The 51137-nt window shown below is 43.0% G+C and overlaps 2 protein-coding genes and 1 pseudogene across 4 annotated transcripts; 2 read left to right on the plus strand and 1 right to left on the minus strand.

Annotated features, from left to right (window-relative positions):
- Positions 1-3144: 3144 nt before the first annotated feature.
- LOC139383173 (cdc42 effector protein 2-like) lies at positions 3145-13870 on the plus strand. 2 transcript variants are annotated; one of them, XM_071127560.1, is made up of 2 exons: positions 3145-3317; positions 9691-13870. In XM_071127560.1, exon 2 carries the CDS (start codon positions 10045-10047, stop codon positions 10906-10908), a length of 864 nt encoding a protein of 287 aa, XP_070983661.1. In that variant the 5' UTR covers positions 3145-3317; positions 9691-10044; the 3' UTR covers positions 10909-13870. The 2 variants fall into 2 exon arrangements, with proteins under 2 accessions (XP_070983661.1, XP_070983662.1); XM_071127561.1 differs by lacking the exon at positions 3145-3317 and adding an exon at positions 8483-8873.
- Positions 13871-15204: 1334 nt separating this feature from the next.
- LOC139383174 (general transcription and DNA repair factor IIH helicase subunit XPD-like) lies at positions 15205-24499 on the plus strand (annotated as a pseudogene).
- A 72-nt stretch (positions 24500-24571) lies between these two features.
- Positions 24572-39982, minus strand: LOC139383169 (kinesin light chain 1-like). Of its 2 annotated transcripts, XM_071127552.1 has the most exons (13): positions 39665-39982; positions 36306-36392; positions 31905-32135; positions 31468-31698; positions 31096-31171; positions 30620-30848; positions 30407-30494; positions 30028-30129; positions 29062-29235; positions 28743-28842; positions 28386-28566; positions 28229-28295; positions 27269-28033 (listed from the first exon to the last, which is right to left on the minus strand). In XM_071127552.1, exons 3-13 carry the CDS (start codon positions 32112-32114, stop codon positions 27941-27943), a joined length of 1551 nt encoding a protein of 516 aa, XP_070983653.1. In that variant the 5' UTR covers positions 32115-32135; positions 36306-36392; positions 39665-39982; the 3' UTR covers positions 27269-27940. The 2 variants fall into 2 exon arrangements, with proteins under 2 accessions (XP_070983652.1, XP_070983653.1); XM_071127551.1 differs by lacking the exon at positions 39665-39982 and having other exon boundaries at positions 24572-28033; positions 36306-36408.
- Between the last annotated feature and the right edge of the window lie 11155 nt (positions 39983-51137).

Here is a 51137-nt window from a genome sequence, read left to right on the forward strand (position 1 = left end):
TATCAGTCTATTGCCCTGGCCTGTGTCATTTCTTATCTTGTGTAAAGATTCTCTCAGCACTTCAAAGGCTGGAATTGTAGTATGGTGTGTGTGTGTGTGTGTGTGTGTGTGTGTGTGTGTGTGTGTGTGTTGGAACCTGTAAACAATTCCACTCCCAAGTTCTTGGGTTTAACTTTAATGAGCATTTAAACTACAAGACCATAAAAGTTAAATGAAGATTTATTTTGTAGAATGTTTTGTGGTTGTTCTGCCTGCAAGTAATTTTACAGTGTGAAGTCAATTCAGTGAAAAAAAATGCCTGTCTTGCAGACCCGCCCAAAGGGCAATACTGAACGTGAAACAAATATTTCTAATCTACTTTTCACGCATAATGCACGGACCGCAAATCAGTTATTGCTCTGTTGTCCGTATGACTCCTGAAGACCTAACGTTTCAGACTGGTCTCAGAGCAAAACGTATTATATTTTATTAAAATGAAAGGAGGGAAGTTGGTCGGGGTGGATGGACAAATAATGCAAATGTCTAGCATTCCACAGGTTGCGTGTTGGAATCTCCTCACTGACAACTTTAGCATTTTAGGTCATTAGCAACTTTTCAAATACTTACTACTTTTTTTAGCTTCTTTGCAACTACTTAGCATGTTAGCTAACCCTTCCCCTAAAACCTAACCTTAACCCTTTAACCTAACCTCTAATCTTAACCCTAACTTTAACCCCTGACCTAATGTAGCATATCACACTAAAGCATTCGAAGGCAGCATATCATACTAAAGCAGTAGAACTTAATACAGTGCCTTGCGAAAGTATTCGGCCCCCTTGAACTTTGCGACCTTTTGCCACATTTCAGGCTTCAAACATAAAGATATAAAACTGTATTTTTTTGTGAAGAATCAATAACAAGTGGGACACAATCATGAAGTGGAACGACATTTATTGGATATTTCAAACTTTTTTAACAAATCAAAAACTGAAAAATTGGGCGTGCAAAATTATTCAGCCCCCTTAAGTTAATACTTTGTAGCGCCACCTTTTGCTGCGATTACAGCTGTAAGTCGCTTGGGGTATGTCTCTATCAGTTTTGCACATCGAGAGACTGAAATTGTTTCCCATTCCTCCTTGCAAAACAGCTCGAGCTCAGTGAGGTTGGATGGAGAGCATTTGTGAACAGCAGTTTTCAGTTCTTTCCACAGATTCTCGATTGGATTCAGGTCTGGACTTTGACTTGGTCATTCTAACACCTGGATATGTTTAGTTTTGAACCATTCCATTGTAGATTTTTCTTTATGTTTTGGATCATTGTCTTGTTGGAAGACAAATCTCAGTCCCAGTCTCAGGTCTTTTGCAGACTCCATCAGGTTTTCTTCCAGAATGGTCCTGTATTTGGCTCCATCCATCTTCCCATCAATTTTAACCATCTTCCCTGTCCCTGCTGAAGAAAAGCAGGCCCAAACCATGATGCTGCCACCACCATGTTTGACAGTGGGGATGGTGTGTTCAGGGTGATGAGCTGTGTTGCTTTTACGCCAAACATAACGTTTTGCATTGTTGCCAAAAAGTTCAATTTTGGTTTCATCTGACCAGAGCACCTTCTTCCACATGTTTAGTGTGTCTCCCAGGTGGCTTGTGGCAAACTTTAAACAACACTTTTTATGGATATCTTTAAGAAATGGCTTTCTTCTTGCCACTCTTCCATAAAGGCCAGATTTGTGCAATATACGACTGATTGTTGTCCTATGGACAGAGTCTCCCACCTCAGCTGTAGATCTCTGCAGTTCATCCAGAGTGATCATGGGCCTCTTGGCTGCATCTCTGATCAGTCTTCTCCTTGTATGAGCTGAAAGTTTAGAGGGACGGCCAGGTCTTGGTAGATTTGCAGTGGTCTGATACTCCTTCCATTTCAATATTATCGCTTGCACAGTGCTCCTTGGGATGTTTAAAGCTTAGGAAATATTTTTGTATCCAAATCCGGCTTTAAACTTCTTCACAACAGTATCTCGGACCTGTCTGGTGTGTTCCTTGTTCTTCATGATGCTCTCTGCGCTTTTAACAGACCTCTGAGACTATCACAGTGCAGGTGCATTTATACGGAGACTTGATTACACACAGGTGGATTGTATTTATCATCATTAGTCATTTAGGTCAACATTGGATCATTCAGAGATCCTCACTGAACTTCTGGAGAGAGTTTGCTGCACTGAAAGTAAAGGGGCTGAATAATTTTGCACGCCCAATTTTTCAGTTTTTGATTTGTTAAAAAAGTTTGAAATATCCAATAAATGTCGTTCCACTTCATGATTGTGTCCCACTTGTTGTTGATTCTTCACAAAAAAATACAGTTTTATATCTTTATGTTTGAAGCCTGAAATGTGGCAAAAGGTCGCAAAGTTCAAGGGGGCCGAATACTTTCGCAAGGCACTGTATATCATACTACACTGAACAGAAATATAATTGCAGGTCTTTGGACCGTGTCCAAATTGTTGTGCATGGGGCCATCAGGTAAAGTCTGGGGAACAGTGCTGTCACATCACCTTCAGAGTTAACCATCGAGCCATTGGATGATTCATTATCTGGCGGGACAGTAGGCCTGCCTAGGTACTTCTTGGCCATCATGACAGTTCTCCAGAGATGGGAAAAGCAATGACAGATCCATTTTAAACGCTGACTTTCACAATATCACATACTCAAAACCAGGGTCGCAACATTCACTGTCCCGCCAGATTCTGAAATTGCATCCCCCCCAGTTTTATCATTGGAATGTGATACAAAACGAGGCAACGTTGTGCTTTAGGACCATGAGGACACTTCCGAACAGTTAGGTAGGCTGTTTAGAGTGTTTATCTGACTGGATAAAAAATGCCCCCCCCACTCCTAGAACCAAAGTTGCGCCCCTGCTCAAAACTATTAGGCCTATGCTTAATTGGTTGACCCATATGCAGAATGTGCACATCAACTGTGTTTGTGCTTCAATGAACTTTAAAAACGTATTTTTTATGCTTAGCCAAACATTTAATAATCTGTGTGATGAATTTACTTTCAATTTGTTTTTGAATAATCTGTTGCTGCTTGCTATTTAGCCTACAATACATTACCATGAGTTAATTGCGTCCAAGAACGCGCCTCACAGGATCCCCTTTCACTTTCTTCATTCACAACCATCACGTCCCCTCCCTTCACTTGCCAGGCTCCTCGACTCCAGAAACAGTTCGCAGTAAGAGGTTTACCTGTTCTTATACTAACGAGAGAAGCTGACGCCTTAACGGTGGACTATAGACAGCTCCGTGATTATTCCTTGTGGAAATATAGCTATTCATGTACAAGGTAGGCAATTATTATTTACTTCTGTTAGACTATTATTACGAAATTAAAACAGTTACTTTCCAAGTCTTTTTGTCACTTGTCCGTCCTGTGTCTGAATATCTCTCACCTAAATTATAATAATACATCGCTTCTATTTCACCAGCCTGCATGCCTGCAAATGAGAAAACAGTTTATACCGCTGTTTTTTTTTATTACTAATATCAAAATCAAAATGTGTTGAAATGACTTATTCACATGAGATGAGCAGCTTAAATGTGCGTAAATTGGTAACATGGATACAATTCGAAAAATTCGGAACCACGTTCTGCATCTGATTATGAGGGATCTAATATTTTAAGAAGATTAAAAGCTTATGTATAACAGGGCTTTCCACTAACAAAAGTATCCAGTGTGAGCCACGCGACCCTCACAAAATGAGTCGGTGAGAAGGCCACTTTAAAGTCAGTTGTTTGCTATAAACGTGTTCGTACTTTTGTTTGGGTATATTCCTTATAATAATTTAATAATGTAGCCTACATCATCCCATTATTATACACAGCCTTTTATAGTATCCATCTGGTATACCCTAATCAATGGCCTCTTGAATAAACTTGAACGGCTACTCCTTCAAGCGTGTGTCCTATATGCCTACGAACGTAAACCGTTTGTGGGCTTATGCATTGCTCTCTTGGAAAAGAATCGCGTTTAAAATAGCCGAGTTGTGTGTGGGGATTAGCAGGTATACAGTGGTAGCCTACCAAATAGTTAACTGGGGGATGTCCGGGAATTGGATGATCTCAGAGCCTAAATATTACATAAGGCTTGTGTCCGTACAACCCATCCACTGGACACAGACGTCAATTCAACGTCTATTCCACGTTGGTTCAACATAATTTCAATGACGTGGAAACAACGTTGATTCAACCAGTGGGCAGGAACAAATGGGTCTGAGTGAGACTCTGTTACTCAAGGTCACAAGAACCTGGGACCTTAATCACGACAATAAATCAGAGCCTGTCTCGCTTTAAGCATATTAACATATGCTAACCATGTGTACGTGAACAATACGATTTGATTTGATTTGCAATCTAATTTCAAACCCAGAAATCTGTTTTCCACAAACCAGATGACAAATTACATTGGCCATACATTTAGATGCTTAGGCATTACCTCATCAACATTGAACGGATTGAATTCACTGCTGCCATGAGTAAATTATACGGTCTAGGTAGGCTACAGAATATACACAGCAATATTCACAACATAGATGAATGATGCTAAAATTGACAGGGAATACGTTTGCGCAATGGCCTGAGTATTCCCTTTTCCCAAAACGTCTGGATAATGTCTTACGTCCATTGCAAAATACACTATTACCATTATTTAATAGATTGGGCATTGGGTTATTTTGTTAGTCTGGTTATAGTGCAAAAACACATTGGTCACCAGAAGAGAGAAAAACTAAGCAAAAGATCAACCACATTACGTATGACGCAAAACGTATTCTGTTTAGGGGAACTACGTGCCATTAGGATGGCCGAATTACGAATTTCAGGACAAGGAATGAGTCACAATTTCTCAATAGCTACTTTCCTTGTTCGACTAGAGATGTAACAAGGAGTGCGGAACTGGCGGTATAATGGTATAACCTTCTGATACACAACGCAAATTGAGACCATATGTGGCGGAAAGAAACTACAAACAGATGTTTGACTTGAATAACTATGTTACATATGTGTCCAGGGAAATAATAACAAAATATATCATAAAAAAATATATATTTTAAAGGCCCATTGCAATCAGAAACGTGATTTTCCTGTGTTTTATATATATTTCCACACTATGAGTTTGGAAATAAACTTAGAAATTGTGACAAGGATGATAATGCCATTTTAGTGTAATAGCTGTTTGAAAAGATAACGTGACATTTCAGCCTGTTTTGGCTTGCCTGGTGATATCACCAGGCAGAAATGAGTTAATTGACCAATAAGATTGTGAGTTCCAAACCTCTTTGTCAATTACAGCTAGTTTTCAGTTTCCACCTCTCCACTCAGCCCACTCCCCAAATTCTTGCTTGGGAAATTGCTCTTTGCTAAGAAGCTATTTCTGTTTATTTTTTACCATTTTAATTGAACACAATCACTGTAAGATACTTAATTTTTAACCAGAAATTATTTGATATTGCGATTTTTTTTAAATGGCTGCATTCAACCTTTAAATATCACCATTAATATTTGAATTAACAAGCAATATTTAGGAATATCTGTCACTTCACAGTTGTGATGAGTAAATCAACATTTTTGTCAGTTTTCATCCAACTGTCTTATCAGTAGTCTGTGTGTGTGTGTGTGTGTGTGTGTGTGTGTGTGTGTGTGTGTGTGTGTGTGTGTGTGTGTGTGTGTGTGACTGTATGTGTTTGTGAGTGTGTGTGTGTGTGTGTGTGTGTGTGTGTGTTTGATCAAATTTCCTCTGTGATGGAATTAGGGTAAGTCTGTCACCATAAATAGGTGAGGAACAGGGCCTGAATAAAAACCCTAGGGCTCCTGAGTGGCGCAGCGGTCTGAGGCACTGCATCTCAGTGCAAGAGGAGTCACTTCAGTCCCTGGTTCAAATTCAGGCTGAATCACATCCGGTTGTGATTGGGAGTCCCATAGGGCGGTGCACAAATTGGCCGGGGTAGGCTGGCATTGGAAATAAGCATTTGTCCTTAACTGACTTACCTAGTTAAATAAAGAGTGTAGCAGGACATCATTGTCATGCAGTGTAAGGACTGTCAGAATGCATGGGCCAGCCCAGCACTTTATCCCTATTGTGTTTGACAACCAGCATGTTTATAGATTCACTTCCCTGCATACAATCTGACAGACACATAATATAGAGATATAAGGGTGAAATATTGTTTACTTCCAACTCAAGAAGGAGAATTCAATCTCTCTGTCTCAGAGAATAGTGGGCTGTTTGTATCTTATCTGATGGTGTGTCGCAGAAATGGTATAGTACTTTCACGATCAGCCCCCATTTGATTTCTCTACACAGTGACACAATACCTTGTCACTATGTGGCCAATGACTCTGCAGTCAATTAACACTGTGAAAATCCTCACCAACAAGTCTCAACACCTCTCCTCTTACAAAGATCTCAAGCAGCTTTATATGTAAAGCTAACGTGTTAAAATTCACATGACGGTTAGAGATGCCAGGAGTCGACTGGCTGCAGTAGAAAATGTGTAACATTTCAACACATATCAAGTGAGACAATAGTACTATAACTCATACAGGATATGATTCATACACAAATCCCCTCAATTCTTATTAGACATTCACATTGTTTTAACTTTTAAACACGTGACTCCTGATGAAGAAGGTTTTCAGAAGGCGTAAAGTCCTAGGATTGGTGGGGATTCCATTAACTGAGATAATTAACGATAATGTCATCAGCTGAATGCAGTAAGCAGTATCATCAGTGAGTCAGCTTAGAGCACACCCACGAACTACACTAAATGACCAAAAGTATGTAGACACCTGCTCGTCGAACATCTCATTCCATAATCATGGGTATTAATATGGAGTTGATCCCCCCTTTGCTGCTATAACAGACCCACTCTTCTGGGAAGGATTTCCATTAGATGTAGGAACATTGCTGTGGGACTTGCTTCCATTCAGCCACAAGAGCATTAGTGAGGTTGGACACTGACATTGGGAGGTTAGGCCTTGCTCGCAGTCGGCGTACCAATTCATCCCAAAGGTATTCGATGGGGTTGAGGTCAGGGCTCTGTGCAGGCCAGTTAAGTTATTCCACACCGATCTCAACAAACCCTTTCTGTATGGACCTCGCTTTGTGCACAAGGGCATTGTCATGCGGAAACAGGAAAGGACCTTCCCCAAACTGTTGCCATAAAGTTGGAAGCACAGAATCATCTAAAATGTAATTGTATACTGTAGCATTAGGATTTCCCTTCACTGTAACTAAGGGCCCTAGTCTGAAATATGATAAACAGTCCCCGACCATTATTCGTTATCCACCAAACTTTACAGTAGTATTTCCTGGCATCGGCCAAACCCAGATTCGTCCGTCGAACTGCCAGATGGTGAAGCTTGATTCATCACTCCAGAGAACGCGTTTGCACTGCTTCAGAGTCCAATTACGGCGAGCTTTACACCAGGGCATTACACATTGTGATCTTAGGCTTGTGTGTCTGACATGGAAACCCATTTCATGAAGCTCCCGACGAACAGTTCAGCACTCGGCGGCCCGGTTCTGTGAGCTTGTGTGTTCTACCACATCACGGCTGAGCCGTTGTTGCTCATAGACGTTTCCACTTCACAATAACAGCAATTACAGTTGACATGGACAGCTCGAGCAGAGCAGAAATTTGACTGACTTGTTGGAAACGTGGCATCCTATGACGGTTCCACGTTGAAAGTCACTGAGCTCTTCAGTAACGCCATTTGACTGCAAATGTTTGTCTATGGAGATTGCATGCCTTTGTGCTCGATTTTATACACCTGTAATCAACTGGTGTGGCTATAATAGGTGCAACCATTTTTAAAGGGGTGTCCACATACTTTTGTATCTACAGTGCATTCGGAAAATATTCAGACCCCTTGACTTTTTCCACATTTTATTACAGCCTTATTCTGAAATTGATTAAATAAAACAATTTCCTCAGCAATCTATGCACAATACCCCATAATGACAATGCAAAAACAGGTTTTAGGAAATTTGAACAAATGTATTATAAACAAAAAAACAGAAATACCTTATTTATGTAAGTATTCAGACCCTTTGCTATGAGACTCGAAATTGAGCCCAGGTGCATCCTGTTAACTTGATCATCCTTGAGATGTTTCTACAACTTGATTGGAGTCCACCTGTGGTCAGTTCTATTGATTGGACATGATTTGGAAAAGCACACACCTGTCTATAAAGGTCCCACAGTTGACAGTGCATGTCAGGGCAAAAACCAAAGGCATGAGGTTTAAGGAATTGTCCATAGAGCGCTGAGACAGGATATTAAAAATGTATTTATCCTTTATTTAACTAGGCAAGTCAGTTAATAACAAATTCTTATTTACAATGCCGGCCTACCCCGGATAACACTGGGCACTGCCCTATGGGACTCCCAATCACAGCCGGATGTGATGCAGCCTGGATTCAAACCAGGTACTGCAGTGATGCCTCTTGCACTGAGATGCAGTGTCTTAGACAACTGCGCCACTCGGGAGCCCCCAACTTCCTCAATTTTGTTGAGGCACAGATTTGGAGTAGGTAGTATTGAAGGTCCCCAAGAACACAGTGACCTCCATCATTCTTAAATGGAAGAAGTTTGGAACCACCAAGACCCGTCCTAGAGCTGGCCGCACAGCAAAACTGAGCAATCGGGGGAGAAGGGCCTTGGTCAGGGAGGAAACCAAGAATCCAATGTTCACTCTGACAGGGCTTTAGGGATCCTGTGTGGAGATGGGAGAACCTTCCAGAAGAGACCTGAAAATAGCTGTGCAGCAATGCTCCCCAATCCAACCTGACAGAGCTTGAGAGGATCTGCAGAGAAGAATGGGAGAAACTCCCCAAATACAGGTGTGCCAAGCTTCATACTCAAGGCTGTAATCGCTGCCAAAGGTGCTTCAACAAAGTACAGAGTAAAGGGTTTGAATACTTTAGGTAAATGTGATATCTGTTCATTTAATTTGTATAAATTAGCAAAAATGTCTAGAATTTTTTTTCACTTTGTCATTATGGGGTATTGTGTGTAGATTGATGAGGAAAAAAACAATTTCATACATTTTAGAATATGGCTGTAACGTAACAAAATGTGGAAATAAGGATGCTATGCAAAAGCCAACAGATCATGATGATCGTGATTTTTTTATGTCTGTTATCCAAATGGACTTTGAAGAAAAAGTCTACAGTTAACGTGCATTTAAATGTGTATGTAAATGTAAAGTGTTAGTTTAGTATGTAAAGTGTTAGTATTGTATGATAATCTCTATTGCTCCCTCAGTATGTACGCAGCTGTATAATACGCAATGTTTGTCTCAGCAACGGAACCACAAAGAGGCCCTGATAACAGGTTACCACACAGGGAGACGCACATAAAATCTTTTGAACAAACAACTTCCTTGGCAAATTGTGTTTCCACAAAAGTCTAGCAAGTCTTTGGAATGTGCAATGATTTCCTGAGGGTGTATGATTTAATGTGTGATTCACTGCAAAACCCCACACAAACCTCAAATCAGCACACATCATCTGCCATGTTAAACTAAAGGCATTTTGTGTGGTTTCAGCCAGTCCCCCTCAGCAAACACAGATTCTTGAAGTGTTTCCCCTTATATTTTCTGTCCTCTGGCTCCAAGGGTGTAAATCTTTCTCTGTCTTTCTCTCTGTGTCTCCACAGACCTCCAAGCCTAGCGTTTTGATGCCACATTCCCAAAGCAACTGAGCCTCGTCAGAGAATCAGCAGACATAAAGGCAGCCAAAGGATTCTTCATCTTCAGAGAGGCCAAAAGATAAGGAAGAAGGGAGGCTTTGAAGCTGGAACACCCACCACCCTTACTGAATAATGGTGACTTTTTGAGAGTGTGTTGATCTCCGGTCAAGGCCTACATGCCACTGTGATCACCAAGAAGTGGACAAAGTAAGGACAAGGATAAACAATAAAAATCACTTTTGTCTGGCATATCATTAAAAGGAGGTGCAAATCTTATCACTGAGAGACGATCCCCTCACACACTGAATTCTGGGAAACAGAATGCCAGCCAAGACGCCCATGTACTTAAAGACTACCACACCAAAGTGGGGGAAGAAGCTCAAGCTGCGAGACGTCTTGTCCAGCGACATGATTAGCCCCCCGCTAGGGGACATGCGCCACAGTGCCCATGTCGGGCCGGAGGGGGAGGGCGACATGTTCGGAGACGTGGGCTTTTTGCAGGGCAAGATGGACATGTTGCCCTCCCTGAACGGCTTACCACGGTCCCACAGTATGGAGAGGCATCTGGAAGAGGCCTACCCCATTAACGACAAAGGATCCAACCACTCTTGTAACAACCACCGCAACCCCTACCACCACTCCACCAGCATGCTGAAGAGTACCATCTCCATGCCTGTGTTCATCGCCCACGAGCAGGCCCCGCCCAAGCCACCTCGACTTCACCTGGAGGACTCAACCCCCCAGTGCCAGCAGCAACAGTACCAACCTCAGCCAAACAACCATAACCAAAACCAGCAGAAGCATTACTCTATTTCTGTGTGTGACCAGGGTGTCGGCTGCTACATGGACCCCTGCCACAACCTTAGCTACTCTGCCTCCTTCAGGCACATGGTGCCCTCCTCCGGCTCCTTCTCAGAGGTTTCCTCAGAGGACTCCATGTCAGAGAGCTGTGGCCCCCTGGACCCTCGGAGGGGGCTGAGCCTGGATTCAGACGCTGGCCTGAGCAATGAGGACCTGGGGAGCGAGCGGAGTGAGTCGCCCACCGTGTGCCCTAGGTTCTCTCCCGGCGTCTCCCGCTCAGAGTCCCTGATCGGCTTGGATCTGGACCTTGGGCCGTCCATCCTGGAGGACGTGCTGAGGATCATGGACCGCTACAAGAGCATTGATGACCGCTGTGAGTTGTGAGCAGAGGGAGGAAAGGGGCTTAGACACCGCTGTGCAGAGAGGTGTCTGGGACACTTTTATTGCCATCCTCCATATAGCCTAATGATGATTGGGCTGGTCCAACAAACAGACAGAGACAGAGGATAGTGCCAGGACTGACGGACACAAACGCTGGGACTGTGGGACTATATAATATCCAGACTGGATACACAGCAGCTTCAGAACCAACCATTTGTCTTTTGATATTCAGATTCACAATGGTGGAAAGACAATCATTTCTCCCACCCAAATGCTGTCTACATTTTCGCAGACTATCATTTTACATGTTTTTCAGCATTTCACTATTGTTAGGGTACATAAATCATACTTCACTAACTCCCTAAGTAAGCTCTGTGGTTTTCTGATAGGATGAAACGTAGTTGCCTCAAAATACAATTCATGTGCTTTTGATTTTCTTACAGGCACACATTTTTTTAAATTCTGTGTGTACCTCTGTGAGGAATTTTTCTGTTTTATGTCAGTACAACACTGTCAAGAATGGACTATTCTATGTATTAGGTTGCCATCTAGTGGCAGATGTAATGACATCCAAAATGCAACCGTTCTAGCAGGGCAAAAAGAGAGGTCAAAATGTTTTTTGTGTGCATTAGAATCAAAGTATGAGAAATGAGCAGCTTCTTCAAAATCCTTTAAATATAGTGGGATGACCAGAGAAAGTTCATATTTTGTAACAGCGGTGCAATTTCTGGAATTGCATCAAATCCCTCAGCATTTTATTATATTGTGTTGATATATTAGTGTATTTCAAATTGTTATGTACTGTATATTACTGTAATGTATTAAATCAATATGTACATTAGATGCTGTACCATCCCTTTTTTTTAATATATAGTACCAGGCAAAATGTACTAATTCAAGTGTTTTTCTTTATTTTTACTATTTTCTACATAGTAAAATAATAATGAAGACATCAAAACTATGAAATAACACATATGGAATCATGTAGTAACCAAAAAAGTGTTAAACAAATCAAAATATATTTTATATTCTTCAAAGTAACCACCCTTGGCCTTGATGACAGCTTTGCACACTCTTGGCATTCTCTCAACCAGATTCATGAGGAATGCTTTTCCAACAGTCTTGGAGGAGTTTCCACATATGCTAAACACTTGTTGGCTGCTTTTCCTTCACTCTGTGGTCCAACTCATCCCAAACCATCTCAATTGGGTTGAGGTCAGGGGATTGTGGAGAGCAGGTCATCACTCGCCTTCTTGGTCAAATAGCCCTTACACAGCCTGGAGGTGTGTTTGGGGTCATTGTCCTGTTGAAAAATAAATTACAGTCCCACAAAGCTCAAACTAGATGGGATGGTGTATCGCTGCAGAATGCTGTGGTAGCCATGCTGGTTAAGTGTGCCTTGAATTCTAAATAAATCACAGACAGTGTCACCAGCAAAGCACCCCCACATCATCACATCTCCTCAATGCTTCACGGTGGGAACCACACATGCGGAGATCATCCGTTCATCTACTCTGTGTCCGACGGTTGGAACCAAAAATCTCACATTTGGACTCATCATATCAAAGGACAGATTTCCACCAGTCTAATGTCCATTGCTCTTCTTCTTATTGGTGTCCTTTAGTAGTGGTTTCTTTGCAGCAAATCGACCTTGAAGGCCTGATTCATGCAGTCTCCTCTGAACAGTTGATGTTGAGATGTGTCTGTTACTTGAACTCTGTGAAAAAAGTATTTAGGCTGTAATCTGAGGTGAAGTTAACTCTAATGAACGTATCCTCTGCAGCAGAGATAACTATGGGTATTCCTTTCCTGTGGCAGTCATCATGAGATCCAGTTTCATCATGTTGCTTGATGGTTTTTGCAACTGCGCTTGAAGAAACTTTCAAAGTTCTTGAAATTTTCCGGATTGACTGACCTTCATGTCTTAACGTAATGATGGACTGTCATTTCTCTTTGCTTATTTGAGCTGGACTTGGTATTTTACCAAATAGGGCCATCTTCTGTATACCACCCTACCTTGTCACAACACAACTGATTGGCTCAAACACATTAAGAAGGAAAGAAATTCCACAAATTAACTTTTAACAAAGCACACCTGTTCATTGGGGTCCAGAGTGGCGCAGCAGTCTAAGGCACTGCATCTGAGTACTAGAGGTGTCACAACAGACCCTGGTTCAATTCCAGAAGGTATCACAAGTGGCCGTGACTGGGAGTCCTTATAGGATGGCGCATAATTGGCCCAGTGTTAGCTGGAGTAGGCCATCATTGTAAATAGGAATTTGTTCTTAACTGACTTGCCAAATAAAATCATTGAAATGATTTCCAGGTGACTACCTCATGAAGCTGGTTGAGAGAATACCAAGAGTGTGCAAAGCTGTCATCAAGGCAAAGGGTGGCTGCTTTGAAGAATCTCAAATATATGTTTATTTGTGTATCACTTTTTTGGTTACTACATGATTCCATATGTATTAGTTCATAGTTTGGATGTCTTCACTATTATTCGACAATGTAGAAAATAGTAAAAATAAAGAAAAACCCTTGAATGAGTAGGTGTGTCTGAACTTTTGACTGGTACTGTATGCATATTCTTACATTCTTCAGAGGCTGTGCATCTCAACCCTGGCCCGGGGACCCAAAGGGGTACACATTCCCACCCTCATACACCCAACCCCAAATGAGAGGCTTGATGGATCCCCAGGGCCAGGACCAAGAAACACAGCTCAAAGAAATATCATTCCTTTCTTAAACTGAAAATAAAGCACCATATTATTTTGTATATGAAATTTCCATAAACACATAATGAAGGGCTGATCTGCTCCCATCATTTGCTAAGTGATAACAGAACAGGGAAGATTGTAATTATGTAATGAAAAAAAATAGATTTTGTCTTTGAAATGTGTGGGCCTTTATTGTGTTGTCGATAAATATAATTTCACTAAAAGAGTGGAATCTGTGGAAACTGCAACTTCTGGCTTATCTTTCCAATATTGAGGTCATCCCACCACACCACCTATTGGGGTAGTGTGGGGTAAATTGAACCAAATGGGCAAGTTAACCCACCCTTGTTTCTGGGAAACCATACACAAAATTCATAATTTGACCAAATATTTAGGAAAAGGTCATAATTTCATAGGCCTGGCCTATGTTAAAAGTGTAAAGAAATGAGGTGTGTTAAAATAAACTTATTATGAAAAGACAAAAAGGCAATTGTGTTGAATTGTGTTTGGGAAATAAATATCGACATGGTTTTAAAAAGGTAGTGGTATTTCATTCAGTACAGAAGATTTCTTGGCACGAGCAGCACCGAAAATATTGAGATGAGCGAGATGCAAGACTTAGCTCTCACACAGGCACACACACTATCTGCACACGTGCATGGGTTCACTTCACTAGTCAGGGCACCAAAACAGCAGAGTAGTTGATCCTGGCGCTTTAACGCTTTTAATTGTTGTGGAAATTGACTCATTTTGCATCTACGTCATATCGCTGAGTCTAACTTTAATTTACCATGTCCCGGGCTCAATTTACCCCAAGTTGTGCCAAGAGACCACTCTTTTTGGACAAGGTACAGTATGTTTTCAAACTGTAAAGTTGACGTGAATGTTGATTATCTCCAGGGATACAAAGGCCTGAAATATATGTAGATATCTTTGTTAGAAATAATACCATATTTCCCTTGATGGATTGATACTTAATGTCATTTTTTTTTTTATCCCACTCTATCTTACAACTTCTCAAATGAAAAACATAGTACAGTACCTTTACTACTATTATGACAATACCATCTGCTCATGTTGAATATAAATATAATATTCTGTTCAGGTAAGTCTTTGTACTTCAGTGTTTCAGTTTTCTTTTTGCTTGGTTTTATGAAGTTCTCTGAACCTCCCTGGCTGGCTGCATCGCATTCGTGGATACCCACACTGCTCTCAGGCAGGTCTGACGGTTTTGACAAGCAGAAGTATAGCAGGTTAGGAAAATTAAATTGACAGGTTTAGGACAATTAAAACAAAGTTAGGAAAAGGGTTAGGGTTAGCTAAAATTATCAAATTATCCCCGACGCGAGTCGAAAATATCCAGCCACAACCAGGTCTGATCTGAAAACAGTCTTTTTTTCCACAAATGCAATTCAGGTCAAAATTGAACTCGATATTTTACTAGTTAGGTCTGATTAAAGAAACTGTACGTACTTCCATTGAGGAACGCATAAACACCCAATCAGAGCAGACCAAATGACTAGCTCACAATTCTGCAACCAATCAGAGGAGCAAAAGGTGGGCCTTTGTGTTGAAGTGTAGATGAATAAATCTAACGTGTGGGACATAGCTAGCTAATTGAAGGGTTTTGTTTAGCCAGTAAGTTAGCTAGGCATCTATTTATTGTTTATCATCTATTTATTGTAAAAAGTGCCTGACCCAAAGAAGCTGCTTGCTCATCGCTGCAAGAAATCCTACCGAAATGAAGTGAGTGCTCTTGGCAGAGAGATTATCAGACAGGGCAAAGTTAGCTAGCTAGCGCACGTAACGTTATATTAGTAAACGTTACTAAGTCTGCTCTTTGCTAACATATCTAGCAGTTGGCTATCATACGCTAGCTAGCTGGTTAAACTGTAAACATTGCACCATGCAATGTCTGTTGGAACCAATTTAGCCACAGATGAATATGGGCGTTAGCTAGGTAGTTATAGGTTTATTTGATTTAACTGCTGTCACAGCTGTGTTTTGCTAGCGAACGTTACCTGGCTAAAAGGCCCTTACTATTTCACTTACATGCATGTTTTTGTAATAACAAAAAATTTAAAAAAAAATTGTAATACCTTTTATTCTAGGCTCAACATCGAAGGGTTGTTAGTCTATTTTCTTTATGACTACATTTACCCAGAGCAATATTCCAACATGTTGGAACTCAAGAGGACCCTGGATGCCAAGGTAACTAGAGAGACCCAGCAACATGCCAGTTGTTGTAACTCTATCCTAATGTTATGGCCCTATGCATGATGGTAACACATTGCTTATCCAAAGGGACATGGTGTCCTGGAGATGCCATCGGGAACTGGGAAAACCATCTCTCTTCAGTCATTGATTGTTGCATATCAGCGGGTGAGTCAAGATATGTCAGTTTCTCTGTCAGGACTCCATTGGACCATTTTGACAGTACACTTATACAGTGGTCTCTCTTTGACAGGAGTATCCCCTTGAAGTCACAAAGCTGATCTACTGTTCCTGAGATAGAGAAGGTGATCTCTCTCTTCTCCTACACCTTTGTGTGTGCTCCCCAGTCCTTGAAGAACATATGTTTCTCAGCCCCTTCTCTGATGCCATGTTGCTCCCTTCTCCATCAGGTGGTTGAGGAAGCTTACAGAGTTCTATTCTAAGGAGACGGGAGAGAAGAACAACTCCTCTCGAAAAAACCTGTGTTCACCCTGAGGTAGGAGTGCCAATAGCACATTTTATAGACCTCAATCAATGGAGGTCTATGGGCTTAACAATCCCAATCCTTGAAACATATACAGTATACTGACTGGTGTCTGCCTGTTTGGCATCGCTTTTTCCACGTTGGAGGGTATATCTGTGGATGGTTCTGTTTGGGAAGGAGTCGTTTGCATCACCGAGCGGTGCCCAGGAAATAATTCAATCCAATATTAGATGCTACTACTATCACTCCTCTAAATCAAACATGGATTCCATTAGGGGTGTGAACGGGTAAATGTTTAAACAAAGTTGGAATCCTTAACATTTAAGAAGAGCAAACCAAAAATTCCCCCCACATAATTAAAATCACAGTGCAGTTATCACAAAACATTATTTATTTTGTGGTATAGCCTAACAATATTTGTATGGCTATAAAGACCTGGGCAAGGTTGTGTAATTGAAATAAAACCAGAGAGGAAGAGACTAACTTTAGGCTACTTTGGTGAATTTGCGAGGCATGCAAGACAAGACATTGCAAGATGCAGATTACCAAGACATATGCTCACGGCCCCTCCTGTCTTTCCCTCGTGCTGGCCTGCCTGCTCTTTCTCTTTCTCTTTGCTAATGACCCGTGTGTGTGGTCGGTCTGTTGAGTGTAGAATATCGTAGTTTAGGCTATTCATGGGACCAATGTCGCTGGGATACAGGGGTATCTTGAGGCCAGCACGGGGTAGGCTACTCTTCGTTTATGAGTGGGTGGGTGTGTTTTTGTCTCATAATATGAAATGACAGTAGGCTTCCAGTATAGCCTGTATCGATGGCCCTTTTCAGATATAATGGTTAGTGGCCCATTAGAAGCACCTCTGCTACGACATGTTTGTTTGTCTGTTAGGGTAGGCTACACTACAGCTTTTTAAACGCCGACACGAAACCTTCTTTGGAGACATGAATGACATTTTATTTGTCTGTAAAGTAATTCCGCTTCTGAAGCGGGACTGACTTCCATCAGTAGGTGACCAGAACAGTCAATCCTAGCCTGCCTGCTGCCCACCCGTAGATCATTCTTTCCTAAAGAAATTGTACTTTAAAGTTCGTTAAATATTGCAACTTACCTAGACATTTAGTTGAAAGAAAGCACATCGATCCACCCTACCATAAATGGCAACGTTTATTGTTGTCAGGGAAACAATGGAACATTATATGCAGGAGCAGAATTCTACAATTTGAAAAGGTACAGACGCTTCTGAAAAGTGATCAGTTATCGACATGTTACTGTACTGCGTTCTGTGTCTGTAAAGGGTCACGGTAGACAACTTTATTGCCCGGCCCTAGCAGTCAGTACACTGCCGACATTATATCTTCACGATGACACCCACTAACCATGGTCCTGTAACACTCTTCAAACACATTTGTGTGTGGTCAAAATAGCAGATATTTTTGTTGTCCATGTCATGGTCCAAATTGCAAGATTCTTTGTTCAGGTGAGCTCGTTACGCTTTGGGAAGGAGGTGGATGGGAAATGTCACAGCCTGACCGCGTCATACATCCGCGCCCAACAGTGATCTGGAGACTTCCATGCCTCTGTCTGACTATCTGCTTTAGGAGTTTGACGCTATGGGAAAGCAGGTGCCCCTCCCAGCTGGAGTCTGAAGGACTTTGGGCGGAGGAAAGGCTGGTGCCCCTACTACCTAGCACGATATTCAGTAAGAATAGCCCTTTGTCATAGCTTCTGATGTTTTTCTTTTACAATTGTTTTTGTAGCATGTTATATTTGACAGCATTACTAAAGACGGTACAGTATGAAGATGGGCAGAAACTGATTCTCCAATAGAAATCCCCGATCACCCTTTTAGGCAATATACTTTCGATATAACGTTGTTTTTGATGAAAATGTGTCAGTTTACTTTCACAAAGTTGGAGTAATAACATTTAACTACTGAAGACATTGGCTCGGATCTAGGTTGTGCCTTTTACATTTTGAGAAAATTAACAAGTAAGGCACAACTTTTCACTTCTCTCATTGACTTCTCAAACCCTGGCCTGGTCTGCTTGGTCTGTTTCGCAACCGTTCCCGGAAGTCTTGCTATGTTGCGCCTCTGGGTTTAGAAACTCTCTGGCATTACTGTATGAAGGAGATGGACAAGTGAGGATGTTTTTCCTTTTTGCTTCTTTCCTTAACACATACAGATCCTCCATGCCAACATCATAGTTTACAGTTACCACTACCTCCTGGACCCAAAGATTGCAGACCTAGTCTCAAAGGAGCTCCAATAAATCAGTGGTTGTTTTTGACGAAGCACATAACATCGGTAAGGACATCCACCTGTTTCTTTCCCATTTCTTTAAGTAACCCACTGTTTCAAGCCTCCACAAGCTGATATTCCATCCTCTTCTTCAGACAACGCGTGCATCGACTCCATGAGTGTCAACATCACCAGGAGGACTCTGGACCGCAGTCAGGCCAACGTGGACCCTACAGAACACCATTCTCAAGTAAGGTCTTCTGCTCAGGGGTCTAGTGGAGAGCAGCACTAGATGCACTAACATTTTCTGCGTACAAAGGAGAATGTACACGGAGTCTATAATAAGACCGACTCAACCAGTTTGTTGTTCTTGCCCCAGAAGTGAAGAGTCTCTTGTGACGTCATCTCAACCGCTTGTCCTCTGCTGTAGGATAAAGGAGACAGACGCAGTCAAACTGAAAGAGGAATACAGACGATTGGTGGAGGGCCTGAAAGAGGCCAACATTGCCAGGGAGACCGACATCTACATGTCCAATCCCGTGTTGCCAGATGAGATCCTTCAAGGTTAGCCCCCTGGAGTCCAGTCGAAAACAACCCAGTTATTGAATATTTGTTCATATTTGTATCGATTTTATGCTCAAACAGGGTTTCATGTATCTATCTTTCCCTTTCTATAACCTGTCCTCCCACCCCCGCACTGTCTTTTTTTTACGTCTTCCCCCCCCCCCTCCGCCTTCAGAGGCCGTGCCTGGCAGCATCCGCACGGCAGAGCACTTTGTGGGCTTCATGAAGCGTTTCCTGGAGTACCTGAAGTCCAGGCTGAGGATTCACCATGTAATGCAGGAGAGTGCTCCCCAGTTCCTCAAAGACATCTTTGAGAAGGTCTGCATTGACCGCAAGCCCCTCACGTGACTTCTACAGTACTTTTGTGTTAGTTTTGTATAGCCTGGTGCCCTTGGTTGGTGGAGATTTCCACTTTAGGACCATGGAGATTTCTATTTTAGGACCAATGGAATGGCCAAACTCCGTCCACCAGGGAATGCAGAAGGAATGCTCCTAGACTTAAGACTTCATCGTGGATTATGTCTCTTGGGAACATCGAAATAAGTTTCTAGTAACTCCTCACTCCTTAATTCTTATATTACATATCTATTTGTTTCTCTAGATTCTGTGCCGAGAGGTTGCGTTCGTTGCTGAGGACTTTAGAGATGGCTGACATCGCAGACTTCTCAGCCATCACCCTCATCTCCAACTTTGCCACACTGGTCAGCACTTACAGCAAAGGTACTGAACCTCCCTAGGCTGACTGTGTCTATGTTACCTCTACACGGCTACAGCTCTGTGGTTATTTACTTTCTTTGTCCGTTCCTTGCCATCTTCCACCCTCAGGATTCACCATCATCATTGAACCCTTTGAAGACCGAACCCCCACCATTGCTAACCCCGTTCTGCACTTCAGGTGCGGTTCATATTTTGTTTTGCCAGCAGAACGGTGTGTCATTGATGGATGAGATGTTGTACCACTGCAAGAGCCAAGGGTGAAATAATCCATTAGGATGCAAGTGAATGACTCATGTATACACTCTGCTTAGTTACTCATTGTGTCATTGGATAGTTTAAATGCATCATAAGAATTGATTTGGCATTCATCTTATCTGGGATCTATTTGAGAGAAACAGGAACAAATTATATTATATATTGCATAAATCCATGTCCAGGCATTCATGTAGTTTCAGATATTAAACAGACTTTTATTTTATGGGCTAGTGCATTAAAAAAACACCAACGTGTGTCTGTTTACGCTTTTTATCTGGGATCTACTTCTAACCCTGGCTCTGATCTCACTTCAGCTGTATGGACCCTTCCATTGCCATCAAGCCTGTGTTTGAGCGCTTCCAGTCTGTCATCATTACGTCTTTGGTAATCTCTCTCCCCTGTTCCTAGATTACCTGTGACCTAGCCACTAATCAGTGATTATAAGCCACCTGCTGATGGTCTCATCTGTCCAAGATGTGGCCACTCACATTCCAATGCAGTCAGGCTCGGGTGCTATTTGTAAATTTAGTGCTATATCTTGTCCATGTAGATGTGTTAATGAGGGACATTTTCTTGCATTTTCTTTGTTTCTCAGTACTTTATCAACAGGGCATTCCCCCTTAAATCTGCAACTTTTTTTTTTTACCACCATTCAGATTGACAGAGTTCATGCGATGCAAACAAATGTAAAGAAGTACGATAGTTATATTATTTTGCCTGTAGGTGTCTTCAGCAGTCAGTTCAGGAGTATGATCATCACCTCACGCCATTGATCCGCACACTAGATCCCTTGGCTGTGTGTTGGCTCGGCTATCCTACCCTGTGGATGTCTACTTCTGATCATGTTTCTACCCACAGACCCTTTCACCGTTGGACATTTACCCCCGAATCCTGGACTTCCGGCCTGTTACCACGGCATCCTTCACTATGACGCTGGCACGCACCTGCCTTTGCCCTCTTGTGAGTAACCTCAGAAACAGTCTATGGGATATGACCTGAGTGGTTAATTCAAGCTATGCTGAGCTTCAGAAAGGATGCAAGGGGGTGACACTGAGCTCTTCCTCTTTCAGGTGGTGGGGAGGGGGAACGACCAGGTGGCCATGACCTCCATGTTTGAGACACATTAAGATTTTGGTTAGTGATTGTTACATTGTATTGAAATAATTGTAAGCTTAGACTCTCCTTTCCTTAGTTGTGATAAAACAAAACATTGGAATAAACCTGGTCTGGTTTCTATTTTCAGCTGTCATCCGTAACTATGGCAACCTGCTGCTGGAGATGTCTGCGATCGTGCCCGATGGCATCGTGGCCTTTACCAGCTACACCTACATGGAGAACATTGTGGCGTTGTGGTATGAGCAGGTGTGTACACACGGTCCACAAATGGAAGTGAGAATAAATGTTACAAGTGGATATTGTGTGGTTCTGTTTGTGCTGTTATGGCAATAGACATAGCTACACTGAACAAAAATACAAACAACATGTAAAGTGTTGGTCCCATGTTTCATGATCTGAAATAAAAGATCCCAGACATTTTCCATATGCACAAAAAGCTTATTTCTCTCAAATGTTGTGAACAATTTTTTTTACATCCCTGTTAGTGAGCATTTCTCCTTTTCCAAGATAATCCATCCACCTGACAAGTGTTGCATTCAAGAGGCTGATTAAACAGCATGATCTTTACACAGCTGCACCTTGTGCTGGGGACCATACAAGGCTACTCTAAAATTAGCATTTTTTTTCACACAAAACAATGCCACAGATGTCTCAAGTTGAGGGAGCGTGCAATAGGCATGCTGACTGCAGGAATATCCACCAGAGCTGTTGCCAGTGAATTGAATGTTAATTTCTCTACCAAAAGCCGCCTCTAACGTAATTTTTGAGAATTTAGCAGTAAGCTCAACCGGCCTCACCATGTGTATGGAGTCGTGTGGGCAAGCGGTTTGCTGATGACGTTGTGAACAAAGTGCCCCATGGTGGGGTTATGGTATGGGCAGGCATGAGCTACAGACAACAAAGAGAAATTGCGTTTTATCAATGGCAGTTTGACTGCACAGACACCGTGATGCGATCCTGAGGCCCATTGTCGTGAAATTCATCCCCGCCATCACCTTGTTTCCGCATGGCCCCATGTCGCAAGGATCAGAACAATTCCTGGAAGCTGAAAATGTCCCAGTTCTTCCATGGCCTGCATACTCACCAGACAGCATGTTCTAGTTTTCCTGACAATATCCAGCAACTACGCACAGCCATAGAGGAGTGGGACAACATTCCACAGGCCACAATCAACAGCCTGATGAACTCTATGCGAAGGAGATTTGCCTCATGCAGCACGACACATGGTCACACCAGATACTGACAGGTTTTCTGACCCACGCCACTACATTTTTTGGTGGGGGGGGGGGGTGTCTGTGACCAACCAATTATCTGTATTCCCAGTCATGTGAAATCCATAGATTAGGGCCTAATGAATTTATTTAATTGTTGCATGTTGCATGTTGCGTTTTATACTTTTGTTCAGTATACAGTATGTTAGCATTTTATTGGCAGCAGCTAGAATTGTGCCCAATGTTGATATTGGTGATAGATTCCGGAGTTGGAGAAATGTAATTTTTTTTGAAGGGTAGTAATCTGAAAGTTGAGTAAACGTTGTCCTGTGCCGGTGTGTCTCTGTCTGTAGGGCATCTTGGAGAACGTCCAGAGGAACAAGCTGATCTTCATCGAGACCCCAGACGCAGCAGAGACCAGCATGGCTTTGGAGAAATATCAGGAGGTCAGGAGACCCTTTCTTTGATTGTCTTAGACTCAACGACAGAAGACAACCTGTGACCTCTTATCCGTTGTGCCCCAAGCCTGTGAGAACAGCAGAGGAGCCATCCTGCTGTCTGTGGCCAGGGGGAAGGTGTCTGAGGGAATCGACTTGTGAGTGTTTTTAGTTCCTGTAGCACAGTTGTATAGCCTCCTTCAGGCTCATTTGCAAAACAAAATGCCCGCCAAAGTTACAACACAGGTCATGTGCAGTGAGTTGTTCATTGTAGTTATTTGACGAGATGAGTGATGTGAAACTGTCTCCCTCAGTCCACCGTTTTGGCCGTGCGGTGATCATGTTCGGAGTGCCGTACGTTTACACACAGAGCCGGATCCTGAAGGTCAGTCCAACTCCTCTGTTCATCATCCTTCCCTTGTTCTTCTCTTCTGCTTTATTCACTGTTTTGGTCGGTTCCTCTTATGTTCCGCGTATGTCCTCCTCATCCCTCTGTCTTGTCTTACACTTTACTTACTTTAATCCTAATGGGCTGTTCGTCCAAAATAATGATCCTTCTCCTCCCTCTGTTTATCCCTACCAGGCTCGTCTGGAGTACCTGCGGGACCAGTTCCAGATTAGAGAGAATGACTTCCTGACGTTTGACGGCACGCAGCGCAGTGTGTGTGGGCCGCGCCATCAGGGGCAAGACAGACTACGGCTTGATCTTCGCAGACAAGGTGAGGGCCTTTGGAACTTGGTGTGTCGAAGTTTGAGAGGAATTGTTGGACCATTTCTTACCACTCTGATCATTGATACAGACTCGCCCCTGATAATTTTCTTTTGTCTACTTATATAAATGTTTAATATATTTATAGTTCTGTGTTGGACCCCACGTTATGGCGTCAGCTAATGGGGATCCTAATAAAAATTATGAATTCCTTTTGTAAAAAAAAATATCCAAGTGGATTTCTGCACTCACAGCAGGTTGTTCCATAATGCTGTTAGTGATCTAGTTCCTTCACATCAGTATTGAAGAGAATTGGAACAAAGCCTAAGATCCTTTTTCTCTCGTGTTGCAGCGCTATCCCCGGGCTGACAAGCGAGAGAAGCTGCCCCGGTGGATTCAGGAGCACCTCACTGACGGCAGCCTCAACCTGACCATCGACGAGACGGTACAGCTGTCCAAACACTTCCTACGCCAGATGGCCCAGTCCTTCAGACAGGTACTGCACAGTACAGGGACATGTTTAGCAGGTTTCCGAGGTTGTGGAAACAAATGTTATGGAGATGCCCGTCTGACATGTAGAATAAGAAATCACGTCAGATCTATTCATGACATCTCTACCTGCAACGTTCTTCAATGTTTGCCAAGTGAACGTATCCCAGGTCTCCCCTTAACCCCTCCTTTCTCTGAATGCCCCCCCCCCCCCCCCCCAGTTGGGCCTGTCTCTGCTGCCACTGGAGCAGCTAGTCAGAGGACATGCTGCAAAAGATCGCCCAGATCACTCACCAAGCCTAAGAGGAAATGTCATCACCCAGTCAAACCCACAAGGTCACTGTTTCAATCCTACTGTACATAGAGCAGCTTCTGTTCTAACAAAGTCTATATTTGCATAAGCCTGGAGGCCGAAAAATAAATGTTTACAGTTTCTACCATGCAATGGACTTGTTTTTATTTTTTCTAAATATTTGCACATGTACATCATGAAACAGACAAAGCAAGCATGAACACAGTGGATTGAAGAGACTCAATATACTTTATTTGACATTTGTTTGCTATGGTTTCCAGATAATTAATACATTTGTCATTTTCAATAACATTGACAATCTGCAAAGAAAGCTCTCCGTAACAGCAAGAGTTCAACATGAGTAGGAAGTTCAGCGTTACAGCGTGATTAAAATTTAAAGGCAATGTTCCCGTGTTGGCAAAGACTGCATTCATGGTAAACGCTGCACATGTCGGCTAAATCTTAAACGCTTGATACATAATGAATAGAGCCCTTATTGTGCTTTTGTCAGTTTATCCCCGGTTCTAACATGCATTCTGTGTCCTGATCGGATTGTGCACTTTATTTTTTAGACCAGTGTAGACCTTAAAGGACATGGGAGCATGAGGGAGGGTGCCACATGTTTCCACATTTATAAAGCTGTTCAATCTATTAGTCATTTACAACGTCGAATGAGAAATGTGGTTAAGGTTGGAAAATAAGACTCATTGGGATTCGAACTGGCGACCTTGTCGCAATCTGCATTTAACGCCTTCAATCCATCTTAATGGGGATTAACAATCTAGGTTTTCTACATTAGTTACTCCTCTACAGCTCTTTCAATGATCACGTGCCAATACTGCCACAGTGAATTAACAATCACTTTTTGTCCCTCAAATGGCATATATTTACTCTTGACTTGCTAACATCTTGAATAAGATGCATAGGCTACATCAACAAAATCAATTTTTAAACATGTTCCAGAAGGAATTTAAATTAGAGCTAGCTACCCCCAAAAAATGTAAATGTATCCCAAACTGAGACAAATTTAAAAATAAGAGATTATATACAGGCACATACTGTAGTGCTTTTACTTTTGGGCCATCAAAATTGTTTTATTTAACTAGGCAAGTCAGTTAAGTTAAAACCTAACAACGCCCTATCCAGGGTCTGTAGTGACACCTCTAGCACTGAGATGCAGTGCCTTAGACTGTGCCACTTGGGAGCCTCATGCTTTTTATATCTGCTCATAATGAAATCGGCTAAACATAGTTCAAACATATTTCACAGAATGCCAAGCCTTAGACAATAATTACTTAGCATTCTACAGCTGGACTGGGAAGTAGGTAATATTGTGGACTAAGAGTCCTTTACCATAACCTAATATGGAAGCCAATACACAGAGTGTGCATCACATTCACTAGATACAGTGGGGAGAAGTATTTGATACACTGCCGATTTTGCAGGTTTTCCTACTTACAAAGCATGTAGAGGTCTAATTTTTATCATAGGTACACTTCAACTGTGAGAGATGGAATATAAAACAAAAATCCAGAAAATCACATTGTATGATTTTTAAGTAATTAGTATTTGATCACCTAGCAACCAGTAAGAATTCCGGCTCTCACAGGCCTGTTAGTTTTTCTTTAAGAAGCCCTCCTGTTCTCCACTCGTTACCTGTATAAAAGACACCTGTCCACACTCAAACAGACTCCAACCTCTCCACAATGGCCAAGACCAGAGAGCTGTGTAAGGACATCAGGGATAAAATTGTAGACCTGCACAAGGCTGGGATGGGCTACAGGACAATAGGCAAGCAGCTTGGTGAGAAGGCAACAACTGTTGGTGCAATTATTAGAAAATGGAAGAAGTTCAAGATGACGGTCAATCACCCTCGGTCTGGGGCTCCATGCAAGATCTCACCTCGTGGGGCATATGATCATGAGGAAGGTGAGGGATCAGCCCAGAACTACACGGCAGGACCTGGTCAATGACCTGGAGAGAGCTGGGACCACAATCTCAAAGAAAACCATTAGTAACACACTACGCCGTCATGGATTAAAATCCTGCAGCGCATGCAAGGTCCCCCAGCTCAAGCCAGCGCATGTCCAGGCCGGTCTGAAGTTTGCCAATGACCATCTGGATGATCCAGAGGAGGAATGGGAGAAGGTAATGTGGTCTGAGACAAAAATAGAGCTTTTTGGTCTAAACTCCACTCGCCGTGTTTGGAGGAAGAAAAGGGATGAGTACAACCCCAAGAACACCATCCCAACCGTGAAGCATGGAGGTGGAAACATCATTCTTTGGGGATGCTTTTCTGCAAAGGGGACAGGACGACTGCACCGTATTGAGGGGAGAATGGATGGGGCCATGTATCACGAGATCTTGGCCAACAACCTCCTTCCCTCAGTAAGAGCATTGAAGATGGGTCGTGGCTGGGTCTTCCAGCATGACAACGACCTGAAACACACAGCCAGGGCAACCTAAGGAGTGGCTCCGTAAGAAGCATCTCAAGGTCCTGGAGTGGCCTAGCCAGTGTACAGACCTGAACCCAATAGAACATCTTTGGAGGGAGCTGAAAGTCTGTATTGCCCAGCGACAGCCCCGAAACCTGAAGGATCTGGAGAAGGTCTGTATGGAGGAGTGGGCCAAAATCCCTGCTGCAGTGTGTGCAAACCTGGTCAAGAACTACAGGAAACGTATGATCTCTGTAATTGCAAACAAAGGTTTCTGTACCAAATATTAAGTTCTGCTTTTCTGATGTATCAAATACTTATGTCATGCAATAAAATGCAAATTAATTACTTAATCATACAATGTGATTTTCTGGATTTTTGTTTTAGATTCCGTCTCTCACAGTTGAAGTGTACCTATGATAAATTACAGCCCTCTACATGCGTTGTAAGTGGGGAAACACTGCCGATTTTGCAGGTTATCAAATACTTGTTCTCCCCACTGTAAATCTTTGTTTTAATTGTGCTTGTGCAGATCAGTGTTTTGGAATTAAAATCATCTAGTGCCAAAAACACGAGAACCGCTGGTAAACATGAACACAAGAAGATAAAATCAGAATGTAACACATTTAAAAAAAACATTGTATAAATAAGGTATTTTTTCATGCATAGCTACAGTCATTTAGATAATATCCAATAGCTTCAGACACTACCTTAATAGAATAAACATGTTCATAATTGTGAACAATCATTGAAGAATTCAACAATTTCCCTCCTTGTACAGTAAGTCACAACGGAGCATTACTAAATCATTATAAAAAAGCTAAATGTAATTTCATTTCCAGATTAAACTGGTCTGAAATGGATACCATCTGCGTCACTGAAAACCAGCCCTCATTGCTGTGTGTATCCTAATCTATACCCCAGAACTGGGGCATCAGGGGATGAAATTAGCAGACAGCAGGCAAGGAGTACCAGTGGCCTCCCCCAGCTACAACATAGTGCAGTAAATAAACCTCAACTGATAACAGATCAGTGTTCGATTTAAACAGGGAAGGGGTGGAGTGACCCATGTAGGCGCAAGAGGCCAATCCACAGAGAGAGAGTGGAGTCGGGGCCAGAGCTGTATGAGAGTACTTCCTGATTGTTGGGAGGGGAGCTAGTGTTCAGAGGTGTAGCTGAGGGACCCTCGCCGTGCTAGGCTCTGGGTGCTGGAGCTCAGGGTTCGGTTCTCTGTTAGGTCGCTGGTGCCCTGGAAGAACATACAAAACACTTGACTAGTCTGACCGTATGTGTATAACAATGACATACACAGTACATTCATTTTGATGACACAAAGCCAGAGAAATGCCTTAGGATATGAAGCATATAAAATGAAAGGTGATGAATAAACACTAACAATCATATTGTACAGAAATGTGAGAAAAAGCCAGAAACGGATGCTCACCCTTGCCGCTTCTTGCCGCTCCCTCGCACCCACGTTCAGCACATTCAGAGAATTAGCCCTTTTCATCCTGAGAGAGAACAAGAAAGAGAGAGTGAGAGTAACAAATTGGACATCATTTTGAGAGCTAACACATGCAGAAGGAGGACTTGGTCTTTACCCAGGAGTCGGAGGGGTGGTATCCTGAGTTCCGACTCCTTTTAGCTTCCTGACCAGCTTCTCGCTGCTTCTGCGTATCGACTCGCGGAGTTTGGTGAACGAGCCGCTGCGCTTCAGACTGCCCAGCCCATCCTGCATGGAGCCCTCCTCTCCCGTGTGGGTGCAGATATCCCGCACCTCACCTGAGACACCAACATCACAGAGGATACACATCAGTGGCATCATTCCGGTAAGATTAGCTATTTACAGTACATATCTGAGATACATTTTTATTCCAATACATACACCCTTTTAGGATCAAAATGCTTGTGAACCTAGAGAGCAGGTTTCAAAGAGCATATTATGAGTTTGCTCTCACCATCCACAGATCCAAACTCTTTTTCATGGGCCAGGGTCAGGATCTCTTTATACAGAGCCTCAGCTTGTCTGTACTTCCCTTGTTTCAGGTAACATGAAGCCTGTAGCCAGAAATACAGCAATACTAGAGTCACAAATAGCGCAATCACACCTCAGATAGATTGACCCAAGCTGCATGCGTGTGTCTATGTCCCCCACTTCTACCCAAGTATAGCATATTATACACACAAATAATATGGTATCATCTAGCCCAGTGACCATGCCAACCATGTCCACTCCCCCTTTTTACACCTCCCTCCATCTCCCTCTCCATCCCTCACCAGGTTATTCTTGGTCTTGGCCACGTTGGTGTCGTCGGGGCCCAGCCTGCTCTGGTAGATGTGCAGGGCACGCTCGTAGTACTGCTCCACTTCCTGGTACTTGCCCTGGTTCTGACACAGCAGCGCCAGGTTGTTCAGCTGCTTTGCCACGTCAGGGTGGTCCGTGCCTAACACCTGCCCACGACAACAAGAGAGGAGGGGGGTGAAGGGAGATCAACAGGCAGGTTTGGGTAATAAGCATTGTTCGGGGTAGCGCATTACAAAGTAATGCGTTACAGTAATTAAATTACTTTTTAAGGTAACGAGTAATATAACAGTTACTGTTCCAATTTAAATAATACAGTTACTGATACATTTTTGGGTTGTTACTTGTGTTATCATTAATTTCCTATTACAGTTACTGATCCAAATAAGTATTTGTGACAGAGCAAAATATATTTTTTAAATCCCCCCGCCCCAGATTCTAATGGTTTTCATCTGACGCCCTCTCACAAAGTTCCCGTTCACGCACACACACACTACTAACTGCTTTAGTGAGGGAGATGGAAAATAGTAGAAGCATCTTAAACATTGAGTTTCTCAGCGCGGAAGTACTCCCATTACTTTGATTTGGTAGGATACAATTACAAGAATATAACAGTAAAATGTCAACTGTGTCCAGGCGTGAAACACCTCTCCACTGCTAGAAACACACCATTGTTTACATTGAGTGAGAATGTGCAACGTTTTGGGGTGTAACGCAAAAGTAATATAACAAATTACTTTTCCCAGGGAGTAGTAAGTAATTATTTATTGTTTAAAGAAGTAATGAGTCATAGGTAATATTACTTTTTTTGAGTAACGACCCCAATGTTTTATGTAGTATGGTTGCAGTGCTATGTAGTACAGAATTCTCGCAGAGTTGCCATTGGTCCATCAGAGGGCAGGGTTTCTAGTCACGGTGCTGCTAGGTTACTGCCTCATTACCTTCTCTCTGATCTCCAGGGCTCTCTTACACAGTGGCTCAGCCTCCTTGTACTTCCCTCTCTTTCCATACAGTACAGCAAGATTGTTGAGTGTGGCTGCCACCTATAAACAAATACAGTACTGTTAGTTATATACAGTGATGTAGTGGTAAATAACTCTGATCGCCGGTCGCAGTGAAAAAAGAAACACTCCCTATATTTTCATTTCATTTTTCAACAAAAGGTGGGTTACCCTCCACTACACCACTGGTTACATATTGTAGCTGCTTATCCACTGAGCTGGGGAAAGCCATTAGCTATGCATGTTTTAGACATCTTATTTAGCTGTTTGTCCATTTTGGTGACCCTTGACCTTCACTATAGACTATAGAGGAACATACCGCAGGGTGATCTATGCCCAGGGTTTTCTCCCGGATTGCCAATGCGTCATTCAGGAGGTTCGCCGCCTCTTTGTACTTGTTCTGGTCTCTACAGAGAAGAGCGAAACAGCCTTTAGCTTTAGCACACGGCTAACTTAACTAGTCACACTACAGAAATCTCCCACAGTAAGACCTAGCATCGAGGCTATGCTAGGCTAACGTGGCGCCAATCACCTGTAGACCAGGGCCAGTATGTTGAGCATGGTGGCCACGTCAGGGTGGCTGTGGCCCGAGGACTTCTCCAGGTCCTCCAGGGCCTGTTTGCAGAGGGGCACGGCAACCTCATAGCGGCCCTGGGAGGCGTACTGGATCACCAGGTTATGAAGGGTCCTCAGGCGGGCCGGGATCTCATAGCCTCCCTGCTGGGCCGCTGCTGCCGCACTGCTACCGTGGGGCTGAGATACTGGGGGACAGGAGAGGGAGGTAGAGTCATTCATACAGACACACAAATATGCATGAACACAGACATACATGGACACATGCTCACTGGCAAATATATTGTGCATATACACATATACAAACACACAGTGAGTGACAGACTATGCAACACAGAGAGACACATCGAGACACCGGCACACATACATGCATAGCTCGTCTGCACAGCAGATTGATAGACAAGAATATCCGTCTCATTTGACGAGTGCACGTACTCTGTGACTGTTCCTCCTCGTCCGTGGGGAAAAGGTCATCTAGGGACTCCTTGGTGGAGCACGTCTCTTTGTCTTCCTGTCGACATAGTAAACATAACTAGATTTATAGTGCAGAGCTGAGGGGAGTATCTATATGAACTTTACAGAGAAACACATATCAACCTGTTCTGATAAGCCACCAACAGCTTAGCTTTAGTCATAACATAAAAGATGAGGCAAACACATGCACCATGTAGTGGGTCATATTCATTAGGACACACCGTAGCGAAACATTTCTCAGACAAGTTTTGGTAGTTCCTCACTGTATCAGTCTGTTTTTTCCCGTTTGGTGCCTAATGAATATGACCCTGATTGTGGTGGTCTGTGACATACCGGTGGGGGCTCCTCCTGGTCGTACTTGCGTATGCTGCTCATGAACTGCAGGTGTCTGTTCTGCTCCTCCAGCGTGACCACCACCTGCTCCCTGTCCTGCAGCCTCTGCTGGGCCCCGGCCAGCTCGTCCCTCAGCCACTGGTTCTCCTGGCACAGCCTCCGTACCTGTGTCCGCAGCTTCTGCTTCTCCGCCTCCAGGGAGCCCAGGTGGGCCGACAGAGCCATCATCACCTGGGGAGGAGGAGGGAGAGGGAGGAGGTACATGGAAAGAAAGATAGATAGAGTGAAAGAGAAAGAGAGTGAAGTAGGTGTGCATATATACACATGTACAGATACAACACACCCAAAATACAGCCAATAAGACAACTTCACCCATTATGCGGTCTTTATGCATTCTACTATCTCCATACATTCCCTCATCTCCAGTATGATCCCACCTGTGCCTCTCCCAGGCCCAGCTCTATCCTCTCCAGAGACTGGCGGATGATCCCACTCTTCTCCTGCTCCACACTGCCACTGTCGGCCACCGGCCGGCCCTCCAGCGCCTTCTGCAGGTCATCCAGGAGGGTGTGGTTCTCGCCACGAAGCGCCTCCAGGCCCGCGATCACTTGCCGCGTGCTGCACAGAATCTCCTCACCCGACAACATGGTGCCACTCTCAGCTCAACCCTGGATGGAGGAGGTGGAAGGGGTGGGTTCACCATTAAAAAAAATACTTGTACATGGTCATATGGACTATACAAGGTGGAGAAAGCGTTCCCCAGAGATGCAAGCCCATGTTGACTCCACAGTTATGTCAAGTTGTCCAGATGTCCTTTGGATAGTGGACCATTCTTGATACACACAGGAAACTGTTGAGTGTGAAAAACCCAGCAGCGTTCCAGTTCTGAACACAAACCATTGCGCCTGACACTTACTACTTCACCCCCTGAATGGCACACATTGAAAATCCATGTCTCAAGGCTTAAAAACCCTTCTTTAACCTGTCTCCTCCCCTTCATCTACACGGATTGAAGTGGATTTAACAAGTGACATCAACAAGGGATCATAGCTTTCACCTGAGTTCACCTGGTCAGTCTGTCATGGAAAGAGCAGGTGTTCTTAATGTTTTGTACACTCAGTGTACATGCATGGAACACACCAAGTGAATAAAGGTCTGACAGCGGTGTTCAATGGCAGCATGGAATTGTGCACTGGTGGTAATATGGCTAATGGCAACACTCCACAGTAAACAATGTTGTGTTGGACTATGACAATGTGCTGGCTAACCAACTAGCTTTACAAATGCAACTATCCTTTTACCACTGACAGTGCGCTAAAGAGACTTGTGACTAGTGATTTACAGTAAAATACAGCTGGTACTGAACTGAGATGTCTCACAAACAGCAGCCCCTAGACACACAAAGACAACCACACAGAGAAGAGGAGAAAGGAGAGGGGTTAAGTCATTTCTAACCAAACTAATAACACACAAGCCTACCATAATGACAACAATCCATTTGATCTGTCCTATAGCTGTTTTGCAAAACAAAACGTCTTATCAGAACATAAAATGATGCTCCAAGTTCCGTGCAAAGTGCAAAACTACAAGTGTAGCCTATGTTTACCACCACAGGGGGGTGTCACCAATGACAACAGCATGCTGACCTGACAGCCTGCCAGAGCCTTTGAAACTGTAAAGTGATCTGCCTGGGTATTTCTATGCAAACTTTCATAACCACAATCACTATGCATTCTGGCAGCCAAAGGAAACAGTGAATAGCCAATACAGACACCTATGGGACTGTACTGTATGTAAAACACATCCTGGGACAACGGTGTGATGTTGCTCTGTGAGCCCGAAGGCATAAAGCCTGGAGCAAACTCAAGTCATAACACATGATGTAGCCTACTTCCTGGTCAATGGGCCTTCATGCCACATTGAGGGGTTGGAGAGGGATGTGTAGTACAATGAGAACGGGCCCAGAGAGAAAAGGTCTGATCATATGGTTGGAGTGGGATGTGTAGTACAATGAGAACAGGCCCAGAGAGAAAAGGTCTGATCATATGGTTGGAGTGGGATGTGTAGTACAATGAGAACGGGCCCAGAGAGAAAAGGTCTGATCATATGGTTGGAGTGGGATGTGTAGTACAATGAGAACAGGCCCAGAGAGAAAAGGTCTGATCATATGGTTGGAGTGGGATGTGTAGTACAATGAGAACGGGCCCAGAGAGAAAAGGTCTGATCATATGGTTAGAGTGGGATGTGTAGTACAATGAGAACAGGCCCAGAGAGAAAAGGTCTGATCATATGGTTGGAGTGGGATGTGTAGTACGATGAGAACAGGCCCAGAGAGAAAAAGTCTGATCATATGGTTGGAGTGCAGTTCTGACATTAGATGAAAACCCACAACAATATCAACCCTGACCTGGTACAGATACAAATAAAACATAGTAGTGGGTGTTCTATTTCTGGTTGGGTGTTCTATTTCTGGTTGGGTGTTCTATTCCACGGTCCTTGCTCTCTGTGGTAATAACATGTTGATGCATCTTGCAGCACGGCTACAGGGGATGGCCTCAAAAAATACATTAAAAAAGGTTGGCTTAAGGGCGCTGTACTGCAGCGCCAGCTGTGCCATCAGAGTCCCTGGGTTCGCGTCCAGGCTCTGTCGTAACCGGCCGCGACCGGGAGGTCCGTGGGGCGACGCACAATTGGCCTAGCGTCGTCCGGGTTAGGGAGGGCTTGGTCGGTAGGGGTGTCCTTGTCTCATCGCGCACCAGCGACTCCTGTGGTGGGCCGGGCGCAGTGCGCGCTAGCCAAGGTTGCCAGGTGCACGGTGTAGCCTCCGACACATTGGTGCGGCTGGCTTCCGGGTTGGATGCGCTGTGTTAAGAAGCAGTACGGCTGGTTGGGTTGTGTATCGGAGGACACATGACATTCAGTCTTCGTCTCTCCCGAGCCCGTACGGGAGTTGTAGCAATGAGACAAGATAGTAGCTACTACAACAATTGGATACCACGAAATTGGGGAGAAAAAGGGATAAACATTTAAAAAATAAATAAATAAAATAAAGGTTGGCTTCTCGAAGACCAGATGGGCAGCCTGAGCATAAAAGACCTCTGATCACCCTTTCACCATACCAATATTAATGGGAGTACAGGACAGGAGGTTTGCGCTGTGAAGCCAAGCGCCTAAGAGGAAAAACAGGTGTCTTTGGGGAACAAGAGAGTGAGCTGTGCTGGGCCTGAGCACGGGGCTGCATCAGCATAACACCAAAAGGCAGGCCAGCTGCAGCAGACCATACATTAACACAAGGATATCGGTTTACTCGTGGCTCCTGGGAGGAGAGCAGCGTATGGCAGTTGTGAACAACAGTGGTCATTGGAATTGATTGGGACTCATGCTGCAGTCAGTTTATAAAGGACCAATAACGGATCTAAAGTTGAAAAGAGTGGTGAACTTAACATTTGGGTAAATCCATTTAAATTCAATCACTTTTTGACAGCATCACTTTTGATTTAAACATACAGTACATTTCCATACATGTTTGCCCATGGAAGAAGTGGCCAGAAAGTGACTTTCTGAACATGAATGCTAAAACATTCAGGAGATAAAAGTACTCAAAGTTGGCCCATTTTGCATACTCCACCATACCTTGAGACATCAATGTCTTCATCACTGGAAAATATACACTTTTGAGTTTGAGATCATTTAAAAGCTTACTAATAGTGTTGTCAAACTATACTGAACAAAAATATAAATGTAACATATAAAGTTGGACCTATGCCCTCCCAGGCTGACCCGTAGCTGCGCCCTTGCCCAGTCGTGAAATGTATAAACTAGGGCCTAATGAATTTATTTCAATTGACTGATTTCCTTATATGTAGCTCAGTAAAATCTTAGAAATTGTTGCATGTTGCGTTTTTATTTTTGTTCAATATATTTGATTATTTATTTTGACAAAAAAAAAAAATATAATAATTGTAATAATAATAAAACATTTAACGTCAATTATCTAAAAACACAAACTACATTTTTCTCTTCATTTTTGTACAGGTTGTAGCTTAGACCCTATTTAACATCATCTGAAGTTTTTGTGTTGTGCCTGAAATTCTATATCATACAAGTGGTGGTGAGATTCAGGAGGGCCTGATCAATTGAAAGCAATAAATGTGATGACTGAATAGTCAGGCCTACCCAACACCTGTCAGAGACAGATAAACAACATGTGCCCGTGTACAGGAAGACTTGTGCCATAGGCTACTACTGTGTCTGCCTTCACGGTTTTATTTGGATTACGAATTTGTATAACATTAGGCAATAACAACAGATGGTTAGGCCGGTGTATTGTTGTTGCTTTGTCAACGCGTTTAAAATGGTATAGGGGAAAGTATACTGCGTAGGCTACGACAAATACAGACAAAAATATATTCATCAAAATAAATAAATGAATTTTGTCAAATAAATGTATTGATGACATACTACAATCATGCAGAAGAAAATGAAGATCATTGCGATATAATGCAGCCATAGAAACTACAAAAGTATGATCCACATGTCAAAGAACACATTGATGTTAACACTAACAAGAGTACTATCAACAAAGTTATTTTTAACCTACTACCTACTGCTAATTCCAGGCTTTTGGCGAGTTGTCGACCTCTTTTTGTCACGTATCTCCGATTTTCATTTGGGCTCCCATTAAAGTTAATTGGACCGTTCGCGTGAAAACATCCACTATTTGTTTATTATGGGACCAAGATAACGGATAAATTTAGACGACGGCATTAACAGTAGTCCTACAGTAATTCAGTAATCATTCACCTGTTCTTGCGGCTCAGACTCTCATTTCAGCTTACCTGATCAGATCATTCCCACCATGCACCGCGGTAGATGGATGTCATCTCCGTCTGGGGACAAGGCCATCTATCTGTGGGTGCTCCGAACTGCGAGTGACGGGACAAACCAGCACAGACAGGACTGTGAGGCTGACTGTCACCGAAATTAACTGCTCTATTCACATTTAATGTTAAATAAATGCATTAAAATATATTCAAATAATATATTATGTAGTTAATATGATATAAATTATATTTATCTATGACAGGCTCTCATTTATTAGGCTGTAATGGAATTACATTTTCGTTTTCAAAGTGCTACATACCAGAACTGGTATTCTGATGATATGGACAAATTTGTGGCTATTTCTCCATGAAATGAGTTTTTGTTGTGGTATTCTTTAGGAATATGCTGCATGCGTGTGTGCACAGTGTTACTGTTATTGTAAGTAACGAATTGGTATGTGCATAATTAATTTGCTGAGTCAGTGGTTATTGTCCATAAGTCAGTTACATTGTAACCAACACAACACAACACAACACAACATGCCCAGTGGCACCACACATCACTGCATGGTGTTGTATTTATCATGCAGACTTCGAAATAGCCAGCAATAACAAAAAGGTGGGGGCCAGTGAGTGTGGGGCAGGGGTGTGTTCGGGTGGAGTAAAAGGGGTAGTGGAATCCTGAGGGGACTTAATATAACTTGGCAAGTTTTCAACAAAGCAGATTAAAAGGGTGGGATGGGATGGAGGCATGGCCCAGGGAGAATAATAAACATTAGGAGTAGCAGTATTAGTTGAGACAGTGGTGATGGCAGGGTTGTACGAGGCATCAACATTAGTTACAGTAAGAGAGCAATGACTTAATGGCTTAGATATAGGAGTGAAAAAGATAATGTAAGTAAACTAAAAGGTATTGATGTCTGTGGATATTGGACAACATATCTGATGTGCAGGCCTCACAGAATTAATGAATAACAACATTCATGTAAAAAGGTTCATTGCAAATATTAAGGATGCACGAAAACCAGAAAGAAATCGGGAGGAAAAGTCAGAGTGATGGGAAAGATGGCAAGAGCAGGAGCAATCTGAGAAACAAATTGCAAGGCTTTAGAGACCAACATGGACTATAGAACCAAGTGGCATCTTCTACAGAGATGAAGAGAGAGGGAGACAGAGAGCAGATCACACTGTGGGTTTCTGTAGACAGTTATACGATCGGGGTGATTGATGGTTCAGCTGCTGGGCTTGTGTGGCTACTGAGGCAGACCCATACCTTATAAGGGAAGCCAGGCCAGAGCGCTAGGCCTCACTACTCCCCATGTCAAATCAAATCACATTTGATTGGTCACATACACATGATTAGCAGATGTTATTGCGAGTGTAGTGAAATGCTTGTGCTTCTAGTTCTGACAGTGCAGCAATAGCTAACAAGTAATATTTAACTATTCCACAACAAATACCTAATACACAAATCTAAGTAAAGGAGGGAATATATAAATATATGGATGAGCAATGACAGAGTGCCATAGGCTAAGATGCAATAGATAGTATAGAATACAGTATATACAGTGGGGCAAAAAAGTATTTAGTCAGCCACCAATTGTGCAAGTTCTCCCACTTAAAAAGATGAGAGAGGCCTGTAATTTCCATCATAGGTACACTTCAACTATGACAGACAAAATGAAAGAAAAAAAAAAAAATCCAGAAAATCACATTGTTGGATTTTTTATGAATTTATTTGACAATTATGGTGGAAAATAAGTATTTGGTCAATAACAAAAGTTTATCTCAATACTTTGTTATATACCCTTTGTTGGCAATGACAGAGGTGAAACGTTTTCTGTAAGTCTTCACAAGGTTTTCACACACTGTTGCTGGTATTTTGGCCCATTCCTCCATGCAGATCTCCTCTAGAGCAGTGATGTTTTGGGGCTGTTGCTGGGCAACACAGACTTTCAACTCCCTCCAAAGAATTTCTATGGGGTAGAGATCTGGAGACTGGCTAGGCCACTCCAGGACCTTGAAATGCTTCTTACGAAGCCACTCCTTCGTTGCCCAGGTGGTGTGTTTGGGATCATTGTCATGCTGAAAGACCCAGCCACGTTTCATCTTCAATGCCCTTGCTGATGGAAGGAGGTTTTCAATCAAAATCTCACGATACATGGCCCCATTCATTCTTTCCTTTACACGGATCAGTCGTCCTGGTCCTTTGGCAGAAAAACAGCCCCAAAGCATGATGTTTCCACCCCCATGCTTCACAGTAGATGTGGTGTTCTTTGGATGCAACTCAGCATTCTTTGTCCTCCAAACACGACGAGTTGAGTTTTTACCAAAAAGTTCTATTTTGGTTTCATCTGACCATATGACATTCTCCCAATCTTCTTCTGGATCATCCAAATGCTCTCTAGCAAACTTCAGACGGACATGTACTGGCTTAAGCAGGGGGACACGTCTGGCACTGCAGGATTTGAGTCCCTGGCGGAGTAGTGTGTTACTGATGGTAGGCTTTGTTACTTTGGTCCCAGCTCTCTTGTGTCATTCACTAGGTCCCCCCGTGTGGTTCTGGGATTTTTGCTCACCGTTCTTATGATAATTTTGACCCCACGGGGTGAGATCTTGCCCCAGATCGAGGGAGATTATCAGTGGTCTTGTATGTCTTCCATTTCCTAATAATTGCTCCCACAGTTGATTTCTTCAAACCAAGCTGCTTACCTATTGCACATTCAGTCTTCCCAGCCTGGTGCAGGTCTACAATTTTGTTTCTGGTGTCCTTTGACAGCTCTTTGGTCTTGGCCATAGTGGAGTTTGGAGTGTGACTGTTTGAGGTTGTGGACAGGTGTCTTTTATACTGATAACAAGTTCAAACAGGTGCCATTAATACAGGTAACGAGTGGAGGACAGAGGAGCCTCTTAAAGAAGTTACAGGTCTGTGAGAGCCAGAAATCTTGCTTGTTTGTAGGTGACCAAATACTTATTTTCCACCATAATTTGCAAATAAATTCATAAAAAATCCTACAATGTGATTTTCTGGATTTTTTTTCCTCATTTTGTCTGTCATAGTTGAAGTGTACCTATGATGAAAATTACAGGCCTCTCATCCTTTTAAGTGGGAGAACTTGCACAATTGGTGGCTGACTAAATACTTTTTTTGCCCCACTGTACATATGAGATGAGTAATGCAAGATATGTAAACATTATTAAAGTAGCATTATTAAAGTGACTAGTGTTCTATGTATTAAACTGGCCAATGATTTAAAGTCTGTATGTAGGAGTAGCCTCTCAGTGCTAGTGATGGCTGTTTAACAGTTTGATGGCCTTGAGATAGAAGCTGTTTTTCAGTCTCTCGGTCCCAGCTTTGATGCACCTGTGCTGACCTCGCCTTCTGGATAGTAGCGGGGTGAACAGGCAGTGGCTCGGGTGGTTGTTATCCTTGATCTTTTTGGCCTTCCTGTGACATCGGTTGCTGTAGGTGTCCTGGAGTGCAGGTAGTTTGCCCCCGGTGATGCGTTGTGCAGATCGCACCACCCTCTGGAGAGCCCTGCGGTTGTGGGCGGTGCAGTTTCCGTACCAGGCCATGATACAGCACGACAAGATGCTCTCAATTGCGCCCCTGTAAAAGTTTGTGAGGGTTTTAGGTGAAAAGCCACATTTATTCAGCCTCCTGGGGTTGAAGAGGCACTGTTGCGCCTTCTACACCACACGGTCTGCGTGGGTGGACCATTTCAATTTGTCCGTGATGCGTACGCAGAGGAACTTAAAAATGTCCACCTTCTCCACTGCAGTCCTGTCGATGTGGATAGGGGGGTGCTCCCTCTGCTGTTTCCTGAAGTCAATGATTATCTTGTCCTAGGTGAACATTGCTCAGGGGACAGATCAGGTCACCTGCTTGGCAGCATCAGTGACCCTGCAGTGCACTCTGCACCCAATTCAAAATTCAGTGGCGTGGACCAGAATGTTTATTTGTTTTTCCATCTGTGGCAATATGTTTGCCAGTTGGCCTTATGTTTTACACTTTTGTGATTTCAATCTTATTTAAGTCTTCAAATGCCATCCTGTTCCCTTTGAGCCAGACCCAGTATGTACAAAACAAATAAGAAACAAAAAAGCGAGATGTAATTCATATAATATAAAATGTGAGGTTAATTAATAACAATAAAATATTATTCTACGTTTATATCTCTGGCAATGTAATAAAGTGCACCCTCCCTTTCTAGTGTGATGTCAATATTAAAAATAATATATAATGATGCTTCAAATGACTTCCCAAATGTCAGTGGTTTGAACTGTCCTGGTTTATGCCACGACAGCCCGTCATTCCTTTATATATTAACACGAGCCAGCGTCCATGTAGTCCTGCAGAGTGGACTGTCCATTCAATATTGAAACAGGACATTGTGTGTGTGTGTGTGTTTTCCCATAGCTCATTGTTTGCAGTGGGGCTTAAGGCTCCAGAAGATATGGGTTTGTGGAAAGCCTGTGTTAATCGCAGGGAATGTGATCAATGCGTCTGTGTCCAGGGGGTTTGGCAAATGGTACAAGCGAACGTTACACCAACTGACGCCCACTGGACAGCTGTCTCTGTGCATACTGGCCATGCCTGAGAGGGGGGAATCATAGGACAGTTGGATGACTGCCTATCAGTCAGTGTATGGAGGTTAGTGTGTGTTTGGGGGTGGGCATTATGCAATGTCTTCGTGGCAACATGTAAAGTAAGTAAGCAATTAAACAAATAATTGGTGACCCTGAGAACTGGAACATGAATGTAAACAAGTGTACATGAACAGGCTAACATAGTGGACACACTGTAACATGTACATCAGGGGTTCCCAATCATTTTTGGCCAATGACCACCCATGTGAAAAAAAGTATGTCATTAACAGCCAATGTTTACTTTTTTATTTGGGGCTATGGCAGTCAATTGAAAAACCTTCTAGCAGTATTTCTGATTGTCTTCTCAATTCACCATCACATACTTTTAATGTGGGGCAGTCAATTGCAAATTAGTCTGACATAATGTCTCTTATCTCACCACCAGAGTGAGCACATCATCTCTGCTTTCACATCTAACCTGTATTGATTATTTGTTTTTATTGCAGACGAGAGCACTGAATCCAACTTCACACATACATGAGCTGGTGAAAGGTAGCCTACCATTAGTTTTATGGTGCTTTCAAGACAACTGGGAACTCAGGAAAATACGAGGTCAAATCATGACATCAGTGATCATTAGGTCGGAAAGTCAGAGCTTCAGAAAGAGGCCAGAGTTCCCGAGTTGAAATTCCAAGTTGGATGACCGTTCAAAACTATTTTTTCCAGTCAGAGCTCATTTCTTTACGACGTCCCAGCTGTCTTGAACGCACTGAAGTCGGAATTTGAGATTTCCCAGTTCCCAGTTCCGAGTTCTCAGTTGTTTTGAACGCAGCATTTAATACTCAGAGGGAGACGGCAGGGTATTTATTTTGAGGCCCTTTGGCCTGCCCGCCGTCCCGTGATAGATGGAGCCATCTGTGCAAAAGCTCGTCAATTCTCGTCAATATAGCCACGTAGCACACTGAACACCCCATTTACCGTTTCATGCTCAGGAATCGTGAGACAGAACAATATATCCTTGTGAAAGAGCATCCCCCGACATGTATAGGGAACAAAAGTCAATGCATGGGAATCTCGGCCCTCACAGACTACGTCCATTTGGAGAGCATAAGCAGAGGAGTTTTCTCGATTGCCAGCAATAGCATACATTCTTCGTTTAACAGTTTGAGTTTAAGTTTGAGTTTATTTAATTTTTACAGAGACAGTGCACATTAATCAACGTTTCAGTAAAAGTAGTGGTTTTAGCCAGCCGGCTAATTTAAAACTGCAGTCCCTGGGCAGTGTTATCTGACAAAGGTATTGATGTGAGTTTCAGTGTATATATAGTACCAGTCAAAAGTTTGGACACTCATTCCAGGGTTTTTCTTAATTTTGTACTATTTTCTAATACTTTAAGACAAGAACTTTGAACGTTTCTTTAAGTGCAGTCGCAAAAAAACATCAATCGCTATGATGAAACTGGCTCTCATGAAGACCGCCACAGGAATGGATGACCCAGAGTTACCTCTGCTGCAGAGGATAAGTTCATTAGAGTTACCAGCCTCAGAAATTACAGCCCAAATAAATGCTTCACAGAGTTGGGGGCAGATCGTCAGGAAGTCCAGGATTCAGTTGCAGAGGGCGGTGGTTAGTCCCAGGATCCTTAGATTATTGATGAGCTTTGAGGGCACTATGGTGTTGAACCCTGAGCCAATGAATAGCATTCTCACGTAGGTGTTCCTTTTGTCCAGGTGGGAAAGGGCAGTGTGGAGTGCAATAGAGATTGCATCATCTGTGGATCTGTTTGGGCGGTATGCAAATTCAGTGGGACACCAATAAAGAAGAAAATACTTGCAATGGACATTATATCAGTGGAAATTGAGAGAGTCCAAATTGGAGATTTTTGGATCCAACCGCCGTGTCTTTGTGAGACGCGGTGTGGGTGAACGGACGATCTCAGCATGTATTTTCCACCGTAAAACATGGAGAGGGAGGTGTTATGGTGTGAGGGTGCTTTGCTGGTGACACTGTCTGTGATTTATTTAGAATTCAAGGCACACTTAACCAGCATGGCTACGACAGCATTCTGCAGCGATACACCATCCCATCTGGTTTGGGCAAAGTGGGACTATCATTTGTTTTCCAACAGGACAATGACCCAAAATACCTCCAGGCTGTGTAAGGGCTAATTAACCAAAAAGCAGAGTGATGGAGTGCTGTATCAGATGACCTGGTCTCCACAATCACCTGACCTCAACCCAATTGAGAATGTTTGGGATGAGTTGGACCGCAGAGTGAAGAAATAGCAGCCAACAAGTGCTCAGCATGTGGGAACTCCTTCAAGACTGTTGGAAAAGCATTCCAGGGGAAGCTGGTTGAGAGAATGCCAAGAGTGTGCAAAGCTGCCATCAAGGCAAAGGGTGACTATTTGAAGAATCTCAAATATAAAATATATTTAGATTTGTTTATCACTTTATTTTGGTTACTACATGATTCCGGGGCGGCAGCGTAGCTTAGTGGTTAGAGCATTGGACTAGTAACCGAAAGGTTGCAAGATCAAATCCCTGAGCTGACAAGGTACAAAGTCTGGCGTTCTGCCCCTGAATAAGGCAGTTAACCCACTGTTCCTAGGCCATCATTTTTAAAATAAGAATTTCTTCTTAACTGACTTGCTTAGTTGAATAAAGGCAAAAATATATATATATATATATATATGTTATTTCATCGTTTTGATGTCTTCACTACTATTCTACAATGTAGAAAATAGTAAAAAAGAAAGAAAAACCCTTGAATGAGTAGGTGTTCTAAAACTTTTGACCGGTAGTGTATAAACAGTAAACAAAATACATCTTTGGAAACGGGTCCATTAAAATAATGACTTGGGTGTGTTGTGTGTCTTGTGATGAAATTGCATCCATTGAAACCAGAGCCAGTTCAGTCACTTGTGCTGGAGGGGCTAAGTTTAGTGCCACAGTGTAATGTTCTCCATCCACCAGTGCCAGATTGGCTGATTAAATTGCATCGACTCAGCTGTCAGTCTGTCTGTCTTTCTGTCTATGGTCTCTTTACCCATACCTCCACTCCTCCCCGTGACATGTGACTTTAGAACAGTGGATTTTTACTGACCAGAATTTTTCCACTCAGATTATGGATGTGTCACTGCTACCTTACAAGTCCTAAATGATGTTACAATTGCCCTTGATTCTAAGCAATGTTGTGCTGCTATTTTTATTGACTTGGCCAAAACTTTTGACACAGTGGACCATTCCATTCTTGTGGGCCGGCTAAGGAGTATTGGTGTCTCTGAGGGGTCTTTGGCCTGGTTTGCTAACTACCTCTCTCAAAGAGTGCAGTGTATCAAGTCAGAACATCTGCTGTCTCAGCCACTGCCTGTAACCAAGGGAGTAACCCAAGGCTTTGTCCTAGGCCCAACACACTTCTCAAATTACATCAACAACAGCTCCCGAGTGGCGCAGAGGTCTGAGGCGTCACTACAGACCCTGGTTCGATCCTGGGCTGTATCACAACCGACCGTGATCGGGAGTCCCATAGGGAGGCGCACAATTGTCCCAGCGTCGTCTGGGTTAGGGTTTGGCTGGGGTAGGCCGTCGTTGTAAATAAGGATTTGTTCTTAACTTACTTGCCTAGTTAAATAAAGGTTATATTAAAAAAATATTACGTAGCCTAGATGGGAGAATGGCTGAGTGGGTTGTCTATGTACATCAGCGGTTCCCAAAGTAGGGGTCGCGACTCTCATGGGTTCACCTGATATGAAAACGGGGCCTCAGAGAATTTCCAAAATCCTGAGAGAAAAAACATGTAGGGCCTGCACAAAACAATATATATTATAACAGCAGTTCCCAAACTAGGGAACTCCTAAAAATCAACAAAATAAAAAAATAATAATATACAACATCTGAAAGAGTGGTAAGGCGCACAGAATCTGGCACAAACGGTGGGGGAGAGACTGATAATTTGTGTGTGAGAGATACTACCTGATATGAAAATGGAGTTGCGGGAGAATTTCCAAAAACCTGAAAAATATACAGTACCAGTCAAAAGTTTGGACACACCTACACATTCAAGGGTTTTTCTTTATTTTTTACTATTTTCTAGAATGTAGAATAAAAGTGAAGACATCAAAACTATGAAATATCACATACGGAAAAAAGTGCTAAACAAATCAAAGTATATTTTATATTTGAGATTCTTCTAAGTAGCCACCCTTTGCCTTGATGACAGCTTTGCACACTCCTGGCATTCTCGGAACCAGCTTCACCTGGAATGTTTTTCCAACAGTCTTGAAGGAGTTCTCACAAATGCTGAACACATGTTGGCTGCTTTTCCTTCACTTTGCGGTCAAACTCATCCCAAACATTCTCAATTGGGTTGAGGTCAGGTGATTGTGGAGGCCAGGTCATCTGATGCAGCACTCCATCACTCTCCTTCTTGGTCAAATAGCCCTTACACAGCCTGGAGGTGTGTTGGGTCATTGTCCTGTTGGAAAACAAGGACAATGAAAATAGTAAAAACAGAAAGAAAAACCCTTGAATGAGTAGGTGTTCTAAAACCTTTGACCGGTAGTGTAAGTGCTTGACTCTGTGGATGAATAATATGTTATCCTATTAATACATTACAATGTGTACTTTCTCAATCACCCTTGGACCAGTTACATATACAGTGCATTCGGAAAGTATTGAGACCCCTTGACTTTTTCCACATTTTGTTATGTTACAACCTTATTCTAAAATTGATAAAACCTTTTTTTCCGTGAATCGACACACAACACCCCATAATGACAAATAAAAAAAAAGGTTGTTTGAAATTTTTGCAAATAAAAAACAGAAATAACTTATTGACATAAGTATTCAGACCCTTTGCTATGAGACTCGAAATTGAGCTCAGGTGCATCCTGTTTCCATTGATCATCCTTGAGATGTTTCTACAATTTGATTGGACTCCGCCTGTGGTAAATTCAATTGATTGGACATGATTTGGAAAGGCACGCACCTGTCTATATAAGATCTCACAGTTGAAAGTGCATGTCAGAGCAAAAACCAAGCCATGAGGTCGAAGCAATTGTTTGTAAAGCTCCGAGACAGGATTGTGTCAAGACACAGATCTGGGGAAGGGTACCAAAACATTTCTGCAGCATTGAAGGTCCCTAAGAACACAGTGGCCTCCATCATTTTTAAATGTAAGAAGTTTGGAACCACCAAGAGTCTTCCTAGAGCTGGCCGCCCGGCCAAACTGAGCAATCAGGGGAGAAAGGCCTTGGTCAGGGAGGTGGCCAAGAACTCGATGGTCACTCTGGCAAAGCCCCAGAGTTCCTCTGTGGAGATGGGAGAACCTTCCAGAAGGACAACCATCTCTGCAGCACTCAACCATCTCTGTTTTTCAACAGGAGGGACTGGGAGAAGAGTCAGGATCGAGGGAAAGGTGAACAGAGCAATGTACAGAGAGGTCCTTGATGAAAAGCGCTCTGGATCAGGTTAGGATGTCAGACTTGGCTGAAAGTTCACCTTCCTCCAACAGGATAGATCTAAAAGGATCAAATAGGTATGGCAACAATATATGGCAACATCAGAATGTGTCAAAGGGTATGGGCTAGCTAGACTACAGGTTTACAGTGCATTCGAAAAGTATTCAGACTTTTCCACATTTTGTTATGTTACAGCCTTATTCTAAAATTGATGAAATCGTTTTTTCCCCCTCATCAATCTACACTCAATACCCCATAATGACAAAGCAAAAACAGTTTTTTTTTAAAAAGTTTTGCAAAAAAATATAAAACTGAAATATCACATAAGTATTCAGACCCTTTACTCAGTACTTTGTTGAAGCACCTTTGGTAGCGATTGCAGCCTCTGGTCTTCTTGGGTATGACTCTACAAGCTTGACACACCTGTATTTGGGGAGTTTCCCCCATTCTTCTCTGCAGATCCTCTCAAGCTCCGTCAGGTTGGATAGGGAGCGTCGCTGCACAGCTATTTTCAGGTCTCTCCAGAGATGTTTGATCGGTTCAAGTCGGGGCTCTGGCTGGGCCCCTCAAGGACATTCAAGACTTGTCCTGAAGCCACTCCTGCATTGTCTTGGCTGTGTGCTTAGGGTCGTTGTCCTACCAAGAAATATCTAGGGCAGTGGTATTCAAAGTCGGGGTCCCGACCCCTAGTGGAGGGGAACTGCAGTGTAATCTGCAATTTAATGTAATTTTTGTATGATTTATTTGCGGGGTACAGATCGTTGTATTTGACAATATACAAATATTTTTGAGAAAGATCATTTGAAAAATAAAATGTAATTGAGTAAATGTATTTATTGGTTTCTTTTCATTTTGATAAGTAATGAATTTAAAGGTTATTTGTTGATGTAAAAATCTAAATGTATAGACTTTAAGGCTGTGTCATTAGATTTGGTGTGGGGTGGGGTCGTGAGAAATTCTTGATAGCAGGCTCCTAGCTTGCTGCTAATTTTGACCATGGCTGGTAAGCTCTGGTGCCGACAGCACGACAATGATATGATATTCCTCAACTCAAGCAGAATATTACATAATGTGTATGAGTCATATATACATTATGTACAAGTCACATGTACAGTACACATTTCATACATGCATTTTTTTATATAGGGACCTGTGATGCTTTCCATTGCCATTCACTAACATTAAAACATGTTTTTGAATAGCAACAGCAATCCACACATAATCTGCCAAGGTTATTTTGATTCTGTAATGTGTGAAAGTACTCAAATAGTGATGGTAATGGGAAGCTGCTGTACTGTGGTGAGGCTTTGACACCTATGTGAAATTGAATGTTAAACACATTGTAGTGCTTTGCAAATATCTATACGATCTAGTTGTACATGGTACTACAATGCTACCCGATATCTTAGAAGGCATCTGAAACTCAGACAGTGAGACCTTACCTATACAACACCAACCCCCACTTCTCTGTCCAGTCTTTAGAACGCCACTCCAGTCTATTCCACTTTGCAACAACTGCAACATAGTCACATATGTTGATGGTGTCCCATTTCAAATGCTGGATCTATTTGTAGGGTGTGCAAACTGCTAACACGCTTTTTTCTACATAGGTATACATGTTTGACACTGGCCGCTCAGAGGTAAAACCATGTGTGGATTCCAAAGAAGGTGTCACTGTAGCCCAGCGTTAACTTCCTGTCTCATATTCTATGTTTCATGTAGTACAGCCATCATCGCTTCTAGGGGAGTTCTCTGCTCTTTCAGCCTCTTCCAGGCCTCTTCTACCCTCTAACCTTCTAGGCTTTCCTTAAAAGTAGCCTATTTAAGAAGCCAATGTATTATCCCTCAGTGCATGTGTAACGGAGTTGGATTTGTATCCTTACTCCACAGCTTGAAATGTCTACACATGCTCGGTAGCGTAGTTGGCAAAAACATTTTCAAGAGGTCGGTCACGTGAGTTTGCGAAGCAGAGTATTCGGGATCACGTCCATTAGCGGACGTGGAAGGAAGCTAAACTGTTACGCAAGCACAGTGACACCTGTTACTCGTGCTTTACTTTCAATAAGCAACAAGCTGGTCGTTGTCGGTCGTCCTGACCAATTGTGCTATTTTATGTATTTGTTTTGCGCTGATCATTTCCTATGACCGAAAAGAGATTCTGGACATCAGAACAGCTATCACTAACCTCCATTTGGACAAGGACTTCTACTTCAATGAGTCAGAGGCAAAAGACATTGATTATCGCGGACCAGACCCAAATCCCTGACACTCGAAGGAGGAGACGGCGCTATAGAGGCCGACATGCGGGATACCTGACGAGAGCAAGCCGGAGAGTTGATAAATCGCCTTTACCATCTGTTCTATTGGCAAACGTGTAATCACTGGAGAATAAACTGGATGAGCTCCGTTCGAGACTATCCTATCAACGTGATCTGAAGAACTTGAATATTCTATGTTTCTAAGAGTAGTGGCTGAACAAGGATATTATAAATATAAATCTAGGTGGTTTTCTATACATCGGTAGGACAGTATGGCTGCGTCAGGGAAGCTCAGAGAGGGGGTGTCTCTTTGTTAGCAACAACTGGTCCGCGATCGCTAATATCACAGGTGTCAAACTCATTCCATGGAGGGCCGAGTGGCTGTGGGTTTTCACTCCTCCCTTGTACTTGATTGATGAATTAAGGTCACTAATTATTAAGGAACTCCCCACACCTGGTTGTCTAGGGCTTAATTGAGAAAACAAAATCGGCCTCCCGGGTGGCGCAGTGGTTAAGGGCGCTGTACTGCAGCGCCAGCTGTGCCATCAGAGTCCCTGGGTTCGCGCCCAGGCTCTGTCGTAACCGGCCGCGACCGGGAGGTCCGTGGGGCGACGCACAATTGGCCTAGCGTCGTCCGGGTTAGGGAGGGCTTGGTCGGTAGGGGTGTCCTTGTCTCATCGCGCACCAGCGACTCCTGTGGCGGGCCGGGCGCAGTGCGCGCTAGCCAAGGTAGCCTCCGACACATTGGTGCGGCTGGCTTCCAGGTTGGATGCGCGCTGTGTTAAGAAGCAGTACGGCTGGTTGGGTTGTGTATCGGAGGACGCCTTCGTCTCTCCCGAGCCCGTACGGGAGTTGTAGCAATGGGACAAGAGAGTAGCTACTACAACAATTGGATACCACGAAATTGGGGAGAAAAAGGGGTAAAAAAAAAAAAAGAGAAAACAAAATCCTGCAGACACTAGGCCCAGAGGAAGAGCCAGAGGGGCGTCCGGGGTGGCACTGGACACCCCTGCCTTCTGATTGGCCAAAATGTAATTTGCTACTGGCAGTTTGATGCTGATTGACATCTCATTTCACCTCTTGTTGAAAGAAGCATTTATTTTGACGTTTTCAAATCGAGGACGAGAGAAGTTGGTTGCGAGATACAGAAGAAGAAGAGAGAATAGTTCCACAGATCTACGAGCTCTTTTCGCAATAGCATCATATTTGAAGTAAGTTTTAAGGTTTAGCATCAGGTTTAGGTTTCCTGAACAACTTTTACGAAAGTTGGGTCGCTGTGTAAGTTAAAGTTAGACCTTTGACTCCATTAACAGACAGTTAATCAGATAAGAGAGAACAGTTCCCAATTTAGCCTAACATTATGTTTACATCTGTGCTAGTAATACACGCATATACAGTGCAGTAAGTTACAGTATACGAATGTTTAGCTAATGTGGGGTACATAGGTCTCAGAGCAAGTGACGTCACCGATTGAAACGCTATTTAGCGCGCACCACCGCTAACTAAGCTAGCCGTTTCACATCCGTTACATATACATCAATGATGTCGCTCTTGCGGGTGGTGATTCTCTGATCCACCTCTACGCAGACGACACCATTCTGTATACTTCTGGCCCTTCTTTGGACACTGTGTTAACTAACCTCCAGACGAGCATCAATGCCATACAACTCTCCTTCCGTGGCCTCCAACTGCTCTTAAATGCAAGTAAAACTAAATGCATGCTCTTCAACCGATTGCTGCCTGCACCTGCCCGCCCGCCCGTCCAGCATCACTACTCTGGATGGTTCTGACCTAGAATATGTGGACAACTACAAATACCTAGGTGTCTGGTTAGATTGTAAACTCTCCATCCAGACTCATATTAAGCATCTCCAATCCAAAATTAAATCTATAATCGGCTTCCTATTTCACAACAAAGCATCCTTCACTCATGCTACCAAACATACCCTCATAAAACTGACCATCCTACTGATCCTTGACTTCGGTGATGTCATTTACAAAATAGCCTCCAACACTCTACTCAGCAAATTGGATGTAGTCTATCACAGTGCCATCCGTTTTGTCACCAAAGCCCCATATACTACCCACCACTGAGACCAGTATGCTCTTGCTGGCTGGCCCTGGTTTCATATTTGTCGCCAAACCCACTGGCTCCAGGTCTATAAGTCCTTGCTAGGTAAAGCCCCCCCTTATCTCAGCTCACTGGTTATCATAGCATCACCCACCCATAGCACGTGCTCCAGCAGGTATATTTCACTGGTCAACCCCAAAGCCAATTCCTTCTTTGGCCGCCTTTCCTTCCAGTTCTCTGCGGCCAATGACGGGAATTAATTGCAAAAATCACTGAAGCTGGAGACTCATATCTCCTTCACTATCTTTAAGCATCAGCTATCAGAGCAGCTTACAGATCATTTCACCTGTACATAGCCCATCTGTGCAATGTGTAGGTCCACTGAGTGGACATTTTGAGCCTTGTTTGAAGTCAGCAGGTCACATGAGCAAGGAGCTATTGAAATTTTAAATTTAGAAAAATTCATG

The sequence above is a fragment of the Oncorhynchus clarkii genome, chromosome 24 (genome assembly GCF_045791955.1).
Source record: "Oncorhynchus clarkii lewisi isolate Uvic-CL-2024 chromosome 24, UVic_Ocla_1.0, whole genome shotgun sequence".
Classification (NCBI taxonomy): domain Eukaryota; kingdom Metazoa; phylum Chordata; class Actinopteri; order Salmoniformes; family Salmonidae; genus Oncorhynchus; species Oncorhynchus clarkii.

Bases quoted from the DNA above. Each gene is read 5' to 3' on its own strand.
- LOC139383169 (XM_071127551.1), bottom strand. From the start codon at position 32,114: ATGTTGTCGGGTGAGGAGATTCTGTGCAGCACGCGGCAAGTGATCGCG. The intron at 30,849-31,095 runs GTACGTGCACTC...CCTGTCCCCCAG, and splicing joins CGAGGAGGAACAGTCACAGA to TATCTCAGCCCCACGGTAGC. The intron at 28,843-29,061 runs GTGAGGGATGGA...TTCTGGCTACAG, and splicing joins CCAAGACCAAGAATAACCTG to GCTTCATGTTACCTGAAACA.
- LOC139383173 (XM_071127560.1), top strand. From the start codon at position 10,045: ATGCCAGCCAAGACGCCCATGTACTTAAAGACTACCACACCAAAGTGG.